At 41.1% G+C, this 55,222-nt stretch overlaps 1 protein-coding gene across 3 annotated transcripts; it reads left to right on the top strand.

Moving 5' to 3' along the window:
* The first annotated feature begins 1,583 nt into the window (after positions 1–1,583).
* LOC133385911 (uncharacterized) lies at positions 1,584–27,819 on the top strand. Of its 3 annotated transcripts, none has more exons than XM_061629498.1 (4): positions 1,612–1,652; positions 2,478–2,558; positions 2,645–2,740; positions 2,828–3,222. In XM_061629498.1, the coding sequence occupies exons 1-4, from the start codon at positions 1,622–1,624 to the stop codon at positions 3,220–3,222; spliced, it is 603 nt and encodes a 200-aa protein (XP_061485482.1). In that variant the 5' UTR covers positions 1,612–1,621. The 3 variants fall into 3 exon arrangements, 2 of the variants coding, with proteins under 2 accessions (XP_061485482.1, XP_061485483.1); XM_061629499.1 differs by lacking the exons at positions 2,478–2,558; positions 2,645–2,740; positions 2,828–3,222 and adding exons at positions 13,237–13,271; positions 23,226–23,300; positions 26,480–27,819 and having other exon boundaries at positions 1,613–1,652; XR_009763009.1 differs by lacking the exons at positions 2,478–2,558; positions 2,645–2,740; positions 2,828–3,222 and adding exons at positions 23,226–23,300; positions 26,480–27,819 and having other exon boundaries at positions 1,584–1,652.
* The last annotated feature ends 27,403 nt before the right edge of the window (positions 27,820–55,222 follow it).

Here is a 55,222-nt window from a genome sequence, read left to right as displayed (position 1 = left end):
GGTTTAAACAGAATAAATGCACAGGATCTGTTTTTTATATCCCTCTAGGTAAATCTCTGAAAACTAAAATATAGGGTTACCCGTGAGCTAAAGAAGCTACCCCTGCATGCAGCATGCTTGTAAGATGTAGGGTTTTTATACTGTATAATCTGAATGAACTGTGTTAAATTCAGGCTTACCAGAGAGCTTCAGTTATAACACCCCCACCCCCCTAACAACAAAAAAGAGCCACTTTGCAACATACCTGTAATATTGTGGAACCAATCACAGATCAAAGATACCTAATTTTTCAGGATGCAGGTATCCATGGTTATTTTTGTAAAACACGTGGTTTTTGCATGGCATCCTAGAAACTAGCCAGCCATACAGCGTAAAGGCCTGGGAAAAATGGCAGCAACCACATGGGCCTGGAGAAAAAAAAATGGCCACGACCACACGGTATGGTCATATGATTCTATAGGAGATCACCTGGTATTGGAATGGCCAATACAGGACGCTCTCTATAGGTAAAAAAAATAGCAGTTCTCCAGGGCGTAGTGTAAACCAATCACAAAGCCAAGGTCTGCATACATTAGGTGGGATGATATAAAAGAGCATACACAGCCCAGGATCTCTCTTTTACCAGGCAATTGGTGAGTACCTTCTATTGTTTTTCTAGCATGATTTAATAAGTTTAAGGCCATGTGACTGTTTCTAGCACTTTTTAAAATTCTTTTTAAAATAAACAATCTAATCTTCTAGAAGGTAATTGTTTATTTCATTAATGTGTTGCATAGTTTAAACATCTATTGTTTTTCTAGCACGATTTAATAAGTTTGAGGCCATGTGGCTGCTTCTAGCCCCTTTTTAAAATTATTTTTAAAATAAACAGTTACCTTCTAGAAGGTAATTGTTTATTTCATTAATGTGTTGCATGGTTTAAACATCTATTGTTTTTCTAGCACTGTTTAATAAGTTTGAGGCCATGTGGCTGTTTCTAGCCCCTTTTTAAAATTCTTTTTAAAATAAACAGTCTAATCTTCCAGAAGGTAACTGTTTATTTCATTAATGTGTTGCATGGTTTAAACATCTATTGTTTTTCTAGCACTATTTAATAAGTTTGAGGCCATGTGGTTGTTTCTAGCACTTTTTAAAATTCTTTTTAAAATAAACAGTTACCTTCTAGAAGGTAACTGTTTATTTCATTAATGTGTTGCATAGTTTAAACAGAGTATAGTTTAGCCCACAGCAATTATTTGCAAGGATGCATTTTTCCCCAGCACTTTTTAAAATTCTTTTTAAATTTCTCCCCCCCCGCAGTCTGCAAACACATTCTAACCTTCTAGAAGGTAATTGTTTATTTCATTAATGCGATGCATAGTTTAAACATCTATTGTTTTTCTAGTACGATTTAATAAGTTTGAGGCTGTTAGTGCTCTGCTGCGATAACAGGGTTTAAATTTACTTTTCTTTTTAAATATAGTATAGAAAAAGCCCTCAGCATCATAAGAGAATGTCTGCAAGTAAGCTCTTTTTTTTCTCGTCAAGTTTGCAACATATAGTTTATTTCTGGTCCCACGTGAAGAATTCCCCCTTTTTCCCCACAGATTCTGTTCTTCAGGGTGGGAAAGCATCAAAGACAATGAAGCAAAATTTATCCAATCTGTTTGAAGGTAATTAATGTTTGTTTATATAAAGAAATCAGACATGAGGTCTAAAGTCCGGAGCATAAATTATAGGAGACCTTCTGAATGTTATGAGGCTTGTACATTTATTTCTCAGATAGAAATTATACAGGATATATTAAACAGGGAATATTAACCAAAACAGCGGATAGTAATTCTTGAATAAGTCCATGATTCTGATCTTCATATTGTAGAAAGGTCTCTCAAAATGCTTAACAAAACCGTATTCCTGCAATAAAGATAGAGAGTATTTATTGTTATGGCTGAAGGCAGCTAATTTCTCAAACTTAAGAACAATATATTTTTGTTATACTCACCCATCCTCCATTTTCCAAGATCCATTCTGATTTTGTACTTGTGATGTATGCTGTGATGTAATGTATAAGCTGATCCTCATTGCTTTGTGTCAGAGGAACTCCACACATCTGTAATTTTTTAGCGATAATACTTCCAAACAGAAGAGTTGTTACAAGACGACCCCAATTTGATTTTCCATCAGCAAATACTGATTCTACAACTCTACCAAAAGTATTGCATGCTGCCTCTGTAGATTTAATTTCAAGAGAGATCAAAAATGGGGCTATTTTTTCTTCAATCTCCTCTTGAATTGGGCGGGCAATATTTTCAAAAACTAGGACCGGTTTGAATTGTTGTATCTTAGGTACTGTTCTCCCACAAACAAAATTTAAGGAGCATTGAACCATGGTGAATGTATGGCTCTCCATTTTTTTTCTGAATGTGCTGCTAAACCCTAGTCATGCTCTATACTGGTTCCAAGGGGGGCAGGTCTCAACATGTATTCCTTATCTTCAGAAGCTCCAGGTCCAAGCTTTCACAATGTTTCTAAACTGAAGAGAAAGATAAGCACCACCCCTTCCAGGATCTCAAATAATGGTATGATAAAGGATTATGAAAAGAAACAATTTCTAATTTCAGTAAAATTCTCATGCGTGTAACGCGGATATGTTTTCTGGCTGTAGATAACAGGGTTCAGGAAATTGAGGTGGCAGGACCGTCCCTTAAAAAAACAAAGAAAACGCACCACATAGAAGGACTGCAGACCTCAGATGGTATAGGTAAATAAGATATTTCAAGTTGTACTGGTCATTTAAGGTCAATAAGGAAACCATCAAAAGAGCTAATATGTTTGTTATTCCTCACAGTGTACAACAAACCATCACCAACAGCTGAAGTTACAGACATAGAGATCCAGGCTGTTCCTGATCCAGAACCTATACAGAGAAGGTGTGACAGCCCTCTACAATCATCACAAGGATCTCTAAAATTATGGATTCCCACACAAGGGCCTGAGGAGCAAGATCTACATAATTGCGTTGAGCAGTGTAGACTAGTATCAAACACATATGAAGCTATTGAGAACATGGTTAAAAAAGCTAAGAATATGTTTAAAAAAGCTAGCATGATGATGATGAATGCCAAACAGTATCAAACATCTGCAAATCAGTTTTGTAGAGGGGGCTGTATTGATTCACCAGCCATGACAACACTTCTTAAAGAGATTAAAAAAACAACAACAACAGTATCACTGCAGTGCTAATAGTATTGCTAAGCATGTACAAAGGGGTGGCGGTAAACCCAAAAAAAGGTTCGGGAAAAACAAACCAACCCAGTCCCAGCTGTACTGGAGAAGGAGGATTAAAAAAATACTGTGCATGGCTAAAAAAACACTCTCAGCCTCTAAAAGCCATAAGCGTTCAGGTAAAAAAGGCTGTAAAAATACTCCATCTCTAGGCACAGCAGTTCTAAAACATTTCCAAACACCACAGGATGCAGGGACTTCAGGTTCACACATGTCTACACAAGCTCAGGATGTGGAGCCTATAGGGACTGTCTCGCATTCATCTACACCACCCCCAGATAGTGAAGGTGAGTGTGCACCCAATGATCATGAGGGGCTGGTATATGTAGAACAGGTTGCCACATACCAAAGACATTTTGAAGGCTTCCAAGCATTGTGCATTACAGAGGTATTCCGTTTTATTAATCTAGACCATATCAGATCATATGCCCATGCTGTATCTGAATTATACAATGCCATCCAGATGGTTCTACAAGATATTAATAGTAGAATAGCTCCTGAGGATTTTGTTCAAATAAGGTTAGAGGGTGGGGGTCTATCAGATCCACTATTTTCAGTCAGAAGGAATAGGGATGACCTGAATGCTGAGGACTTTCTAACGCACATGAGCAACCTCTTGCAGAGCAATGCACAAATACTTGCAGATGTCTCTCTGCGTTTGGTTGTTACAATTGTGAGGCCTCCAAATGGTGGAGGCCATAGGGCAATAGGTTCTATACCCAACAGTGCAATCATCAGTAAAAAAAAGACAATATCTGGTAGATTTAAACTCCATGGGTAACAATCTCTGTTTTGCTGGGGGGCTCTTAGCTGTTATGGCTGAGAAGACCCGTACAGATTTTGAATTGTTGACAGCAGCAGGGGAGTTGCATAAGGAACTAGGCTGGAGTGATCAAAAGAAAGTTGCCCTTAATGATGTTTCCTTTTTTGAAGACCTTTTAAAGGTCAACATCCAAGTAGGCCACTTCAATTAAAAAAAGGGATGGAATCTGTATCACACAATAGGACAGAAATACCCCAAAACCTATACTATGCTTCTCCATGATGAACATTATTATGGAGTACACAATGTAAAAGCTGTTTTTGGATCTAAAAACTATTGTGAGTATTGCAATACGTTATACACACACATGCATAATTGCATGTATTGCTGCAGGCTTTGTCTTAGTACAGAATGTGTCAGTAATGTGGGTACACTGCAGAGATGCAATAATTGTAAGATGGTTTGCAGATCTGCATCCTGCTTATTTAGACACAGACAATTGGCCTCTAAGAAAAGTGTAAAATGTGAGCACAGAATCTACTGTGTAAAGTGTTCCTCTCTTCAGAATCCAGGGCATGATGACCAAAAATGTAAAGGAAGACAATGTAGTGTTTGCTGGGGGTTTATCACATTGGACAAGAATCATCAGTGTTACATGGCACCTATTAAGCAACCTAAAGTGTCTGTAAAATACATGTTTTATGATTTTGAATGTCATCAGTCAACAGGCGTTCACATTCCAAATTATTGTTTTGCACAAGCGTTTGCAGGGGAAACTGGAATGTTTTAAGGGTAGGCGCAAGGATTGCAAAAAGAAAGGGGGAACAAACAGAGGAAGAAGCCATGCCAGAAAAAGAATGAGTGGCCCCCTGCAGGCAAATCTTGGGAGTTTAAGGGTGAGTCATGCCTTGCTGAGTTTATAAACACCTTCACTAAGGATAGCCAGTTCAGCAACAGCACATTTATAGCTCACAACTCTAAAGGTTATGACTGTTATTTTATAATTAGTCAACTGATCAAGGAAAAAATGGATGTAGATATTGTTGCTCAAGGGGGGAAACTGCTCTGTGTGACAGTAAACAGGCTAGGTATCAAATTCATTGATTCGCTTAGTCATTTACCCATGGCCCTCTCTAAATTTCCATCTGCTTTGGGTTTTGAGGGTTGTAAGGGCTATTTTCCCCATTATTTTAATACTCCAGAGAACTGGAATTATGTGGGACCAATGCCCAGAGTCGAGGACTATGGTGTACATCAGATGATGCCCGAGGAAAGGGAGAAATTTTTAATTTGGTATGAGAAGAACAAATCAAACATTTTTGACATGCAGAAAGAGTTGGTGTTTTATTGCAAGCAAGATGTAGCAATTTTGGTGCAAGGCTGTACCAAGTACAGACATGAAATCATAGAAATGACCAAGGCTCAGAAAGCAGCAAAGTCTGGCACTGAATGGCGCGCTATAGATCCATTCCAATACCTCACACTGGCTAGTGTGAGTTTAGCAATGTTCCGGTTTAAGTTTCTGAAGGAGGACACCATAGCCCTACCACAACCAGACAACTATCACAGACAGTGTAAGAGATTCTCTACCTCTTCAGTACAATGGCTATCATACTTAGAACATAAAGAAAATATTCAGATTCAGTATGCCCTAAAGGGTGGTGAATTCAAAGCTGGTGATTATTTTCTTGATGGCTATGCAGTCATAGACAATAAGAAAATGGCTGTTGAATTTAATGGGTGTTTTTGGCACGGCTGTGTCCTATGTTATCCTCCTGAAAATAGGAATCCTTTGATGGGTAAATCTTATGAGTCTCTTTACAACTCTACAGAGAAAAAAACTGCTGAACTTAGAGGGTTGGGGTATGAGGTCAGGAGCATATGAGAGCATGAATTGAAGCAAATGTTGAAATCGGATGAGAAGCTTAAAAACTTTCTGACTTCAGCAGGGTTTCCTGAGCCTCTAGAACCTAGAGATGCTCTCTATGGTGGACGCACTAATGCTATCAGTCTTTATTATAAACCAAATGCTGAAGAACAGATAGAATATTTTGATGTCTGTAGCTTGTATCCGTTTGTTCTTAAAAATAGAGAATATCCCTTAGCACATCCAGAGGTAATATATGAGAATTTTGAACCCATCTCTAATTATTTTGGGATTGCGAAGGTAACGGTGTACCATCCCAGGGGTCTTTTCTTCCCTGTACTACCTGTTAAGATGAATGGAAAACTCATGTTTCCCCTCTGTGCAACCTGTGCAAAAGCACACATGGAATTCTGCAACCATTCTGATGAGGAGAGGGTTCTGATAGGAACGTGGTGTACAGTGGAACTGGATGTTGCTATAGAGAAGGGATACAGGGTGGCAGAAATCTATGAAGTGTGGCATTTTGAAAGGACATCCACGCAGCTGTTTTCAGAATATATAGACACGCACCTGCGTCAGAGACAGGAGGCATCAGGGTACCCTGAATGGTGTGTCAGTGGAGACGATAAACAGAAATATGTAGAGGACTTTCTCAAAAAAGAGGAGGTGTTCTTGCGCCATGAACTGATCTCTGAAAACAAAGCTAAGCGTAATATTGCCAAACTGTTTTTAAATTCTTTGTGGGGGAAATTTGCTCAGAAACCCAATCTGGCTAACACCCAGGTGTTGAGAGATCCTGATGACTTGTTTAACATTCTGTTTTCTGATGCTTTTGAGGTTTCGATGTGTGAATTTATTGATGATGATGCTGCCTGTGTGACTTGGAAACATTCAAAAGATCGTATGACAGTCTCAGGTGGGAAGAATGTGTTCATAGCATGTTTTACAACTGCCTATGCTCGCCTGGAGCTCTACAGCCTGCTTGACAAGTTGCAGGAGTGTTGTTTGTATCATGACACAGACTCTGTTATATTTGTGAGTCAGAAGGGACAATGGGTTCCACCTCTAGGTGATTTTTTAGGGGAATTCACAAGTGAAATCCCTGCAGGTCAATATATCACAGAGTATGTCTCAGCAGGTCCTAAAACGTATGGTTACAAATTGTCAGGTGGGACTGCATGCCTGAAGGTCAAAGGAATAACCTTGACAGCTGATAACTGTACAAATATTAATTTCAACAGTCTGAAGGACTTCGTTTTTGCCCACGTCTCAGACAGTAAAGAGTTGCCGCAGCATGAGATAGTAGTGCAGCAGCAGGGTATTGTTCGAAACAAAAGGTGCTGGACTCTTGAAACTAAAACTCTCAAGAAAACCCAGAAGGTTGTCTATGACAAGAGAGTGATTACCAAAGGGTTTAAAACCATTCCTTATGGGTTTTAAATGGATACACGGTGGCACCACCCCTTCTCGGCCATTCTAGCAGGTCCTAGTAACTGCGGTAAAAGTTTTTTTATAAAAAAACATGATGGACAATGCTCACAGCGTACTTGCAGCTATGCCTGATAATGTTGTATGGTTTTACAATGTCTGGCAACCGTTGTATCAGGAATTACTATGTAAATACCCTTTTATTAATTTTGTGAAGGGTTTGCCAGAGAAATTTGATGATGACAATTTGCTGCCTCCTAATAAAACAAATTATGTTATTATTGATGATCTGATGAATTGTGCGTCACAGGATCAAGAAGTGGAAAAAGCTTTTACACAGTACGTACATCATAGAAATCTGAGTATTTTTTTCATTACGCAGAATATTTTCTGCAAGGGAAAAAGCAATCGCATCATCAGCCTAAACGCTAAATATATGGTGTTGTTTAAGAATCCCAGAGATAAATTACAGATTGCAACTTTAGCACGGCAGATGTACCCTAGAAATGCCCAGTTCTTCATGGAAGCTTTTGCAGATGCAACACAAAAACCTTATGGTTACCTGGTTGTTGATTTAAATGCCTCCACACCTGAATCTTACAGATTAAGATCAGGGCTTTTCCCTCCAGACTGGCCTGTTGTATACACTATGAAAAAGGCCACTCGTGGTTACAAAAGGCGGTAGCTTAACCGCTCTGTGTTCTTTGAGTCTGGTTAGCCATTTGGTCAACATGTCCAGCCGCGTAAAAAGAAACCTCCCTCTCTTAAATCTTCTTATTAAGGCTCCTCCACATCAGAGGAAAGCCATTTTATGTGCAGCATCAGATGATCTCATTGCTGCAATCTCAGAGATAGCCCTCAACAGTTTAAAAGACAATATTTCTCTGTCTCCCCACCAGGTGCGTATATTAAGAAAAAATGCAGCCTTATCAAAAGCCTCAGCAACAAAAGGGTCTCCATAAAAAGGAAGAAACAAATAGTCAAACAGTCTGGGGGTTGTCTTGCACCGCTACTAAGTTTTGCCATCCCTCTAATAACAGGACTGTTAACTAAACAGTGATGGAGTATGCTGAAAAGATGTACCTGGTTCCCAGCCATCAATTAGAACAATTGAAAGGAACCCCTCCTAAGGAGGAAGACATCAGAAAAGCCACTATCTATTCACTCGATACTGAAATGAAGGAAATTCTTCACAGGGTGGATTTATCTCAGGATGAAAAAGCCAAATGTTATGATGCCCTGCTTCAGAGATATCTAATTCATGTAAGACATAGGGAGGCTGAGAAAAAAACTAAACCTATTTCTACTACAGCCCCAACAGGCCTCTGCAGAACCCCCTGTAAATTCTGATGCAATCATTCAAGAAATACTGGACAGTCTGCCTGCTAGATGTAAGAATCATGCTAGGTTGTTGTTAAACAAAATGCTACAGAACAAGAGTGTTTCCACGTGGAACAACAACGGCGTCTTTGTGTATAAGGGCAATGCTATAGATGGATCCAATATATTGGACCTGATTAAAGGAATCACGCAGTCCCGCGCCCTCTCTGTAAAGCACCGACCCATAGGATGGGATGTTTTTATGACAGCCCTAGCTGAACTAAACATTCCTACATTTGTTGTGGGCAATGTTGCCAACAGGGAATCTTTAGACATGTTAAAGAACCCCTCTATCTCTTCTAAAAAACATGTTGCTGCATGGCTTGACCTATAGTATCTCTGCTGAATGTTTTATAAAGAAATAAAACTTTCAAATGTGTGCTTAACCTTATATGCTGACTGTGTCTGATTGTTTTACAGGTATAAAAACCACCACAACAGTATAAATTATTTAAACCTTCAGGGGTGCTTTATTGGGAAACACGGCTATGAAAATCATTGCAGGATATACAGCTCTGGAATGGTTGAAACACAGATGAGGAAGGTCTGGGCATATTTCTCTTGTTTACAATCTGTTCCACCATCTGATCATTTCTCTCTAAATCATAAGAATACAGTTCTTGAACCTGTTTAAATGTTAAACCCTTACAACGCTGTTGTAGAAAACATACACAGTGGTAGCCACAGGCGACAGAATCTGGGGCTTGTAATTGTCGGGGTTGAAAAGCAATCCTAGAGGTATTTTTCCTTAGAAATTTTATAATGGTCTTGGGAATCAGCGGGTGGTCTGGAGGATGTCCATAGGAATCAAAAAATTCACCACTGTTATCTTCTGTCAGGTAGATGGCCAGCCAATGTTCTCCAGGCATGTTGTTTGGGTGGGTATTGACTACTAGCCCCACAGGTCTTTGTAGTAATCTCTTTTTGGGGAGTCTGTCACAGGGAAATACACCGTAGAAAGGTTTTCGCATGTAGGGGTTTGAAGAGAGGATGCGTGTTAACTGCACGCTGTCCATGTTTACATATAGTCATACAATACATTTCTTCTGTGATTTATCTCTATCACGCTGTCAGAAACTCCATACACTATCATGTTGACTGTAGCTGGTAGAGCCCTAGCAAATCGAACTTCTGCTCTCAGATTTCCTGTTTTGATCAAAGAATAGTGATCCCCGCATTCTTGGTCTGGAGACAAGTCAAAAGCAAAAAGAGTGTAGCCTCTTGCAAACTCCTCGCAGTTAATTAAAAGAGCCCTATCTTTCATATGTTTGCCAGCAGTTTGCACCAGGCTCATGTATTCTCGAACACAGTTCCCGGTTTCAAATTCTGGTTGATGTGGCTTTGTGGGAATTTGGAAACCATCGACGTACAGAGATACAAAACTGATGTCATAATGCTTAAAGTTAAAAGGGTTTTTATTGTATATTCCACTGAAGGAATCATTATCCACCAACCCTATAACTACTTGCTTGGGTAGCTGGCCCAAAAACAGATTCTCCTGATTGCTGACACGGCTTCCTCCAGGGATGCTAAACACTTTCATGCTGACACGATCCACAGGGTATTTGGCATTGGATGTCAACAATGCCTCTGCATGTCCTAACCGGACACCTGGGGCCACTCTCACCTTCTTTACAAAAAGTGAAGCTGATAAAATTTACAATTTGTGGCGGCTGTTTGCATCATTTGTCATCAGGCAGAAAGCATCTTTGTTGCGTGTCAGTTTAATTTTCACATCCACGCCGTTTAAAAGCAATTTTTCTTGAAAAAACAGATCAGCATGGAGATGTCCTAGGAGGTCTATTTTCTGGCTTTCAGCTGTCAGTGCAGCCCTTCTAGCAAATCCTAAATTATCCCCATCCAGGGTTGCTGTTTCGTGTTCTCCAGGTGTGTCTTTGTAAAATAGCCCTGCAGAGAATTGTGTGGCTAGCATATCATCACTGTAGTTCAGCACAGATTCTAGGAAGGCTCTATAAGGGTAGCAGTTATTGCTCTGACTGATGAGACGGTCTCCCAGGGTCACATCCAGTTGACTAAAGATGGAGGCCAGCGGATAATTCACTAAACCCACATTAGCATCTCTGGCCAGATTTGTTCCATCATGGTTCACAATTTTGCAGCACACATATAGCATTGTATTGCTTAAATCCATATAATCTTCGCCATTTCCAGCAATGTAGAATTCTAGTGGTGCAGTTTCCGTTAGCGCTGCCAAGGGAGGGACCTTGATAAATAGGCTTCTCTCAATACTGGTCTGGGTAGGCCCTATCTGGAATAGATCTAATTCAGATTTAGTGCATTCCTCAGAACTGCAATGGATGAAGGCCATGATGGTTTAAAATATATCTCTTTTTCGGGCCGGTACTGTTTGCCTCTTCTTTCTTGAAGTTTTCTACTTCTGAGGCTTTTTCCTCAACGGCGGTGCTCTTTTAAAAGGTCGAGGAGGGCCTGTTAATTGTACCCGTGATGCTTTTCTTTTCAAGGCCTTTCTCCTCTTGTTGGGGTTGTGGATTAACTCTATTCAAAACTGCCTGAGTAACCTGCCCTACCACATCTTTAGCGATATTCCTAGCAGCTGTTTTAGCATGTGGCTTAATAATCTCTAGACGACTTCTCAAAAGTGGTACGGCTTTTCGAAAAAGGCTCCTGAATATCCCCCCGATTCCTGCCCCATACATAACAGGCGTACCATGGTACCCCGGAAGAGCATTTCCAGCCTGGGCCCTGTAATAATTCCGGTAAAGGGTTGGGTCACCATAGGTTTTCAGTATCACCATTTTTAAAATGGCAAACCTCTGCGTGGGCGAAAGTGTACCTTCACAATCACCTTTCCAAAACGAAATGGTACGTTTTTGTTCTGATCGTCTTTATTTCAACATTAATGGTGTCAATATGATGCTTACTCACTGGAATATAGTGTGGTTTGTCATAAACAATGTTGACACATTCGTTATTCTGTCCACGCACTGGTACAGAGCGCAATAAGGGTACATAGAAGTCCCCAACTATCTGATGCTCTACGATGTCGGTGTAAATGTATAACGTGTTGAAGCCTCCTGTAATGTCTGCTGTAAAAGGCAGCTGGCGTACATGGATGTTGGGAAACAACCCTAATATGTGGGCTAGTTCTTCGCTGCTTTTAAACGTGCAATCATCATCTGATTTAAGTCTAACCATTCTAGTCACTTGGTCATAATGTAGGACCATATCGGGGTGCTCGCTGCTCTGGTCTAGTATAAGGCTGTTCATGTTTTCCAGCAGTTCAGGGATGCTTGAGTAATAACCACATCGCAGACGATAGGACCATGTTTTTTCTCCATTACCAATTTCAAATCGGGAATCAGATGTTAGATTGTTCCAGCTGTGTGGGTACTGTATCTCAACCAGACCTACTTCCCACGCCCCTGGTAGATCCTGGGGCCTTGCTAGGCGAATAGTAAAAGCTGAGCTAGTGTTCTGCGGAAAAACAGTTACACAGGCATTGCTAGGCAGAGTAATGTAAAACCCACTATCCCCCATTCTTCTGTGCAGGTTCACAAAGATCAGAAGCAAGTACCCAACTGTTGAACTTACTGGGCCAGCCTAACCATTTCACTAAATGATACTTTTTCCTACCCCTGCCTTTTGTTGATAGAATTGTTTCAATCCTGTACAACTTGTCCTGTTTGTCATTAACCTTCTGCAACTCTTCAGAATAGAAAGAACCAATTACAGGCTCCCCAGCATAATCTTTTAACAGGAAGACAGGTTTCCTTCCTCTTCTGATGACCTGATCCACTATAAACAGCTCTGTGGTGAAATTTTGTTCATACCCCTTGACAAATACCCCCTTGCTTTTAGAAATCCTCACGTGGTCTCCTTTCCTGAACAGCGTTGATACCTCTTTTCTGTAAATACAGTCTCCATAAATGGTTTTCCATACCGCCAGGGTGTTAGAGTGGTTAATATCAATAGGCCTTGCTCTGATAGTTCTATGAAAACTATGATTATAACTTTTTAAGAGTTGTGGCAGGATATCGATATAACTATGGGTATTGTTAGCTGTAAAATACCTCCACATTTTTGATTTCAGAGTACGGTTAAATCTTTCAACAATAGCAGCTTTTACTTCATTATTGCTGACAAAGTGAACTCCATGCTGCTTTAACAAGCCGTTTACGGCTCTGTTTAGAAACTCTTTGCCTTGGTCCGTTTGGAGCTTTCAGGGCTTTCTTCCGCTCTGACTGAATATAATGTTAAAAGCTTTAGAGACCTCTTTGCCTGTCTTGTCTTTTAAAGGCAATGCCCATGCATACTTAGACAGAATATCTATGACTGTTAAAATGTACCTATAGTTCTTGTTGTGCTTAGAAAATTGTTGCATATCTACTAAGTCAGCCTGCAATTGAGCATCGATATCAGACACAGTAGTCTTGTTTCTTTTAAAATGGATTCTGGCTGGCTTATGCAATGTGTAAGCATCTTGGTCTGAAAGCCATGTCATAACATGTTTCCTTCTTAGTGTTTTACTGTGCTTTTTTGCCTCCTGAAATAGATGGTTCACTCCCCCAAAGCTTCCAGCCTCCTCAGGTGTGTAATATGTGGTTTTTAGAATTTCATCATGCTCTCCCATATTGCTGGTTGATACAGGTATGGACACCGATGGCTAAAGTAAACTATTTTTATTGGTACAAAAAAACTCCTGCTTCAAGCTTTCAGGGTTCAGGCTTGGGACAGACACATGAAATGCAGGAAATATAAACAGCCTGCGAACTCTCAATGTGTAGATTTTCCATATCACCATCATGTGTCACATCTTCCTATAGAAAAATAAGAGAGGCACTTTAGCATCGGGGTTGCAACAAACTGGGAAAAAACAACACACTAATAAAAATACAGCTCAGAAGCACCTACCTGTAGACACCCTTGCTCCATGCCTTCATTTAAATCTTCCAGCCACTCATTTTCTTCAGCCTCCATTTCCACCATGGGTTTAAAAAGTACACTTCCATCCACAACCTCAGCAGATTTCATAAGTTGTTCTTCCTTCAGGAAATGAGCCTTCAGATCACACCCACAATCACACTCTATGTCGGACATGGTTTCACTAGAATTTGCCTGGAATGAGGTTTCAGGGTCTGAATATTGTCCGGCAGTGAACACCGCTACAGGTAAGTTTGGGGTTGAAACAGACCATTTTTTTCTAAAATGCTCTGATTCTTCCTTTCCACTGCTAATTTTTATACTCGCTGGTGGAAACGATAATCTCCTAGGCTTTACCCGCCTTTTTGAGTGCATTTTCAAAGGAGCTGGAGGATAGGAAAAACCTACTAGCCCATATGCTGATTCGCACGCAGGTTCCATGTTCAATCCTCAGAGCGTGTCTGGGCATGCAAAATGCACTTCTGTACCAGGTCTCTCCGTCCCCTCTCCTGATTGGTTAGGGATTCAAAACCTCCCCCTAATGGGTGATGTAGCTGTAGAGGGGTTACTTGTCCCTATTGGGCTGTTCTGGAGAGGTGGGCTGGAAATGGACCCCTTTGGGGTCCATTTCCAGCACCCTAATTTCACCTAGGAGTTTTAAACCTCTTCAGATTGGTCCCCAGGCATCCATGTGCTCGTAGAGGGGTCACATGCCCCTATAGGGGGCAGTCTGGAGAGGGGGCAGAAATGCACCCCATGGGGTGCAATTCCGGTACCCTGCTTTCATCTTTGGGGTTTTAAACCTCTTCAGATTGGTCCCCTGGAGACCACATGCTCATAGAGGGGTCACATGCCCCCATAGGGACCAATCCAGGACCCCGTTTTGAGTAAAAATATGCCCATTGGTCCAGCGAGGACCACGTGCTCCTGGGGGGTCACAGGGCTACCATTTCTGGGGTGGGGCATGAGGGCTGGGGCTTCTGGGGGACAGGATATCTGGTGAGGTCATCAGGGGAAACGGAAATTGCGGGTGGGCCTTCCGGGGTGGGCCTTCCGGGGGGCTTCCGCTGATGTCACCCGTCAAACTCAAAAGGGGCGTGGCGTAGCGGTTTGACGTGAGGTGGTCTACTATTACTACTGGTGGGGTTTTTAAAGAAAAAGAATAATAGAACATGATCATTGTTGGAGAGACCTTTTTAGCTTTGCTGTGATCCTGTGAGGTAATTAATCTATGGTCTAATTTGGATTGGTCTACTTTGATAATGAGGGCTAGGATCAGTAGTGGGAAAGGAGAAAGGCAGAATCATAGAAATGCAGTGGATTAATAGATGAATAACTCCCTCATCTAACAGATGAGCAACTCAAAACCAGATGAGGCTATCCACAGATGTTCTTCTGTGAACCTATAGAATTCATGTGAGGAATACTACTGAGTCTTAAAGCCTAAATATTTTGGAAAACATCTGCAATAGAGTTGTGGGCTTCTATTCAGTCTTACTGGACTTAGAGTGTTACCCCTAAGGCAGATGAGAAACATATTCTTAAAACAATGAAGAAGAAAAGTAGGTGGAACAAATTCTCTGTTTTAGTGAAATGATGGGTAAGATATTGCATACTTTGAGTCTCACCTTCATTTAAGGAATACTGTGCAGGTTTTAAAAATATTTATTTATTTATTTATTAGATTTATATCCCGCCCTTCCTCCCATTAGGAGCCCAGGGCAGCAATGGGAAAATGCTATTTTCATTCAACTGAGAAAAATGATTAAAGGTTTGTTGGATGTGCCTATGTATTGATATGCCATTATTTTATGTGGGAATTTGGGATTCAGGAATCCATAGTCATCAGCAAGATACTATTCAATTTCAAATACCCTCAAGGATCGACCTCATATAGCATTGTCAATCAGATCTGGAGGGTACTATAGTTACCATTTTTAAAAAAATATATAGTTACCATTTTTTGAAAAAAGTTGAAACTAGTGCTGAGCAAAAATCACCACTGGATGTCTGCTCAGTGGTCTGTGTATAATAAGCAATTGAAATCCACTTGGTTCCTAAGGGATAGGTGTCTGTATTAAACAAAGACAATACAGAATTGCTACAGTAAGCACCCTAGTGAGCAGTTTCATCAGAAAGGCCAAAGACTGGAAATTGAAAAATTTCTCTCACATATAAAAACTGAAAAATGCCAGAAGCTATTACAAGAAGCTTGCATCTCCAATGACTGCTCTTTACCAGCTATGTGAATAAATACAAGACAGAAAATCCAATTCTCATTTCAAGCAATGTAACATATCTTAAGAGTGAATATTATAATGGCTGACTAGGAAAAAAAAAAGCCTGGCTCTGTTGTGCCATGCAAGCCACTCACACAGGGTGGAGAAAAATGATATTTCCCATATACACAAGTTTTGGAAAAGTAATGTATTTTTAGGATTTTTATTATCTTTGACCAAGTTGCTCGGTTTGCTATTTTTATAGCATGGCTTTAGCTGCAGCAGAAGACTCCATTTTTGATGCTGCAGCTTAAACAGGCCTCATAGGAACAGGCTGATAGTGATACATAGATAAATTAAAAAATAATAGAAATACAAAACTTACACTAACTCCAAACCATGCCTTGTTGTTGTTGTCATGTACCTCCAAGTCGACTACGACTTATGGTGACCTTATGAATCAGTGACCTCCAAGAGCATCTGTCATGAACCACCCTGTTCAGATCTTGTAAGTTCAGGTCTGTGGCTTCCTTTATGGAATCAATCCATCTCTTGTTTGGCCTTCCTCTTTTTCTACTTCCTTCTGTTTTTCCAAGCATTATTATCTTTTCTAGTGAATCATGTCTTCTCATGATGTGTCCAAAGTATGATAACCTCAGTTTCATCATTTTAGCTTCTAGTGATAGTTCTGGTTTAATTTGTTCTAACACCCAATTATTTATCTTTTTTGCAGTCCATGGTATCTGCAAAGCTCTTCTCCAACACCATATTTCAAATGCGTTGATTTTTCTCTTATCTGCTTTTTTCAATGTCCAACTTTCACATCCATACAGAGAGATCGGAAATACCATGGTCTGAATGATCCTTACTTTAGTGTTCAGTGATACATCTTTACATTTGAGGACCTTTTCTAGTTCTCTCATAGCTGCCCTCCCCAGTCCTAGCCTTCTTCTGATTTTTTGACTATTGTCTCCATTTTGGTTAATGATTGTGCCAAGGTATTGATAATCCTTGACAAGTTCAATGTCCTCATTGTCCACTGTAAAGTTGCATAAATCTTCTGTTGTCATTACTTTAGTCTTTTTGACGTTCAGCTGTAGTCCTGCTTTTGTGCTTTCCTCTTTAACTTTCATCAGCATTCATTTCAAATCATTACTGGTTTTTGCTTGTAGTATGGTATCGTCTGCATATCTTAAATTATTTATGTTTCTCCCTCCAATTTTCACATCTCCTTCTTCTTGGTCCAATCCTGCTTTCCGTATGATATGTTCTGCGTATAGATTAAATAAATAGGGTGATAAAATACAACCCTGTCTCACACCCGTTCCGATTGGGAACCAATCGGTTTCTCCATATTCTGCCCTTACAGTAGCCTCTTGTCCAGAGTATAGGTTGCGCATCAGGACAATCAGATGCTGTGGCACCCCCATTTCTTTTCAAGCATTCCATAGTTTTTCATGATCTACACAGTCAAAGGCTTTGCTGTAATCTATAAAATACAGGGGGATTTTCTTCTGAAATCCCTTGCTCCGTTCCATTATCCAACGTATGTTTGCGATACAATCTCTGGTACCTCTTCCCTTTCTACATCCATCTTGGATGTCTGGCATTTCTCACTCCATATATGGTAAGAGCCTTTGTTGTAGAATCTTGAGCATTACTTTACTTGCATGGGATATTAAGGCAATAGTTCGATAATTACTGCATTCCCTGGGATCTCCTTTCTTTGGAATTGGGATGCATACGGAACGCTTCCAGTCTGTGGGCCATTGTTTAGTTTTCCATATTTCTTGACAGATTTTAGTCAAAATTTGGACAGATTCAGTCTCAGTAGCTTGTAGCAACTCTATTGGTATGCCATCTATTCCTGGTGATTTGTTTCTTCCAAGTATTTTAAGAGCAGCTTTCACCTCACATTCTAAAATTTCTGGTTCTTCATCCTATGGTTCCTCCGTGAATGAATCTGTCATCCTTGCATCTCTTTTATAGAGTTCTTCAGTGTATTGCTTCCATCTTCCTTTTATTTCATCTCGGTCAGTCAGTGTGTTGCCCTGTTGATTATTCAGCATCCCTACTTGTGGTTTAAATTTCCCTTTCATTTCTCTAATCTTTTGGAATAGGGCTCTTCTTCTTCCCATTTTGTTGTCGTTTTCTATTTCTATACAATAACTATTGTAATAGTTTCCTCTGTCCCTATGTACTAGTCGTTGTATAATTGCATTTAGGGTTCTGACCGTGTTTCCATCTCCTTTTGCTTTTGCTTTCCTTCTCTTTTTAACCATTTGAAGCGTTTCTTCAGTCATCCATTGAGGTCTTTCTCTCTTTTTAACTAGAGGGTATCGTCTTTTTGGATTCTTCCCTGATAATGTCTGACTTCAGTCCATAGTTCTTCTGGTTCTCTGTCAACTAAGTTTAAAGCCTCAAATCTGTTCCTTATTTGATCTTTATATTCTTCTGGGATGTTATTTAAATTGTATTTTGGCATTATGAGTGCTTTGTTCTTCTTTAGCTTTACCCTTATTTTCGATACGATCAGTTCATGATTTGTACTGCAGTCTGCTCCTGGTCTTGTTTTTCACTCACACCAAGTATTGTAATGCTGATGCATTCCATTTCTTGCTTGACCATTTCTAACTTTCCCTGGTTCATGCTTCTCATATTCCATGTTCCTATTGTGTGCGTCATACAACTCCGGACTCTCTTTTTGCATCTGTGCGCATCAGCCTCTGGGCTTCCTTTTGGCTTTGACCCAGCTGCGTCATTAGTCACAGCGCTACTCGTGGTTGTCTTTGTTCTTCCCCAGTAGCTCGGTGAGTGCCTTCTGACCTAGGGGTCTCATCGTCCAGCACTATCTCGTGTTGAATTTTGGATACTCTGTTCATAGGGTTTTTGTGGTAAGAGGTATTCAGAGGTGGTTTACCATCGCCTTCCTCTGAGTATGGATGCATCTTAGGGCTTATCCAAATGGAGCAGGATAATCCATGGTTTCCATATTCGGTTTGTCATCTGATAGTCTTCACTTTGCCTTTTAGTTCGCTCTTTCCCAATTAAAAAAAATGTGTTTTTGCACCCGCACACGCAGCGGTAAGACCCCTACATTCTTTTCGATTTTTCCAAGCTCCACCTCTAAAACCTCCCCCTATCAACCAATTGGTCAGCAAAAAAAAATATGTATGCTCTTCTCCCCCTTTGCAACGAAGCATAATATGGCTGTAAAGGAGTTCTCGCTTCAGAAGGAAAGGCTGCTGGTCGGTTTCACGCCTGCCTTGTTTGTATTTGCAATATTATGCTTAAATGAATGTATGCTTTTCTGCCTTTATTGATATTTAAGGAGATACACACGCTGGCAATTGCACTTATTTCTCCAAAGAAGCAAGAAACGTGTCACACACACCCCTCCTTCTCCCTTTCCTTCCCATGGAGAATGAAATTGACATACCTTTCCAGAGCAGGCTTGAAACCGACCAGAAGCCCTTTTCTTGTTTGTATTGCGATAATACACTTAAATGAATGTATGCTTTTCTGATGATTTGAAGCAAAACCCCCAGCAAGTAGAATGAAATTGACAAAGCTTTCGGAGGCAGGCTGAAACTGACCACCACCCCTTTCTCGCTTGCTGTGCATTGCAGATCTCACCCAGAGCGGCTGCCCAGTTTGCAGGCTGGCAAAAAATAAAATGCATCCCACTATTGCGATGGTTCAATTTTCCTGGGCTTATTCTCGCACATGCGCAAAAGTGCAGATACATGATTGGCTGGAATGAGGAGAAGGGGCAAGGGGAAACGCCCAAGAACCGCCCATCAGCTGTAAAGTCCGCGGTATTGCATCTTAACTCCTGAAGGCACAGCAGATGATTCCCGATTTTAAAGAGCAAATCGCATTTTTGCCGGTATTTCAAGGAGCGGATTTGACCCGCGAAAATGCGTAACAGCACGAGACGTTATTTGGACGACCGAAAAATAATGAACACACATAGCGGGCGTGTCACACATTTTGCAGTCGTCTGGATGAGCCCTCAGTCTGTTGTCTCTCCTTTGACCATTCCGCCTTGGGTGCCCCTGCTAGGAGTCTGGCCTCTTGGTCTAGTCTCCTGACAGCATTGCTCTCAGCTTCTTCTTTTTTTTTAATAGTTTTTATTCAAATTTTTCAAAAGACAAACAAAACAAAGTCAAAAAACATAACAATACAACAAAAAAATAAAAATAAAATAGTTGACTTCCGATTTGTCAGCTATGAGTATATAATATACATCAAACCTGTCCCTTAATATATACATACAGGATCACTTTTCTCCATAGGCTATCTTAGTTAATCGTCAAATCCCAATATCATCATTTTATTTTGATCTTTCAACAAAAAGTCTAAGAGAGGCTTCCATTCCTTAAGAAATGTGTCTGTCGATTTTTCTCTAAGTAGACATGTCAATTTATCCATCTCTACTAAGTCCATTAATTTCAATAGCCATTCTTCCGTTGTTGGTGTTGATTCCATTTTCCACTTTTGTGCATATAATAATCTTGCTGCCGTAATCATACATAATATTATTCTTCCATATTTCTTTTCTATTTGTTTATCCATAAAACCCAATAAAAAAAATTCTGGTTTTGACTGAATATTTATCTTTAGAATTTTTTTCATCATCCTACCTATCTGTGCCCAAAATGATTTTGCCTTTTTACACAGCCACCACATATGATAAAATGATCCTTCTTGTTGTTTACATTTCCAACAAACATTAGAAACATTACTATACATTTTTGACAACTTTTCTGGAGTCATGTACCAACGGTACATCATTTTATAGAAATTTTCTTTGAGATTATAGCATAATGTAAATCTCAAGCCTTTTTTCCACATATGCTCTCAGCTTCTTCAACACACTCAAACCCCCTCACCACGTTAAGGTGTACATCCGAAGAGATGCCTTGCAGAATATAAATCTAGATAATAAAAAATGAAAAGAATGAGGTATTTGTAGGCTATACAAAATAGAAATATTGCAAACATATTTTCCTACTGACTAAATTTAACAAATATATTGCACTGAGGGACAACTCTTAGGTGATTTACTTTTAAAAAATAAAATACATAGGTTTTGAAGATTAGGCATAGAACCAATGTGTCCTACATCTCTGTTTCCTTTTATGTAATAACATTGCAGCCCTCAAGGATGACAAGAAAGAATAGTTTCATTTACTGGGTCTTGAATTTTAGTGATTTTATTCTGTCCTATGGATCGATTCATGGCACTTTAGGGTGGAGGGCAGGCAATTGATGATGATGATGATTTATTTGTACAGTACCATCAGTGTGCGTGAATGGTGCTTTACAGAGTACAAGAGGCCAGGCCCTTGCCCTGAAGTATTTACAATCTATACTTCAACTCAAGGGAAACAACAGTGATAGAGAAAGGAAGCAGAGGTAGGAGTACTTGATAGGGGAGCAATGTGCATCTGTTTTAGTTGCATGAGCTTAGATTTAGTTATGGATTCAGTTGCAATATGGCATGGGAAATAGGGGGTTGTGCCAAAGTCTTTATGGAAAAGATGGGTTTCGAGGAAGGGTTTGAAGGATGTGAGAGAGGTGTCATCATGCAGACAGCTCCAAGTACACATGCAGCAAAAGGAGTAAAGGTGGTATCTTTTCATGGAGCAAGACACCTTTGCACACTGAAGGACACTGAAGCAAAGATCACAGGAGGGATGTATCAGGATAAAAGAGTGGAGAGATAAGGGGGGACAAGGCATGGAAGGCACTGAAGAGTCTGTGCTGGATCTGGGAGCAGACTGGAAGCCAAGATAGGGATTTAAGGCGGGGTGTCACGTGATCAGAGCAGCAAGAGAGTCAAATTATTTTGGCAGCAATGTGCTGGAGAGATGTGAGGGGGCCAAAGTAAGAAAACAGAAGACCAGATAGAAGATTCAAGTGGTCTATGCAAAATATGGCAAGGGCATGGACCAGAATCTTTGCAAGGGGGGCAGATAGAAATGGGCTGTACTGCAATATCTTGCAATGTTGCAAATGGAAAAGTGACATGACCTGGCAATTGACTGAATATGGGGAACAAAGGAAAGTGATGATTTAAAACCAGCCTACCTGCCTGACAACAGGATGGATGGAAACATTGTCAACAGATCAGGAAAGGAGTGGGGATGTCTAAGAAATGCATGTATACTATAGTAGGCTACATTCCAGCCTCACAAAAGTCACACACACACCCTTCCATCCTATCAAGGAAGATGCATGATCACAGTTCAGACACATTCTAGCCTGGCAAAAGCACTTAAGGAGGGTAAAGAGCAGAACTAGTGATGGCGGTGGCCTGTGGAGAATCTAAAAGTCTCTACAAAGAGGCTAGAAGGCTGCATTCCCACCCCTGCCTACAGGAAGGCTGCCCCCCCAATCTATTATGTGTGGTCTAAATAATACATTATTACCTTTGAATTAGGACAACATTGTCTAGAATGTCTGAAACTATATTTTTCAAAAGGTGATGTGCCATGATTGTCCTATCTGTGTAAGCAGGATACAGCAATATATTAGACACAGAAGTGCATTTTGCTGCATATTCACACTCCCTACATGTTCAGTTCTGAAGACAAGACAGAGATATGTGTTCCTTAATGGGCCCGTTGTCTAATGTTTGAAGCTACGGTATTTTCACTTTCAAAAGTTTTATACCTCTTTTAATAAAACACAGGAAATGTTTCCATCTCTTCATTTTTACATGAATCATTCAAAATAAAGAACCTCAACATAACCTTTGAAATATCCTTTCTATTTTTTTGTTTCATCACTGAGATAGGCTTATTGGTCCCAAAAGATTTCACTCATATGTTCAAATAATTTGTTTAACCTTTTAGTTGTATAATTCGTTTGATTTATTCATACAAATGAAGACAAGAAATCACATGAATTTCCTCTGCTGCTAGACAATTCTTCTTTGTCCCAGAAAACTAAGAGAAGCCACTGTAAGTTCAAGTTTTTAAAGTCCTCCAGCACATTACTATATGATGCCATTTGCATATAGCCATTAAAACATAGGTTGTACAGCACTGTAACCAATTTCCCCCATATCTTAAAGAAAAACCAAACAATTTATGCATGGATAGCCTTGTATTTGTAAACTGCTATTGTATTATATTGAATTGTGTTTTTTATGGATCTTATGTATTCTTTTTATCTTATTTGATGTTGTTGTACAGCCTGTGGCTTGTGCAAAGGATGGTATACAATACATCTAGAGAAATAAAGATATGAAATAGAAAATTTAACTTTTTTTGGTAAACCACTCATCTGATTAAAGTTTATGAATCTTACTATATCTGATTAGGTAACATTAAAACAAATTTCACTACATAACATAATGAACCTTCTTACATTTTATTGTTTAAATGACCAGGAGCCAGCAATACAAAACTCCCAGATGGCACATGAGGAACTTATCCCCTCCCCATCTTCCCACAGGAAAAATAAGGTAAGAAAATACACTGATGCTATGAGACTTATTTTATTTACTGTATTTATATACCTCCCCATAGCCGAAGCTCTCTGGGCAGTTTACAGTAACTAAAAACATTAAAAACAAATATACAAATTTAAAAACACATCTCTTAAAAACAATTTAAAATACAATTTAAAAAATTAAAACAATTTAAAAATACCTCCAAAAGGTCTTCTGTATCTTTAACAGTTGTGCAGAGGGAAGGGAGAATTCCACCTTGTGGTTTTTCGCATTACAGTGTTGCAATAACACCTGCACTTGGCTGACATTCTCTTCTCCTAAAGATGCAGGATCAGTCTCAGGCCCTGAACCTAGCAACCCTAGTGGGAGGCTCCATGTGCCTTCTGTAGAATAAAAAGGCGGGGGAAATGCTGAAAAGCAATGATACTGTTCACAATGTTTTCCGTTTGGAAAGGAAAGGGACTTCCCTTCTGCCCAGTACCCACCCACCCAATCTCCCCTCCTCCGGGTCAGTGTTGGACTGACTTGGGAGACCACACAGCCATGAAGCTGACTGGGTGACCTTGGGCCAATCACTGCCTCTCATCAAGAAGGCAATGGAAAAACCACCTCTGAATACTGTTTACCATGAAAGCCCTATTCATAGGGTCACCATAAGTCAGGATCGACTTGAAGACAGCTCATTTCCATTTTCAAACATGATTGCACAGAAATAAATCCCATTGAACTCAAAAAGTATGCAAATGATCAAACCTACCCTCCCTTCTCCTCCCTCTTGCACCTTCCCTCCCCTTCCTTTGCCCCTCCCTCCCCATCCCCATCCCGTTCCAATCCCCTCCTTCCCCTTCCCCCTGTTCCCCCTTCCCTTCCTCCTCCCCATGGTCAGTTTTACCTATCTTAAGCATGATTGCATGGATGTAAATACCATTGAACTCTACAGGCATGCAAATGATCAAACCTGCCCTCCCCTCCCCCTTCCTTTGCCCCCTCCAATACATTCCTTCCCCTTCCCACTCCCACTCCTCCTCCCCCATAGTCAGTTTTTTCTATCCTAACCATGATTGCATAGGAGTAAATCCCATTGAACTCAATAAGCATGCAAATGATCAGACCTGCTTTTCCTCTCCTTCCCCTCTCCTCTCCCTTCCTCCTTCCTTCCCCTCTTCTTTCTTCCTCCTCCCCTGCCCTCTCCAGCCCTCCCTCCCTCCCCCCGGTCAGTTTTACCTATCCTAAGCATGATTGCACAGGAGTAAATTGCACTGAACTCAATAAACATGCAAATGATCAAACCTGTCCTTCTCCCTTCCCCCTCCTTTCTGTTCCCATCCCAGTCCTCCCGTCTGCATTTCCTCCCCTCCCTCCTCCTCCTCCCCCCCATCCCCTGTGGTCAGTTTCACTTATCCTAAGCATGATTGCAGGGGAGTAAATCCCACTGAACTCAATAAGCATACAAATGATCAATCCATTCTCAGCAAACTTGGACAAGATCCCATTTCTTACCTCCCAGATTAAAAAGCAGGGAAATTCACTAATAGGCAAAAATCCTTGCGGTTTAAGAATGTACCTATAGCCCACAGATATTTCTATCCAATTTTAAAAAGGAGGGAAATTGGGCAGCTATAGTGAATACACCAGGGGAGCAGGAGACCTGACCTCCTTTCTGAGATATTGGACTGTGTAGCTTGGAAGAATTTGGTAACATGTGCCTCTGAGCATATGGTGAGTTGTGGCAACACCTGCAATCAGCCCAAATAATAGAAAGAAGACGTGCTATGCTGATCTTGTTTTAGCAGGGAGGAAGCAACATTATTAAGATAGTTGATATAGTTCAGATGGTCATTTTAAATATGTCTGATTTACTTTGCAATTTTAGTGAAGTTTCCTATAGGAAACCATTTTCTTTTGTTTCTATTTCTGTGAATATGTGAAGTACAGCAACATTTGGCAAAATTTACACAAAAAAACCCTCCAAACATCATTGTGGAATAATGGCACTGACTTCTGCAGAATAGTTTCCAGTGGACCTCAGGAGTGTCTCAATTTGCACAAGATAAAACAGTGGGAGGTGAAATATATTCTAACAAAATTCTAGGTGTGCTCTATGTTTTTAATTGACCATGCTCACCTTGCCTTAAATAAAGTGCTTTAAACATAGCAGGCTGAAAACATGCATCCTCTTTTTTCCAACAGCTAGAGTCATTGCTGAAGTAGCAACATATTGTAATCAGTCTGATTTTACATCAAACTGCAGTTTCAGATTCAACTGTTAATGCACCCAAAATAGATATAGAACATAACCTCCAATTTGAAACACAAAAGGCTGTCTTCACCATCATATGACACTGACCAATAAAAAGGCTTTGAAATGAATAAAAATAAATTTGACACAGATTTCTAGGATGAATAATGAGGGAAATAAAATTTTCTAGTTTAAATTCGCTGTAGAAACATTAATAACACAGGAAAGAAGCAAAGTAAGAAGAACACCAGCATACAAAAATATAATTCTCTATCATTGGAGATGGCAGGTGTTGCCACCACTCACCATATGCTCAGAGGCACATGTTACCAAATTCTTCCAAGCTACATAGCAAGTAGATTAGACTGTGAAAGACCAGCCCAAATCGTGTTTGCATTTTGACACATTTGTAGGGTAGTCCAATATCTCAGACAGGAGGTCAGGTCTCCTGGTCCCCTGGTGCATTCACTACAGCTGCCCAATTTCCCTGCTTTTTAAAGTTTGATAGAAATATCTGTGGGCTATAGGTACATTCTTAAACCGCAAGGATTTTTGCCTATTAGTGAATTACTATCATCTGTGATATTTGCAAGGCTATTGATGTGCTGTATCTCACATACATGCACAAGGGAGTCTAATGCTTATGGCAAGAGTTTTCTGGCCTCTGGAGTCCAGTTCCTACCCACCTCTGCCTATAGGAATCCAAAGCCCTAAAATGTACAACTCACAATTAAATCTTTTTAGAAGCCTGAAGCTTGACCATCTGATTTCTATATAGATTTTGAGCACTGAGTTCTCTAAGAACAATGAAAACTAGTTTACAAATTGTCAGTGTTAACAGATTGACCAAGATGCTTCTTGTTAAGTGTCCTTGAGATTGAAATAATTATGGTTATCTCTTTGAAGCACCTGTCAAGTGGTTTGACATCTATTTATTCTTTCCATATTCTAGGAATATCTCAAACAGTCATATTCAACCTTCTCAGCACAACCTACCACATTTTTTACTGATGCGGTTCCAATCAAAGGCCATCAGCTTTATAGCCTCAAGGCATTTATCCAGGTGTCAAACAAAATTTGATTTTTACCTCTTTGCATTCTTCTGAAGTGTAGATGACTCATGATCGGTAACATTATTCCAGACGTAAGCAAGCCACATGCCTTCCAATTACAATAAATTATCCACACTACAGCAATTGCTGCCGTTCCTAAACATACGGTCAGTGAAGTTAGTGAGAAAAGTATCAGTTCAGTTTTAAGTCTTTTATTCAGTTTAGATTAGGGATACCAACTTCTGATATAGCTATATAGCAAAAATGGGCTATGTTAAAAGCATATACTCTGTGCATTTAAAAAAAAAATTAAGGACAATCAACCAACAAACATACAATTGCTATAAACATACAGAAACAATCAGGCAACCCACATTAAGCAAACAAGGGTGGCCCCTCCCCCAAACAGAGTGCCAAAGGACAAGTGAATGTAAATGGAACTATTTTTTTAAAATCTAAATGATGTTATAACTGAGTAGTCGTCATTGGAAAAGAACACAGATTTGAAGAAAAATAGGCAATAAATAAAACATGAGATTCACATTGCAGGAAGATTTTTTTCCAGTTCTTGAACACACCATGTGATCTAATGTGATGAATATTACACAAAGTGAGAAGAGGAAAATGAAGAGAACTCTTTTGTTACATGCTTTTCTTCAGCTATATGTAATTCACTAGAAGGCCTTATTAAGCCTCTGAAAGAACTGACTAGACGTCTTGCACTGGTGGCATGACATCTACACCCAGACTTTTTCCAACTGAAAGACTAAGAGATTACTGGCTTTAAATCAGCACCAAAGTTTGTTCTCTTAAATCTCTTTCCAAAGCAGAGAAATATATGCAATTTTCAGATGTTATAATCTGTGTGCATTGGTTGGAATGAACATATGTAGGGGAGAGTTAAGCCTGCCACTACAATACTTCACTCTTTCCCCCCAAGACACATATATACATATGCACTTTTTTATCCATCGATAATCAAATGCATGTAAATTGGGGGGTGGGAGTCCATAAAGGTCTTTTGACTCTCTCTTCATCATGTATATGTATCTATAGAGAGATGTGGTGGCCCCCGAATTGTGGAACAGCTTACCAGAGGAGATACGCCTGGCGCCTACGGTATTTTCCAGGCATTTTAATGTTTAATGTTAATGTTTAATGTTCATGTGAATGTTTTAAATTCTCCTGTTTTTTGAAATGGATTTTATTGTAACATTGTATTTTAACTCTGTTTTGTACACCGCCCAGAGAGCTACCAGCTATGGGCGGTTTAAAAATGAAATAAATAAATAAATAAATAAAATAAATGTATAAGATGAACACTGAACTGGAACTTTGAATGTTACATCAGAAGCATGAAAAGATGAAGTAACAGTCATTATTATATATCCCCTTTTCCACTTCCCTGTATAATTATATGTCACGTGGCTTTTGAAATAATCAAGCCCTTTTTTGTTACATTTTAGTAAGCCAATGGATGTTGGGAAGAAGAGTAGTTCCTCACTAGGGCTTAATTAACTACTATCACAGAATGGTTGGAAAACATAGTGCCCATGTGTAGAAAGGAGTGATAGAAGTGCACTGCTGGCTCCATCCCTAAAGTCACATGGCTTATATGCTTCTCGCAGCATCCACATGTTGAGCACAGACATCTGAGAAGAGGAAGAACTCACTTGTTGATTTCCATAGGAGTGACAACCCTTGAATGGAATTCTAGCTGCCATGAAAGTCTGTGCATGTAGGGATAGGTTACATAGGGTTCCCCTTCTCAGATGTCCTGATAAATACATGGAAGCTGAGTGTGTTTGGGAGTGGGGCCCTGCTGTCCTTTCTCTATGTGAAGCAGACAAATGTCTGCCTAACAGATAGTAGAACGGAATTTATGCACTGTCTCAACATACAGAAAGAATAGACAATAGTTGGCTAAAGGCTTATGCTTTCTTTTTAATATTTTTGTACCACAGTTCCTAAAACACTGAGGCAGTGTACAACAGACTAAAAACAATGAAACAACATCATAAAAACATTTAAACTAAAGCATCATTAAACACATAACGAACAGCAAGACTACTAAAAAATGGTAAAGGCCAAATCAAAAAGGTGTGTCTTTTCTAAAAGCAGAGAAAGTGGGAATTGACCACAGCTCCAAGCATTCAAAAATCTGGCAGTGGCACAAGAGAAAGCCCTCTCACACATGCCCTTCAAGTGGGCCTCTGCAAGCGGCAGTATCCTCAGAAGAGCCTCTCCTGTAGATCTTAATAACTAGACAGGTTCATAATGAGACAAGTGGGACCTTAGATAGTCAGGCCTCAAGCCATTTAGGGCATTAAAAGTTTAAATCAACACCTTGAACTGAACTTGGAAAACAATTGGCACTTTGGCTGTAGTGGGAAGTATGCCTTACACTATCGATGCATGCCTTATATTTCAAAAAGTTCTGTACTTCAGTGAACAGAAATACCAAACTAATACACAGAACAGCATATATCAAGGTGTTATGAGGTTTGCTGGAACAGTAACCTTCCTTTAGGCTAAAACTTGAAATCTTCCTTTGGAACAGGACACTAGGTTTAAGCAGATTTGCTATTCCTTTATTGTTTCAAAATTTGCTGTGCATTACATTATATTCCTCCTTAACACTAGTTTAACTAGGAGAGTTTCTAACATTACAAAGCATGTATTGTTTGATACAACTTTCAGTTCTTTCACTTTACTTGCATCTATTTCTTGCCTGTGTCCTAACAATGTGGATGTGCAAAAAAGCAATATTTATATATTTCTTCAAGCGATTTATATATCTCCTTTTGCACAAATAGATAAAAATTGATAAAATAACACAATCCTTAAAAACACACATCATATCACTAAATGACAATTATTAACAGCAACAGCAATTAGAGCTCTCCCCCTCCAAAATGCCTATTGAAAAAGATGTGTCTTGACTAGGGTTGCCAGGCTCAGGGCCTAGGACTGATCCTGTATCTTTAGGAGAAGAGAAAATTTTCTTGAGCATTAGTAAAACACCACACAAAAAGAATCTAGATGCACTCTTGAAGTACACAAATATTGCCTTATTTGGGAAAGTGCCCTATGATATTAAGTAATTAGCTAAATATGGGCTGGATGAAACAACTACCAGGTGGATCCACAGTTGGCTACAGAATTGTAAGCAAAGACTGCTTATCAATGGTTCTTTCTCAAACTGGGGGGGTGGTAAGAAGTGGGGTATCACAGGGCTCGGTCCTGGGCCCGGTGCTCTTCGAAATTTTTATTAATGACTTGTATGAGGAGGTGTAGGAAATGGTTATCAAATTTGCAGATGATACAAAATTGGGAGGGATGGCTAATACCCTAAAAGACACAAACAAAATAGTGATCTTGATAGGCTAGAGCAGTGGTTCCCAATCTGGGGGCCGGGACCCCCAGGGGGGCCGCGAAGTAATCCAGAGGGGGCCATGAACAGTAAAGAAATGAATTATTTATTAATTTTTTTAAAAAAGTCTTCACTCCCTCAACACTGTCTGCTTTCCGCTGCCACTGCAGATGACACCTCCCCCTTGCTCCAAACAGGAGGGGAGGCCTTTTGCTGAAGCGCCAGAGTGTCTTTCAGGCGCACTAAGGGCAGGCATCTGCCTATAAAATACATGGCAGATGCCAAAGGAGGCTGAGGGTGGAGCTACCAGGAAGAAGAGGGGATTACTATCACTGATTCCCGTCTCTTTGCGCTGCCGCTACTGGCAATGCCCTTACTTAGAATGAGAGGAGAGGGCTTCTTGTGAAGCAAAAAGAAGCAAGGCTGCAAGGAAAGGCTGCTTTCCCCCTTCCTTCCTGGCAGCCAGCCTGCCTCCCTGGGGGGAGGGGGTCACATTTTTTTCCAGCTTATAAATGGGGTACTGTGCTCATAAAGTTTGGGAACCACTGGACTAGAGCATTGGGCTGAAAACAACAGAATGAAAGTTAATAGGGATAAGTGCAAAGTTCTACACCTAGGAAAAAGAAACCAAATGCACAGTTATAAGATGAGGATGCTTGGCTCACCAATACTACATGAAAGAAGGATCTTGAGATTGTTGTTGATCGCCAGCTGAATATGAGCCAACAGTGCAATGTGGTTGCAAAAAAGGCTAATGCTATTTTAGACTAAAATAACAGAAGTATAATTTCCAAATCATGTGAAGTATTGGTTCCCCTTTATTTGGCACTGGTTAGGCCTCATCCTGAGTACTGCGTCCAGTTCTGGACACCATACTTTAAGAAGGATGCAGACAAACTGGAACGGGTTCAGAAGAGGGCAACAAGGATGATGAGGGGAGTAGAAACAAAGCCCTATGAGGAGAAACTGAAAGAACTGGGCATGTTTAGCCTTGAGAAGAGAAGATTGAGGGGAAATATGGTAGCACTCTTCAAGTACTTGATAGGTTGCCACACAGAGGAGGGCCGGGATCTTTTGTTGATTGTCTCAGATGCAGGACACGGAATAATGAGCTCAAGTTACAAGAAGCCAGATTTCAACTGAACATCAGGAAAAACTTCTTAACTGTTAGAGTGGTACAACAATGGAACCAATTACCTAGGGAGGTGGTGGGCTCTCTAACACTGGAGGCCTTCAAGAGGCAGCTGGACAGCCATCTGTCGGGTATGCTTTAATTTGGATCCCTGTATTGAGCAGGAGGTTGGGCTTGATGGCCTTAAAGGCCGCTTCCAACTCTACCATTCTATGATTCTGTTATATACAAATGGAGAGCCAGTGTGGCATACTGGTTAAGATGTTGGACTACAACATGGGATACCAGGGTTCGAATCTCCACACAGCCATGAAGCTCACTGGGTGACCTTGGGCCAGTCACTGCCTCTCAGCCTCAGAGGAAGGCAATGGTAAACCACCTCTGTATACTGCTTACTGTGAAAACCCTATTCATAGGGTCGCCATAAGCTGGGATCGACTTGAAGGCAGTCCATTTCATTTTTTCATTATATACAAACAGTAATAGAAACAAAAACAACAATGACAACAATAACAATATAGAAAGGAGGGAAAGAAAGAAATGAATGGAGGAACCTAGAAGCTATGGAAAAGAGCACACACCAGCGGACAGTATTCAAAAATTAAAAACAAAACAGTGGAAGGTTTGTAATATATCAGTTCCAGTTCAGAAATTAAAGGTAAAGGTGTCCCTGCACTTGTAGCGCGAGTTGTTTCCGACTCTTAGGGTGACGTCTTGCGATGTTTACTAGGCAGACCATATATATGGGGTGGGATTGCCAGTTCCATCCCCGGCCTTTCTTTACCCCCCAGCGTATGCCGGGTACTCATTTTACCGACCACAGATGGATGGAAGGCTGAGTGGACCTCGACCCCCTTTACCGGAGATTCGACTTCCTCCTTTCGTTGGAATCGAACTCCGGCCGTGAGCAGAGCTTCGGCTGCGTTACCGCCGCTTACCACTCTGCGCCACGGAGGATCTACAGTTCAGAAATAAGACCAGTTAATTTAGCACTCTGGGGAGAAATTTGAATGATGAGAGAATTTTGGGAATAACCTTACATGACAACTTCCAGCTAGCAGGAGGGGAAGAGTATAATTTTTTTTAAATTGTGAAAATATAATGGTTAAACAGAGAACTGAGAACTGGTAAAAGGGCAGCACTTAGGGGAACAGTTGTTCTTAAGGAGCCTGATTTAAGCCCCCCCCAATTCTATACATATTATATTTTTGTAAGTTGTCATACCATCATGCAGCGTAACGGCAGCATTCTATAGGGCAGGGGGGAGGCACTGGATGTGAGGCAAGTGGGGTGAGGGCATGAGGCAAGCGAGGATGGTAGGCAGGCAGGCAAGGATAGCGGGTGGGCGGCAGTGCAAACAGGGTGGGAGAGCAAGGTTGCCCAGATGAGCCATAGAGCAACAGCCAGTACATCCCAGGATAGCACCTCATCAGCTGTTTTGCTCTGCAGTTCCTGGCCCCCCACCACACTGACAGCCACAGTGTCAGCTTCCGAGGGCTGATAGCTGAGCCGTAACTAATTAGCCAGCAGTTAGCTGGGTTGTAAATCTGCCAAGGCTAGGCAGATAACAGGAGCCGGCCAAGGAAAGGAATGTCTCTGAACAAACGTACCAGAAGCAGGATCCAAACGTGTTCATCAAGGAGGGAAAGATGGATTTGGTAAGCCGAGGGTTCAGTCTGAGGTTCTGGGTTTAGAAGCTGGGTCTCACGCCGAGGGCATGACTGACTTGTAGTCAGCAGTCTGCTGTAGTTACAAACTACCTTTTAAAACCCAGGGCCGGATTAAGCTGAGGAGGGCCCCTAGGCTGATTCTGAGCTGCCCGCCATCCCATCCCATCCCATCCCATCCCATCCCCCCTTTCCCTACCTTTCCACATTTTTTGCTGCTGTGCGCACTGCGCATGCGTGCCATCAACCAAGATGGCGGCAGAGGCTTCAGCTCCTTAGGGAAACCTTGGCCGCCATCTTGATTGATGGCAAACCGCAAAAAACAGCCGAGAAAAAGGTAAGTGAAGCGGGGGGATGGCGGGCGGTTTGGAAGCTCTTGTCCCACGATCTGCGGCTCCTGTCCTGTTTCCGCAGATCGTGGGCCCCCAAGAGCTTCGGGCCCCTAGGCTTCAGCCTACTAAGCCTAATGGATAATCCGGCCCTGTTAAAACCCACTTCCTAGGCAGGTGCAGGTGATTAGTCTCCCAACTCCTCAGAGTCGCTTGTTATTAAACGGCCCAACCTCCTCCTCCATTCCTTCCATACTCGCTGGTGTCTTCGCTCTGCAGAGGGGAGGGGAGCCTCCTGTTCCCTGAAACTGATTGAAAGGCTTCAGCCGGGACCTGGACATTCTCCAGCTGGGGAAGAGCTGGAGTTGTGTCCTCAAGGACTTCACTTGTTCCTTCTTCTGGGTCCAGCACCGGCGCTTCTTCCTCCTCCTCTGAGGAGTCCTCCGAAGGGGCCATGACACACAGCGGCAGAAAAGAAGGAGAAGGGAACTGACAGGAGAGCAGGACAGTTGCTGAGGCAGTACCCCAGCCACTCTCCACTGCTCCTGTGTTGCTCACCTGAGCTGGCCACCTCCCTTCTTCTCGCAGAAGGTCTAAAGGGAATGAGAGGAGGAAATTTGGCAACCAATTCAGGGGGGAAGAAGAGGACAGTTGGCGGCTCATTTGGGGGTGACCTGTTTGGGACTCTCTCTCTCTCTCTCTCTCTCTCTCTCTCTCTCTCTCTGTGTGTGTGTGTGTGTGTGTGTGTGTGTGTGTGTTTGGGAGTCCTGAGGGGGAGTCCCTGGGGGTGATGTGAGTCCCTATTGTGTGTGTCTTTGTGTGAATATGTTTGGGAGTCCCTAGGCATGTGTGTGTATTTGGGAGTCCCCTGGCTCTGTGCGCATGTGTTTTGGAGCCCGTGTGTGTGTGTTTGGGAGTCCCGGGGGAGGGGTTGGTGTGTGAAGTGCACAGGGGCAAAGCCCCTAACATTGTTAAACTGCTCTCTCAACCAAGTATGGATAAGGCATAATATGAGGAGCTATTTTATGTGAAATGTAACCTACGCAAAGCACAGATTGGTGTCCGTGGAAATGAAGCCAGTGGAAATATAAAATGTCAAAGAAATCTTTATATTGGGCTCATTGTTATGGCTTGTCCACTGATGAATGATAGCAAGATCCTAGCTGTGAACGCCAATTATATCCAAAAGCAAAACACCATGATATACCATGTATATAGCTTTATGGAACAAAATAATTTGTCATAAAGCAACCCACTCTCTGAGTTATTTATTGATATTTTCCAATCCCTTTGTGAACAATTAATGCACTATTAAATCAATTGAGTTTGGCATTTTCTCTTTTTGTGTAAGGGAAATATATCTTTTAAAACATATCTTTAATCTGGCTCACAACCAGCACTAAGAGGACAGTTGCCACAGGGCTCTAACAACAACTGTGACTCTGGGGGAACTGCGTGGGCTTTGTTTATTTCATTAAAAAGTATGTTTTCTTTCAAAAGCAAATGAAAGGAGTAATATTGTCTCACTAAATGTTTTTAAAAGGTGAATTTGTTTGCTCAGCTTTTTTTTATCACTGACTCTGCAATGGAGTAAGATGATGATGCCCAACTGGGTCTCCCACCTGTTCTTATCTTTGTACAAAAGGTTTATGAAACAGCTGTGTGAATAAACATGAAGACATCTGTGCATTCCAGTAAAGGATAACTAGTGTTTTCCAATCCAAAGCCCTATTGTTACATTGAACTTAATTGTTGTTTGTATCACTGAACTGAAGATCCCTATTTCAGAACTCTTTAGAGTTTCACATGTTTAGACAGATCAGGCCTTTAGTGCACATATTATCCCTTCCATCTCACTGAAAGACTCTGCAGAAAATACAACAAAGATTAAAGTTTTATAGCCTTGTCTAGAGTATTGTATTAAAACACTAATATAATGTCCTTGGATTGCTGACATGATGCTATGGTTTGTATTTTTTTTATTGCTACAGCACTCAGTACATACATTTTATCTGAACATCTTTCAAAGAATGAAGGCAACTCTCTGTGGCTGCATTCCACTGAAGTGAATGGGCCATGTGTAGACAGCGGCCTGGGGCCATGATTGTTTGGTCTGGCATCCTCCCCAGGAGGATTTGAGGGGGCGGGAATTGACCCCAGGAGCATGAACAAGGCTCGTAAAAAAGTAAATAGGGAGGTCCGGCTTGCTCTTGTTGATTGGCAGGGTGAGGTAATACACCATCTGGAGGTGAAGTGTCGCAGGGCTGATCTTTACCAACCAGATGGTGTTCATATGTCTGACTAGGGTAATGATCTGTTTCTGGCTGATCTGCAGAGTGCCCTGCATGTAATTATTGGCTGCAGGTGGGGAAAGAAGGACTAAGCTGAGGCTTGCCCTCTTTTGTGGCAGATATGTGTGGGAATTACACAGGGTAGGGTTTGGTGAGCATCCTTAGGCACTCTTTAAGTTGAAAGGTGCAATCTGAGGCTTGCCTACTGGTGAGGGCTGTTGGTAGGATAAGGTTCACCTTTGGGGCTAACCTGTAACATCCGCTCAGAGTTGTGTGGCCCTGAGGGGGGGGTGGAGCAGGAAGGCCTCCCTAACCATCCTGCGAGGCTGGGGCCCAGAGAAGAAGATTGGGCTTGGACCACCCCCTTTTCTGTGGCAGCGTGTCCTCATCCGATTGGGTAAGAGTTTGGCCCCACACTTTTCTCTACAGATCATTTTATACAATCAATCACTTGATTGGCTTTATTTAAATAAACGTGGCCCTTGATTTACCTACACTTTATCTTGTCTCGCCGCTTCATCTCCTGACTATGGCTGCAAAGACTAATGATCTTCTATATTAGTCTTATATATTAACCTTTAAACATTTGTTGAAAACTTTCAGGCATCCTGGACAGTAATTTTTGGGTGGGAAGGGACCATGCCATTTGTGCCACTGATGTGGTTTTCAACACAAATATTACAGAGGTGTGGGCTAATTCCACAAGCTTGCTTCCAGAACTTTACTGCATCTCAAATCACTGTTAAAATTAGATGTTGATTGTATTCTTGTGTGTGTTTGTGTACATTGGGAAACGGTGCAACTCTCTTTTGAACTTATTTTCAATTTGTGCAGACTTTCTTGCAACTGGGAATTAATCTGTGCATATGGCATTCATTTTCTCAGTCCATGAGCTCTGTCACTGCACACCAGTGTTACAGTGATGGGATAAATCAGAATCTTAGTTTACAGTAGAACGTTCCGATGATAACATGCACATTCAGTCCAACAGCTAATACATGTATATTAAAAGTAAGCTCTATAGTGGAGATACGAATTAATTATTATAATCTATGAATCATGAAAACAGGGAAGGCAATCAAGCACTTGTTATAGTGTTTAAAAGGGCTTGCAGTGTGATACATTTTTGAAGATTTTCAATATAGTTTTCTATAAAATTTCAGTATGGTTTTCTATATAATTCACTTTGCTGGTCTTTTAGCATTACACATTAAGCATAAGAAACAAATGGGATGCACAGTGCTTTGTCTGTTTGCAAAGCTGTTAGTAAAATAACAAGTTTATTAGACAGAGTTTAATTCAAGGGTAGCCAATGTGGTACCCTCCAGATGTTGCTCTCTGAGGTTGATGGGAGTTGTGGTCCATCTAGAATGCACTATGTTGGCTACCATTTCAAAGAGGTCAGTAGCAGGTTTTCTCTTGTTCCAAGGAAAGAGAGGGATTGCAAGGCTGAACAGTACTTAAGGGAAAACTACACAGTTAAATCACTGTGTCTGAATACAACAGAGGCACAAGGAAAGATATGGATATGCCACTGAATCTAATATTTCCTCTCTTTTATTTCCTCTTTTCCTAAAACTGAGTAACTTTTTACAGTTTTATTTTTGTGAGGTGCAATGTATAATATATAAGTAGGGAAGTTTAGATTATATTTCTAAAACAACAAACAGCAGCAGAACACAAATGATGATAAACCATACATCCAAGAAAACAAAAGCTATGTATTTCATCAGGATGTGATGGCTGTTAAGGAAGCCTTTTTAAGCACTCAAATTTATTACTGCTTGTAAAGCACACCAACTTTCTGAGGAAAGGAAAATAAAAGGGGAGGTATTATTTAGATCAGTATCTAATTTATTACTTCAACCCCATCAGTTAACTGTTGAGCAATTCTTAGTTTTCTTTAATTATATCATAAATGTAAGTCCCAAGACATTTCAACTTTTACCCTTTCCTTTCATGTATAATTCTTCTATAAAGGAATAATTGTTTCCTTCATTTTCCACAAATCTTGCAAATAAAACAGTAGCAGAAGGCTATAAATTCAACAGCTGCATAAATCATGTCAATTGAGACACATGAAATATTTTCTTAATGTACTTCAGAATGAGATTATCTTGATGATCAAGATGAAGGCAATTTTTAAAAGCTAGAACTCTGATTTTAGGCTATTTTTTATTATTTTCCAGCTGCATATGCATAAAGAACAGAACTGGGGTAGTCCTAAGGGAGACCATAGACTCCAACAGCAGAATCCTATGCATCTTTCTTCGGAAGTAATTGTCATTTTGTCCAATGGGACTTACTTCATATGCCTCTAGGACTGTGGCCCAAGTGTAAAATCCTAGCCATGTTGAAGTCAATGGCCTTTTTGCCCATGGATACAGTTGACCCAGGATTTGCCACCCACATGGATCTGCAAAAGACACTGAAACCTGGAGAATGCTGGTTGTCGTATGCATCTGAAAAGCATTTTTTAAAAAATAATTCATTGGCACTCCTCCTTAAATTAAAGGCTAAAGCATTTCTATAGTTCATCTGGCTACCCAGATCAGGATCAGAAGCATAATACTATCAAAACCATATACTTATAGCAGCCTAATCCTGTGCTTAAGCTTGGAAAACAAGTTGATAAGATCTAGTGATAGACTCTCAAAGCTGACAAGAAACATCTTATCCACTTTTTCCATTGTTATGATCTGACCCAGTTCTGGGCAGCAATATTCAAAGAGCAATCTTTCCAGTTCTCTGAGGAGCATATATGCTGCACATGAAGGAGCTGGAGAGAGGTCAAAGGCATCTGGCTGCTCCTTTTGCCTAATTCTTAGATTGTCATCTTAACAAAAGCACGATTTAGATACGTAAATTGTGGGTCCTACATTATTAGCACAGCACAGCAAAGGCCAAATTAGGTGTCATTCACGCAATGCATGAATGCCTTTTAAAATGTGAATAGCAGGCATGGAAGTGGGACACTGGTGGGACCAGAGTGGGCCTTTGCCATCTGTGATGGTATTGATCCAGATGCCCTTTGGTATCTCCTATCTAGATAAAAATATCCCATTGACATGAAGGAGGAGGACTAAAGCCCCCTAATACCTACCATGGTCTTTATCTGAACTGGATTCGTCATGTTTACCATTTACTATTACTTATTTGCTTTCAAATAGTAATCTACACAATTGCTAATTTCATAAATGGTATCTTGTCTAGTTTGGCCCTGATAATTTGTTACTACTGCTTGTGTCACTGCTGCAGTATAATGGGGTGAGGAATTGCATACTTCTACACAAGTATCGAACATACACAAGATCTTTCATTGTCTGCAATTGGCAACTTTAATAGGACAGGCTTTCTTTATGTGCCTGGAAGATCCTACAAACTACACACTTTTCTTCTTATGATTGTAGAATGATTTACATTTCTACATTTGTTTAGATGATGGTACATCTTCTCAAAACAAATCTTTTTTGGTCTGGATTCAAACCTATATATTGCTTAATCTATTCCACTAATGCCCATATTTTCTACAATTATTTCCTGAATTACAGATAGTACAACAAAGTCATATAATAAACGTAAGTGAAGTTCCATTATGACTTACTGGAATAAACTTTTCCTGTCAGGAGCTCTTTTTATTAATAAGAATTCACTTTGAATCGCATTTAAAACTAAGTGCTGAAGCAATTTCCTGTGCAATAATAAGAATTTATTACTACCTTTTCCATTCACCAATGTTTCATCTTATACAGTAGAAAATTTACAAATCTAGCCAATTAAAGTGTGGGCTATATTTCCCCCCAACTTTATTACTGGAATTCAGTTTGTGTAAAAGAGACATAACAGTTTTAATTACTATCATAGTTTACTTAGAAACAGTAGTACAACACTTTTACCAAAAGAAAGCCTTGTATTATAGCTAAAGGACAAAGTTCTCAGGATGAATGAATGACTCTTCTCATGCAGGTGTGGAACTTTAATGTAGCTATCAGTCTGTTTCTACAGCTGCTGATCTTTAACATCTGTCAAGCAGCTTGAGCTGTGGTTGATTTTGCAGCTACAAAATGAATGAGCACAATTGGCTGCAACCAAATTTGTAATTAGTTTTCTTTTACTACTTTTCCATTATAAAGCATTTCCTTTTCCTGTCCCCCAAAAAGTCTCAGAAAGATATGAACCCACCAAATAGTTAACTCTTGATGCCCATGTTATACATTAGCTTTGATTTTACTTTAATTTACCCCAAAATCCATTTGTGTGAGTTTTAACTTGTGTAACTTATTCTTTAAATACATAAGCAGAACAATGGAATGCCAGTCTCCTACTTCTCAGTAATTTTACTGATCTTTCAAATCAACAGAATATATGGTATTGTTATAGGTTTGGGGGGTTGGTCAGGATGATATCTTTAGGTCCCCTACATCTGTAAGGATGGAATCTGTAGCTGAAGGAACCTGATGACCTGGTCATACTACTCTCTTTGTTAAGGTAATGGCTCCAGCCAAGTCTGTCAAGCATCCTATCTGCATGACCAAAGAGTTGGCAACAACTGGCTGGTGATGCTCTTTCAGGAGGGGGTAGGCCTCCCCCGCTCACCTGGATGGAAGTCATCTTGTACATAGGAGAATAATAAACCAGAAGCTAGCCTTGTCTGTAGCTGGGAAAACCAGAGGTTTGACTTGCTCTTTGTGCTAAATTCAAAGCTATGTCTTTGGGAAGCCTCTCTGGAAATCTCATAGGGAAGCAGAATCTGTTGGAGTGTTAATGCTGTGAGCCCTTCCATCTTATGCTCAGGTTGTGTACATGTGTATATAAAACCATATATCCCAAAGACACCACAGGCCGTCATTCTAAGAAAACGGAGCCCTGGATAAGCACTGGAACCTCTGGAAGTCTCTCACAGCTCAGAAATTGGGGTGTGTGCAACAATATTTCTGATGAAGTCATTTTAGATACTTGTCAGGATGAAGAAACTCTTCTGCCCCGTGGGTTGCATTCCCTGTTTGGCCAACTCTCTGGGCGCCTGCAGGGTGGGTGTGGCTAAAACAAAAGTGGACATAGCCAAAGTGGGCATGGCCACCCATCCACACAAATGACACACAGACAAATAGTGTACACCACACACATATTCACATGCATATATATAGTACATCAATACACACACACACGCCTGCATTCTTTCACATATTCAGCCCCCCCCCAAAAAAAGCATGTTTAGGCTGAAAAAAAAGCATCTTAGCTTCTCCCTGAGCTTTATTGTCAAGTGGTGGGGGTGATCTTCCTGAAAGGTTAAGACCTCCCCAATTGCACTTCCAGCCAACTACTACAATTAAATTTTAAATTGTTTTTTTAAAAATGTGTTTTTAAATTTGTATATTTGTTTTTAATGTTTTTAATTGTTGTAAACTGCCCAGAGAGCTTCGGCTATGGGGCGGTATACAAATGTAATTAATAATAATAATAATAATAATAATAATAATAATAATAATAATAATAAATACAATGAGACTTTGGGAAAGCTTTCTATTGGAGACAATATAAGGCCTTGTCTAACCCTAATTGTGCAATATGGGACTTTTTCAGTGGGGGATGCAAGGCATTTCTCTTCACAGCTGCACTGTCCAGAAAACTGACTCTGTGCCACAGTTAGGGTTTAAAAAGAGGTGTTTATTGGCTCCAACAGAAGGCTTTCAAAATCCTGATTGCCAATCATAATTAGAATACTGAGAACTAAATAGGGCCATATCAAGCCTATGGGCCAGTGGTTCTCAACCGTTGTTCTATATTTTTTAAGAATAGGCACATTAATAAGAAAATATAGTTCACTGTAGTATATGGATGTCTGTGGTTTGTCTTCACCTTCATCATAAAAGCAAATATTTTCTGTTTGACTGCATGTATAGGCTTGGATCCAGAGAACAACAAACTGAAGGAAAAATGTGTTAGTGCTGTCCCAGGAAGTCTTGTACCTGTGATAATGCAAGACTTCTCAGAAAGGAATACAGACAGTGGAAGGATTATTGGTAATTAATGTGTAAAGGGAATGGGCCAAAATGGAAATAATAGCCTATATAATGGTTAGAAAGGAGCATGTGGTTGGCCCTTTTTGAAACCAATATACTTTTCTTCTCTCTGAATTTTCTCCATCCACTCTTTTAAAGATTTTTGACAAGTGATAAAAGATCTGTGTTTCCTGTTACTTTCTTTATTTAAGTCTCTTTGCTTTTTTAAAAAAATTAAGTCCCATTGTGTTAAAGAGAGAGATACAAGAAGAAATGCCCATCCTTTTAAGAACCTTTAGAAGAGGGATGAATATGAATAATACAAAATTGTGATAGGCTGAGAGGAGTTATAAAGCATGAAGAATTCCTGGCAAAATTAAATGTATTTGCCCTTTTGTATCTATAAGTAAATGGTAAAAACAACAGTGAGGATTTTGATCCTGGCATTTTTATCTAGTGGCCTGGTGAGAAAGGGTATGTGAACTAGGGTTGCCAGGTCGGAGCCATTCAAAAACCTGAGAAAATGGGGGGTGGGCCCTAGTGATGTCATGGGGTGGGCCCTAGTGATGTCACGGGGTGGGCCCTAGTGACATCATTATGCATGATACATTATGCTGAGACTGACAGGCAGAGCTGTGGAGGGCAGGCTGGGCCGGCTCCTTCTTAGCCCCGGAGCTGGTTCCCCTGCTCCAAGAAGGACGGCCGGCGGCTTCACCCCTCCTGCTGTGGGCGCCGCTGGGCGGCAGTGGCCGCGATGGCCCCCCCAGCCCGAGACTGCTGAGTGAGCCCCATCGTGGCCGCTGCCGCCCAGCGGTGCCCACAGCAGGAGGGGTGAAGCTGCCGGCCGCCCTTTCCAGAGCAGGAGAACCAGCTCCGGGGCTAAGAAGGAGCCAGCCTGGCCTGCCCTCTACGGCTCCTGCTGAGACTGACAGGCCGCGTGGCCCCCGTCTCGGCAGCAGTTGCTAGGAGATGGCAGTGGCGGCCTGCCTGAGCCTGCCTGACAAAGGGCGGGAACGCTGGGAAGGCGGCCCTCCACAGCCCAACGTATGCGTGCGTCAATCACGCATGCGTGGCTGAGGGGGCCAATGAAAAACCGGAGATCCACCTTTTTAAATAAAGTATTGCCGGAGGCCGGAGACGGCCCCATTTTGCCGAAAACTCCGGCAGAAAGCCAGAGACCTGGCAACCCTAATGTGAACTGTTTTGGAATTCCTGTTGCATGTGTTTAGGGATTATTGTCTAGGGTAAAACCCCAAAGCAGCTCTGAATCCTTAATTATATAAACAATTATATAAAATTATATAAAATAAAATTTATATAAAATTATATAAAATAAATATGAATGGTTGGCTTAAGATGCACTTATTATACCATAGTCTCAAGTAGGAAACCACACACAAACACGAAGAACAAAATTTTCAATGTGACCTATCAGGAAGAATTAGGCACAAAAGTTCCATTAAAAATAAATGGAGCTGGAGGCTTAATTTTCACAGACTCCTGCTGAAAATATACCCCGAATCTATTTTTCCCTTCTAAAATTGAACCAAGTGAATAATTTATGTGGTTCAATTTTTGAATTATTCCTTGGCTGCTTTCTAAAGATGAAATGCATTCTTTCCTAGGATTTCCTTAAGAAAAAAAAATCAGAGGACAATCTAATTATCATTTCTAACAGCCAAATGAGTCATTTTGATCCTTATAACATCCCTTCCATCCTTAAGATCTTATTATCATCCCCAGGGCAATGTAAAGTTCTAAGCTTAATGGATAATATAAAAACTGACAAATCACCGGGCCCGGATGGCATCCACCTGAGAGTTCTCAAAGAACTCAAAGGTGAAATTGCTGATCTGCTAACTAAAATATGTAACTTGTCCCTCGGGTCATCCTCCGTGCCTGAGGACTGGAAAGTGGCAAATGTAACGCCAATCTTCAAAAAGGGATCCAGAGGGGATCCCGGAAATTACAGGTCCGTTAGCTTAACTTCTGTCCCTGGAAAACTGGTAGAAAGTATGATTAAAGCTAGATTAACTAAGCACATAGAAGAACAAGCCTTGCTGAAGCAGAGCCAGCATGGCTTCTGCAAGGGAAAGTCCTGTCTCAGTAACCTATTAGAATTCTTTGAGAGTGTCAACAAGCATATAGATAGAGGTGATCCAGTGGACATAGTGTACTTAGACTTTCAAAAAGCGTTTGACAAGGTACCTCACCAAAGGCTTCTGAGGAAGCTTAGCAGTCATGGAATAAGAGGAGAGGTCCTCTTGTGGATAAGAAATTGGTTAAGAAGCAGAAAGCAGAGAGTAGGAATAAACGGACAGTTCTCCCAATGGAGGGCTGTAGAAAGTGGAGTCCCTCAAGGATCGGTATTGGGACCTGTACTTTTCAACTTGTTCATTAATGACCTAGAATTAGGAGTGAGCAGTGAAGTGGCCAAGTTTGCTGACGACACTAAATTGTTCAGGGTTGTTAAAACAAAAAGGGATTGCGAAGAGCTCCAAAAAGACCTCTCCAAACTGAGTGAATGGGTGGAAAAATGGCAAATGCAATTCAATATAAACAAGTGTAAAATTATGCATATTGGAGCAAAAAATCTGAATTTCACATATACGCTCATGGGGTCTGAACTGGCGGTGACCGACCAGGAGAGAGACCTCGGGGTTGTGGTGGACAGCATGATGAAAATGTCGACCCAGTGTGCGGCAGCTGTGAAAAAGGCAAATTCCATGCTAGCGATAATTAGGAAAGGTATTGAAAATAAAACAGCCGATATCATAATGCCGTTGTATAAATCTATGGTGCGGCCGCATTTGGAATACTGTGTACAGTTCTGGTCGCCTCATCTCAGAAAGGCTATTATAGAGTTGGAAAAGGTTCAGAAGAGGGCAACCAGAATGATCAAGGGGATGGAGCGACTCCCTTACGAGGAAATGTTGCAGCATTTGGGGCTTTTTAGTTTAGAGAAAAGGCGGGTCAGAGGAGACATGATAGAAGTGTATAAAATTATGCATGGCATTGAGAAAGTGGATAGAGAAAAGTTCTTCTCCCTCTCTCATAATACTAGAACTCGTGGACATTCAAAGAAGCTGAATGTTGGAAGATTCAGGACAGACAAAAGGAAGTACTTCTTTACTCAGCGCATAGTTAAACTATGGAATTTGCTCCCACAAGATGCAGTAATGGCCACCAGCTTGGATGGCTTTAAAAGAAGATTAGACAAATTCATGGAGGACAGGGCTATCAATGGCTACTAGCCATGATGGCTGTGCTCTGCCACCCTAGTCAGAGGCAGCATGCTTCTGAAAACCAGTTGCCGGAAGCCTCAGGAGGGGAGAGTGTTCTTGCACTCGGGTCCTGCTTGCGGGCTTCCCCCAGGCACCTGGTTGGCCACTGTGAGAACAGGATGCTGGACTAGATGGGCCACTGGCCTGATCCAGCAGGCTCTTCTTATGTTCTTATGTTAAAGTTATCTAGAGAGGAAAATAACAATATGGTAAGAGAGTCTGAAATAAAATTAAAACCATTTTTGGATAGTGTATAACATCTAGTTGCAATAAAATGCTGCTGTTTAAATGAACTCAGGATAGATACAGTTGCTTGATGATGAGGTGTCACTTTGCATTATGTCAGCATGTTCTGCTGTTTAGAAGTACTCACAAGCTGAGTGGACTTTGCTTATGTTCTATCTGCAAATGTATTCCAGAAACTTTCCTGCGGTATAGTTTGTAACACCTTGGGAAAGCCACCAAAAGGAAAAGATTAATGGGCCTGTTCTCCAGCCCTAAATGCAGCAGGCTTTGTACTGGTTTAATTCCTGTAACATTTGCAATATTACTCTGGGTTATTGATTAGACTATCATTGTTCTATATCTTTATGGGGGCAAAGAACAAGAGTTTTCTTTGTCCAAAGCAGGTTCTTGGCAAACCCTAAAATTTTATATTATTACTCTTATTTTAAAGGTTTTTAAGTAGTCCCACTTGCCATATGTACACAGAAGAGCTTAGGATTTTATATCATTCTTTCTATCAGGTCCTACCCTAATTTCTTTTTTGCTACCATTTATCAGAATAAAACAGCCATATCATGATTTCCAACCACAATCTTCCAAATCCAGAGATGTACATTTCTCTATTTTTAACAGAAAATAATGTATTTTAATACATTATTTACACTCTATATTGCAGAGCATATTATTTTTCTGTTAGACAAGGGACTTCATTTTGATAAAAGGTTAAAAATACAAGCAACAAAAAGCAAGAGCATACATCACAATACAACAAAATTACTCATTAAGAGGGAGAGGAAACTAACTGATTACAGTATCATGGGTAAGCGTATGGGACAATTGAAGTCAAACAGCCTAGGAAGAAGCTCATTAACTACTGAAAGAGTTTGGATGCATAAGTTATATACCTGAATAGTTTTTCTAACTATTCATATGATATCTCAACATTGTCTTAGTTCCAGTATCCCTCTTACACTAAGTTCATCAACCCAGCTGTGCTCCCAGCAGAGGGAGCACAGAACACATGATTAGGTCAATTTAATGAGCAAGACTGTTCAGCTGCTTAAAGCTAAGGGCTGGCTTAAGTGCTTTGTGGTCCTGACTGTTCTATATAATTATAATTCAGCCCCAAAATGTTCATCACCTGCATCGCTGTGAAATTTCTCTTTGCCAAACTAATGACTTAGCAAAAAGGGCAGCCATTCACAATTTACCTTTGGCAAATTGATCAGCTTTCACTGCTTCCCTAATATGACTTACATTATTTATTTATTATTTATTTATTTAATTTGTATCCCACCCTTCCTTCCAGCAGGAGCCCAGGGCGGCAAACAAAGCATTAAAACACTTTAAAACACCATAAAAACAGATCTTAAAATACATTAAAACAGCATTAAAAACATTAAAAAAACATTAAGGATCTAATTTCTTGAGTATGGTGTTTGTGCACCCAAAGGCTAACTATAACCATTGTAGAGAAGAAGACAGATACACTTCAAATACCATAAACACTTTTTAAAAAATGGAACTTCGCAGAACTGTTTAGGGATGAAACTGATGGGAACAGTAGATATTCCAAAGAGATGTGAACCAAACTTTCCTGAAGACATCCTTTTTGTAAGAGACAGAAGTCTGTAAATACTGGATCAAAACATCCATATTTCTTGTGACATATTGGTCTGACTTAAGGGGCCTTCATACAAAAAATTTACAAGTTGCTACCTGGTAGTTTTCGACGTGGAATTTAAACAGGAAAATATTTTGAAGTTAGAGATTTAAAATTAATAAATATTCTCCAAAAGCAACTTCTTGATTTCTGGGCTAAATTTTAAAAGAGCAATCCTATAGTACCAGCTATACCAGTTAGAGATGGGTAAGCTTCCCAAAACCACTCTTTGGATTAACTTGAAATTTACTCAAGCTTTCTTTCTTTTTAATTTTGTTTTTAAAGGAAGAACTTGAGTAATTGTTCTGAGGCAATCTAAGGGCATATATCAGGAGCCTTTTCCTGCTCCCCAAGGAACTAAAGTGAACATTAGTTTCTATGGTGGTGGGGGGCTGACTTTCAAGCTTCACTCTAAAACACCCCAATTTTGCCCTACAAGCATGATTTTTGCCCTAGCAGAATTATTTGTTCCCATGAAATGAAGAAAAAATGTTGTGGGGCAAAAGTGGGATGTGGGAACTAAATGTTTTATGACCCACAGGAAGTAGCTTTTGTACCCCTCCTTTGCTCACCCCCCTCAGCGTCTGTTTCCCATAGGAACTATTGGAGTCAGTTAATTTTAATTTTGCCACCACCACAGTTTTCCTCCCTCCCTTCTCCCACACAAGCTAATGGAATTGCTTCACTCCATTAGTTGCATAACATAGTGAAGAAGGGAACCACTGTGGGGGTAGTTTCACCACCCTCAGAAGTGCATGGAATGGTGGCATGGGAGACTTCCTCTGGTGCCCTCAATCATAGGACTTCCTTCCCACATCTACCATCTTTCTGTACCATCTTTCTATATCATATTTTTATACCATATTTCTATACTAGAGTTCTTGATTTTAAAGGAAGCAAAAGCTGAGAGTAGCCATGTGCGTACCCTAGACTTTAGGAAAGCTGATTTTAATAAACTCGGAACAATGGTAAGCAAGGTTCTATGACAAGTGACCCAAATGAGAAAAGGAATCCAGGATGGGTGGGAGTTTCTAAAAGAGGAAATTCTAAAGGCACAATGGCAAACAATTCCATCAAGGAAAAAAGGGGGAAGACAGCAGAAAATGCCAGTGTGGTTTCACAGAAAGCTTAGAGATGACCTGAAAACTGTTATGAGTGCTCAGCTAACCCCCCATTTTGGTTCAAGTGGAATCGAGGGTGCACGGCCCTGGAGCATTCTGGACTATAATTCCCACCCCACACACCCTGTTGTTTTACTGTTACGCATTCCTGAGGTACTGTGAAACAGATAGCAAGGCCATCCTGTGAGCAACAAAAATAACCAAGAAAAACTGAAATAAATGTTATCTTCCTTGGCAGGCATCCTTCAAGCCCAGCAGAACTATCCCATTGTTCAAAGAAAACATTAGAATGGAGAGGGAGTGAGACAAGGCATTAGCCCAGGCTGAGATGGCTCGTAAAGACTTGAAAAAGAAAGAGGATGAATGTACCAGGGCAAAATTAACTGCTGAGCATCTGGTAGTTAGAGCACGGAGCAACAGATGAATGTTAGCCATGATGAGTGCAGGGCTCAGATTAAGGAACTGGAAAAACAGCTGCAGATACAACAAGGGCTGGTGGCCACAGTCATGCATGTTTCGAGTGATGGGGATGAAAAATGGGGCTTCCCCCCTCTCTTTCCACCCTCCCAGAGGATGCTGTACCATATGCTCCTTTAAATCCTGAGTGCAAGGAGTCACAAGTACTTGCACCTATTATAATGAAATATGTAGTGGAAACCACTGGGAATGGGCCAGCTCATAATAAAAATTTCCTTGAGATTGTACGTTGGTCCCCTCTCCAGGCAAAAGCAGTGGCAGATAGTTTAGGTTCTTTGAATAAGGACACAATTTTGACTTGGTTAAGTAGGGCAGATGAACTGTATCCTACTGCAGATGCTCAAGATCTAATGCAAGTGGCAAGATATTGTGCCACTGAGCAAGATGCAGCTTCCATTGAAGCAACTTTCAGAATGGTGAGTGCAGGGAATGTGTATGATTGGATGAGAATTGTGATTAAGGCTCTGTTGCCTGGGATGAATGTGTTAAAGGCATATGTGATGGAAAGTCAAGGTGTAGGGGAAAGCCCAGAGGTTTATGTGAATCAGAAGAAATTCCTTGCACGTTTATCAGACCATGCGAGACTACGAGATGGACAGTATGAGTATAATGACAGAGAATTTCGGAAAGCATCATACATGGGGTTAAATGCTCAAACGAAGTTAGCAATCAGAAGAATAGATCTTGAAGGTGTTACTTGGTGGGTGTGGCTATTTTGTAAGTCTCTGAGCTCCTTTGAGAGGTTGGAGGGGGGCAAAAAGCCACCACTACACAGAAGAAGGTCCAGTGAGCCGATTCAAACTGTCACATATACCAATAAAGGGCCTTATTCATCTGTTCTACCCAATTCAAATTGGGGACCCAAGGGAAGAGGAAACTACCACCCTTTCTTGGCCTCTGGTTCCATAGGTTAATTTAGCCTCAACGGAGGGAGATAGGAGACCTGGGTATCATATACAACCTGTGCTAAGATATATTAATAGATGCTTTTGTGGTGTTGAGGAAATAGTAGGATATGATTTTTCATTTAAGGTCCCAATGTGGACCATTCAGAGAATATTAGTTAATCCAAGTTTGTTTCAAAACCTCCGACCCATTGCATTAGGCTATGGGCTCTCTGATCTCCAACAGTTACTTTCCCACACTTTGTTACAGAAACAATTAGAAGCAGTGAAACACTTGGGAGAGCAAACCACACTGCAGATAACACATGAACGCCATGCCATCACCAACATAGCAGCCAAGATTAAATAGATAGGGACACTCAGGTGGTGGGACAGACTGCTCGGCTGGAGTGAAAGAGCAAAAGGAAGTTTTTCCCTTTTAATACACTCCATTGTGGTTATCTTAATGTTTCAAGTGATTCTGGTCATTGTCCTAATGGCCCTTGTAAGATGGATACTGTCCGAAATGGCACAGTTACTCCAGATGGAAGAAAGCATAAGAGTCAAGGGCAAGACTGAAGTCTGAGGTGTGAAAAGACATCTGTGTAAGTATATTCAGATGTTTTTCAGTGGGGGGAGTTGTTACGAGTGCTCAGCTAACCCCCATTTTGGTTCAAGTGGAATTGGGGGTGCAAGGCCCTGGAGCATTCTGGACTATAATTCCCACCCCACACCCTCTGTTGTCTTACTGGTTATGCATTCCTGAGGTACTGTGAAACGGACAGCAAGGCCATCTTGTGAGCAACAAAAATAACCAAGAGAAACAAATAAATGTTATCTTCTTCCTTGGCAGGCTTCCCTTAAGCCCAGAAGAACTATCCCATTATTCAAAGAAAACATTAGAAAGTAGCCTGAGTTTCTCAGGGTCAGGCTTTGAAGCTGTAGTACTTTTTTGGGAGGAGGGGGCATGGGGCTTTATAGTACAAAGATGCATCATTCTGGTTAAAGGAAGTAAACATATGTGTCTATACTACAAGGCCTTAGGCTGCAATCCTAACTAGGTCTGCTCAGAATTAAATCTTATAGAATTCAGTAGAGCAACACCCATATGAAGTAGGTTAGGCTGAGAGTTAATGGCTGACTCAAGGCAGTGAGTGAGTAAAAAAAATGATGGGTGATGTAAGTTTTTGAAATGTGAAGCTGCACATACTCACTGTATTTTTGTTGTTGTTTATCAAGGCTTTAAGTGTGTTTGTATATAGTTGTATATACATTTTAAATACATTTTAAAATATTTTAAATATATTAAGTTGTCCAAAAGTTGTTGCTTTTACTCTTGAGTTCTTTGCATGGTTTAGGGTTGGCACTGGAGGAGTCCAGGGCTATTGTGCCTTTAACATAAGAAATTAAACAGAAACTAAATTAAGCCTTTTCTAGTATGGAAATGCAATTATGGGGAAAGTTACACATATTATTATTATTGCCATATGCAGCTTCCTGAGCCAAGTGCTGAAGAGGAGGCATCATTGTATAAAGGTAGAACACTTAAAACCAGAGTCTAAATACCCTGGCATCAACCAGGCTCTGTTCATCTATCTGGGTGGTTTACATTTATCTCCTTCCTTTCATTTCCTTTGTTAAAAGTTGTTTATATTGCTGTAACCTGCCCTGGGACCTTCTGATGAAAGGCAGGTAATAAATATAATCATCATCATATTTGTATTCATGAGGAATAAAAAGTGACATTTTAATGCTTCATTATGTATTTTGTTAATTAACAGAGACTAAAATTACAATGAGCATGTGGGGGTCACAAAAAGTTTTGAGGTTACAAAATGGGTCCCATACTCAAAGGTTGAGAACTACTGTCCTAGAGTATTGAAGGAACTGGTTGAAGAACTCAGAACCACTATTATCTTTGCGAAATGGATGGTGAAGTGCCGGATGACTGGAGAAGGACTAATGTCCCTATTTTCAAAAAGGAGGAACCTGGGAACTACAGACCAGTCAGCCTGACATTGATCCCTGGGAAAATTCTGGAGCAGATTATAAAGTGATCTGTCTGCACGCACCTTGAAAACAATGCAGTGATTACTAGAAGCCGACATGGATTTATCAAGAACAAATCCTGCCAGACTAATCTTATCTCATTTTTTGATTGGGTAACCTCCCTGGTAGACTGTGGGAATGCTATGGACAAAATATATCTCGACTTCTGCAAAGCTTTTGAAAAAGTGCCCGATGATATTCTGATTAGCAAGCTAGCTAAATGTGGGCTGAATGGATCAAGTATAAGGTGGAACCACAGCTGGCTATAGAATCATACCCAAAGAGTGCTTATCAATGATTATCAATGATTCCTTCTCAAACTGGGGGGCGGTAACAAGTAGGGTACCGCAGGGCTCGGTCCTGGGCCCAATGCTGTTCAATGTTTTTATTAATGACTTGGATGAGGAGGTACAGAGAACACTTATCAAATTTGCAGATGATACAAAATTGGGAGGCACAGCTAATACCATGGAAGACAGAAATAAACTACAAAGTGATCTTGATAGGCTGGAGCACTGGGCTGAAAACATCAGAATGAAATTTAATAGGGATAAGTGCAAAGTTCTACACCTTTAACTGCACAGTTATAAGATGGGGGATACTTGGCCTAGCAATACTACATGAGAGAAGGATCTTGGGATTGTTGTTGATTGCAAGCGGAATATGAGCCAACAGTGTGATGTGGCTGCAAAAAAGGCAAATGCTATATTTGGCTGCATTAACAGAAGTATAGTTTCCAAATCATGTGAAGTATTGGTTCCCCCCCTATTCTGCACTGTTTAGGCCTTATCTTGAGTACTGCATCCAGTTCTGGACACCACACTAAGAAGGATGCAGACAAACTGGAATGGGTTCAGAGGAAGGCAACGAGGATGATGAGGGGAATGGAAACAAAGCCCTGTGAGGTGAGAGTGAAAGAACTGGGCATGTTTAGCCTGGAGAAGAGAAGACTGAGGGGAGATACGATAGCACTCTTCAAGTACTTGAAAGGTTGTCACACAAAAGAGGGCCAAGATCTCTTCTCAATCATCCCAAAGTGCAGGACACGGAACAATAGGCTAAAGTTACAGGAAGCCAGATTTTGGCTGAACATCAGGAAAAACTTCCTAACTGTTAGAGTTGTATGACAATGGAACCAGTTACCTAGGGAGGTGGTGGGCTCTCCAACACTGGAGGCCTTCAAGAGGCAGCTGGACAGCCATCTGTCGGGTATGCTTTAATTTGGATTCCCGCATTGAGCAGGAGGTTGGACTTGATGGCCTTATAGGCCCTTTCCAACTCTACCATTCTATGATTTTTGTTGTATAGCTTCTGCTGCATGCTGAAGATGTAGCAGGTTACCTTTGACAGTTAAGATAGTCTGTTTTATGGGACCCACCTCTTTTTGCTGAATGTATCATGTTCTGTGCTGGATGAAACAGTTTCCAGTTGTTTTTATAACTGTAACGGTTTTATCTGTTTTTGTAATTGTAATTTACATTGTTGTAACCCACCTTGGGACCTTATGGTGAAAGGTGGGTAAGGAATGTAATTAATAAATAAATAGCATTGGGTGGGTGGGGAAGAGCAGTTTAACCTCTGCTGGCCACTAGCAAGGGTTGAGCACCCATCTCTGTAATTTGTCCCTGCAAGGCTTTTCCTATCCCCATGCAAGCTAATGGAGCAAAGCAGCTTGCCTTTTGCGAGCCTGGCCTGCAGCGTTCATGTCAGAGGCAAAAGAGGAGAAAGAGACATTGAGCCATGGCAGCATACTAGAGATGGATACGTCATAGAGCATCAGCACCCCTTCCCAGTTAGCAGTTGATAGATTCATCCATATACAAAAAGACCAAAGGGATAGCATACAGAGTCGAGGTCCTGTAAGAGCCCAGGTTCACACTTGGGGTGTGAAGTTAATAATAATAATAATAATAATAAATTTAATTTATGTGTCGCCTATCTGGTCATTGGCCACTCTAGGCGACGTACATGAAATAATTAGATAACAATACAATAAATACAATAATACAGTGTAAAAACAATACAGCAGCAAAAACAATACTAGTACAGGGTTAGAGGCATTTCAGTCATAACAGTTAACCCTCCCTGGAAATCCCAAAGGCCTGTTGAAAGAGCCAGGTCTTTAAGGCTTTATGGAATACATTTAGGGAAGAGGCGTGCCGTAGCTCTTGTGAGAGGGAGTTCCATAAGATGGGGGCCGCCACTGAAAATGCCCTCTCTCTAGTTCCCCCCAATCTAGCTGTTTTTGTTGGCGGGATTGAGAGAAGGCCCTGTGTGGCTGATCGTGTCGGGCGGCATAATTGGTGGCGTTGAAGGAGCTCCTTTAGATAAACTGGGCCGATACCGTATAGGGATTTAAAGGTTAATACCAACACCTTGAATTGGGCTCAGAAAGCAACTGGAAGCCAGTGTAGATCGAACAACACTGGTGTGATGTGATCCCGGCGGCGACTATTCGTAAGTAGTCGAGCCGCCGCATTTTGTATAAGTTGTAATTTCCGGACCGTTTTCAAGGGTAGCCCCACGTAGAGTGCATTACAGTAATCCAATCGAGAGGTGACCAGGGCATGTACCACTAGTGGGAGCTGATGAGCAGGAAGGTAGGGTTGCAGTCTTCGTATGAGGTGTAGTTGATACCAGGCTGCCCGGCTCACTGCTGAAATCTGAGCCTCCATGGACAGCCTGGAATCAAGTACAACCCCAAGGCTGCGGACCTGGTCCTTCAGGAGCAGACTCACCCCATTGAACTTCAGATCAACATCTCCCAACCTTCTCTTGTCCCCCACGAGTAGCACCTCGGTCTTATCGGGGTTCAACTTCAGCTTGTTCCTTCCCATCCATCCACTCACAGATTCCAGGCACTTGGACAAGGTCTCCACAGCCAACTCTGGTGAAGATTTAAACGAGAGATAGAGCTGAGTGTCATCCGCATATTGGTGACACTGCAGCCCAAATCTCCTAATGATTGTCCCTAGCGGCTTCATATAAATATTAAATAGCATGGGAGAGAGGATAGAACCCTGTGGCACACCACAATTGAGAGGCCAAGGGTCTGAAACCTCCTCCCCCAATGCTACCTGTTGGTACCTATCGGAGAGAAAGGAACGGAACCACCATAATACAGTGCCTCCAATTCCCAATCCCTCCAGGCGATGTAAAAGGATACTGTGGTCGACAGTATCAAAAGCTGCTGAGAGATCGAGGAGGACAAGAAAGGTGAATTCTCCCCTATCTAATGCCCTCCTCATATCATCTACCAGAGCGACCAAGGCTGTTTCAGTTCCGTGACCAGTCCTGAAACCCGATTGGTATGGATCCAAGTAATCTGTTTCATCCAAGTGTGTTGTCAACTGGTTGGCCACCACTCGCTCAATGACCTTGCCCAAGAATGGTAGGTTCGAAATTGGGCAAAAGTTATTAAAAACTTGGGGATCCAAGGAGGGCTTCTTTAAGATGGGCTTTACAATTGCCTCCTTGAAAGCTAATGGCATCACATCCTCTTGCAAGGATGTGTTAACCACCGCTGTAATCCCCAGGCCCAGTTTCTCTCTGCAGCTCACAAGAAGCCACGATGGGCAAGGGTCAGTTAGGCAAGTGGTAGGCTTCACAGTCGAAAGCACCTTGTCCACATCCTCAGAAGGGAGAAGCCGAAACCGATCCCAACTTACCGGCATGCAACTGGCCAACTCTGGTTCACTTACTGTATCCACGGCGCACGGGATCGAGCTCCGTAAGTGTTCGATTTTATCGGCGAAGTGCTTTGCCAATATGTCACAAGAGGCCTTTGACTGTTCCAAGGGTTCCTGAGCAACTGGACCGACCAGGCTTCGGACCACCTGGAACAGCCTCCTGGGACAGCATTCCGCAGATGCAATAGAGGCAGCAAAGAAAGCCTTCTTTCCTGCCTTTATTGACACTTGGTAGGCAGCTACTGCTGCTCTAACCTGTGTCCAGACATCTTCGGAGCGGGATTTCCGCCACCGGCGTTCTAGTCATCTCACCTCCTGTCTCAGGAGGTGTATACCACGGTGCTAACTGAGTTCTATGCAGGGGGAGAGGACGTTTCGGAGCCACCCAGTCTAATGCCCTGGTGATCTCATCATTCCACTCCTTCACCAGGGTTTCGACCGGGCGACCTTCAGCAGG

The sequence above is a fragment of the Rhineura floridana genome, chromosome 5 (assembly GCF_030035675.1).
Source record: "Rhineura floridana isolate rRhiFlo1 chromosome 5, rRhiFlo1.hap2, whole genome shotgun sequence".
NCBI classification, from domain to species: Eukaryota; Metazoa; Chordata; class Lepidosauria; order Squamata; family Rhineuridae; genus Rhineura; species Rhineura floridana.
The sequence above is the reverse complement of the archived record's forward strand: the minus strand, read 5'-3'. Positions and strand labels throughout refer to the sequence as shown.

Excerpts from the sequence above, each read along its gene's own strand:
- LOC133385911 (XM_061629498.1), top strand. The coding sequence starts at position 1,622 with ATGAAGCAAAATTTATCCAATCTGTTTGAAG. Across the intron at positions 1,653-2,477 it reads TTTATCCAATCTGTTTGAAG|AAGCTCCAGGTCCAAGCTTT; the intron begins GTAATTAATGTT and ends CCTTATCTTCAG. Across the intron at positions 2,741-2,827 it reads GCAGACCTCAGATGGTATAG|TGTACAACAAACCATCACCA; the intron begins GTAAATAAGATA and ends TATTCCTCACAG.